Below are 72,089 nucleotides of genomic sequence, written 5' to 3' on the forward strand. Positions count from 1 at the left end.
ACCATTAACCTCAAAATTCCGAGCGATTTGACCACTCTGTTGCCCCAGAATATTCGTCATTTCCTCAAAAAAAATACGCAGAATTTGCCAATTGGCGAAGATTCGCCACTAAAAAACTCTCTGACCACAAATTCTTGGAACCTTTGGAAAACCTTCTCAATATTATTAAAATGTTCTTCTTTGGATTTGGATTAGATGGTTAGGTCATCCAGATAAATGAGAATGATCTCATTAATCAAGCCTCAAAAAGTGATGTCCATCACTTGCTAGAATGTAGCCGCTAGATTCGAGAGGCTGAAAGGCATCTTTGCATATGCGAACATACCCCACTTAGTTGTGAATTTAGTGTTATGTTGGTCTTCTTGCTTAAGCCACACCTAGTTATGCCCAGAGGAAAATGTCGAGCATAGAAATTTTTTCTACTCCTACTACTATGAATAATTTGCTCTATTGAAGGGGGAGGATAATAATCCTTTGAAGATTCTCAATTCAAATATTTGAAGTCAACATAGGGTCTAATTTCTTTTTCTTCTTCCTAACTGGGACAATATTGGACACCCATGTCAAATGTGTGATAGACTATATGATCTTTGAATCAATTAGTTTCTTAAGCTCGCAAGCCATGAGAGATTCAATTTTTAGATTCATTGGTCTCTACTTCCATCAAATTGTCTTAGATCCCTCAATTAGATCAATTGTGTGCTACACAATATCCCTATTTTATCCCTTCAAACCTTAATAGTTCCAAGCCATCACCTTCTCATATTTATTGTAAAGGGATATCAATTGGTCCTTCTCACCTTGGGAAATATCATTTCGCACCTTGAGCTTCCTACCATTCCCAACTTCAATTTTAAAATAGTTGTAAATATAAACTACAAACTTCCTCTTGTCCACTTTCACATCATCTAAATCAAAGAGGTTCTTGAGAGTTACGAGGCCCTTTTGAGGCTTATCAATCTTTAATTGAATGATTTGATCCTTGTAAGCCTCCTCTATCTTAGGCTGCAATTGTTCTACAAATTCCCTTGAATGTTGCAAAAGCAAGGCAATATGTGAATCACTTTCAAACACTTACCATTTTTTGTTATTGTTAGGAATGACGAGTCTAATAACCATATTGACCTCATTTTTAGTTGTCAAAAGATTAACAATCAGGTCAAACTGAGAACCAATCATCGCCATTCTATCTGCCTCAATATTTTGAAACCTCAAAACTACTTGGATTTAAAGGCATCAAACCCCTCAATCAGGTCCCACACACGATGGCAATAGGATCTCATTCTAACATGTTTTTCCTTTGATCTCCCTCTAATTTATCTAATGACTAGCTTTGAATCTTCAAACACATTTAACTGTTTGACACTAATCTTCTCAGCAAGGCTCAAGCCATGCACTAATGCTTCATATTCGACTTCATTATTAGTGCAACTAAAATAGAATCAAAAGGCTCTGGAAATATTTTCCCCCACGAAGAGGAGAGACATATACTAGCTCCAGAGATGGTCCTACTTCTAGATCCTTCGAAATAAAGGGTCCAAAAGGATAAGTCATTCGCAGGGGTCCGGTTATCTCTTTTCTTTGCTTGATTATTTTGAGAATCATTAGATCTTCATCATATATCACATATGTACCCAAGCCAGTGAAATCACAATTCTCATATGGATCTCCATATATTTTTATAAGAGAGACTCGTCCTCATCACTTCTATTTCTTATCTCTACATCTTTAAACATGTTAACATAATGCATTTCCTCTCTAAGAAAGAAGCATGAGGTGGCTTCAAAATTCATCATCACCTCATCTATTACATGCACTTTGTGCAAGGGTTTTGACAATACTTACATCTTAGAGCCATACCTTTTTTTCAAGATTAGGAGAGACCAATCCAAAGACAAATAACCCAATCTTGGCAATAAAGTCCCTAGATAAACTTAGAACAAAATAAGGTGGGATATCTATAACCACAACCTCAGGAAGAACATTGATGTTAGTGCAAGAATACAAGGTCAACGAAAGATCTTTGATAACTCCTATTGTCTGGAATCTCTTCACATCCAGTTGCATCACTCCTTTCTAAAGGTTCATGTTTGAATTAAAATGAATCTACAATTTTCTTGGGCATTATAGTGTGGTTGCACTAGAGTCTATCATGGAATTGTGCAACAATGTCTTTCCCACAAGGGGAGTCAAATAAAATGGAGTCGGATTAGATTTAATTACTTCCCCCTTTGAATTCATAAATGCAATTGCCACCTATAGCTGAGGACCATTCATTGCTTCCTTTGGATTGGTCCAATTTGGATCCTCAACATGAGCTATAGACACTAGCTTCTCTTGATCCTCTAATGCATCTCGTAGAAGGATCTTTTGCTCAATGATGGATAAAACATCCCAAAAATAAATATTAGTTGGGGTCTTTTTTAATTGATCTACTACATTCAATGACCCTCGAGACTAAAGTCCAAGAATCTTTATCTTATGTGTGACTGTGTTGCTTTGCCTTTGGAATGGTGGAGGGACAGTTTGCCCCATTGGATTCTTTAAAAGATCATTTCGGGTCAAAGGATAATCTCTAGGTTTTCAACCATCGTCCGCTTTGACTAGGTGTAGTAATCAAATCGCACCTGAGGAATCTTTGAAGTTAATGCTTCATTTGTAAATACTATGCTTTCTTCTTCAACCCAAAATAAAAGTGCATGCTCAAGAGTTATTTCTTCCAAGGACACCCCCTACATCTGAGCCATCGGGACTATATTTTATACCCTAGTCAACTGATATTTGTATGGAGGTATTATTTTCACTATCATTCCATGCCTTTGTTGTTCTGCTATTTTTTTGTTGTAAATTATCCCAAGGGCAATATCGGGGCATTTGGGCATAATTGCAAGGGAAACACCAAGCATTGGATTCCTCTACCAAATTATTTTGGCCAGCGACTAATTCCTTATGTGGATTAGGTTTGACAAGTTGCAAATGCATAGGGATTGGAACAATTTGTTTGAAAGGCCAAACTTGGTTTGGTTTTGGAGCCCATGGTACTGAGTAGGTTGACAATTAGGCCTACCTCCTTGAAAGGCTTGGTAAGGGGGTCTCAAAGTTGTGGCCTATTGCCTTTTTAGGCCAATAATCTCATTTTAAAAACTTCGCAAAATACTTTTAAATCATTCATCTCTAAAGCTAGGGATGATGAAGATGAGGTTGTTATTCGTGCTGGAAGATAAACATATATAGGAGTGTTAGCTTGTGAAGTAATTGGGGATTGTTTTTAAGTTTAATTCATGTAATACAAGAATAGGAGGCCTTGGGGGAAGCTTATAGATGTCCATCAGTTTATTCTTTGCATATGTATCCAAATCATGTGTTCAGGTTTGTTTGTCCTCTGAGTGACTAGATCATAATTGCTATATCCAAATTTAAAGCTTTCAGGTAGAAGACAATTGTCATATCTTCCAAGGGTCATGTTGACCATTTTTGTGTCAACCTTAGCCATGCAAATAACCGATCTAAGAAAATCATCAGATGGCTAAAGCCCTACATATTTCCCTAAGGCTTAAACCCTAAACCCTTAAGGCATTTTTGCGTTAGCCATTCTTTAGCCTTATTCTTTCTCAATGTTGACCGGCTTAGGTGGTCATTTCACTTAAAGGCTACCAACTGGAGGGGGCTTCTTCATTCATGTTGCCTGCCCTTTTTACCCACTATCGACTAGCAGTGATTGTTTTGTTTATCGCAATATCGCAGTGGTTTGGACTTACCTTTGGGTCCCCCCCTACAATATTGTGGTGATTGTTTTGTTTATCACAATATTACAGCAATAGGGACTTGCCTTTTGGTTCCCCCCATGATATTGTGATTACCACTTTGGTTTTCGCAACTTCGCAACAGTCAGTTTTCACATTGTTTTCCCCTTGGCAGTATAGTGGTGGTCGCTAATGCTTCATCGCATTATCACAGTAGTTTGATTAGAAAGTCATGTGCCCTTGTCCATATTGTGATGGTGATGGCGGACCTGGAAATAATGTTCACCACGGTATCGCGGTGGTTTGGTCCCAATGGTCTCCTTCCCTTGCGATGTTGCGATGACCGGCAGAGAAGGAGTGAAATATGATATCGAGGGGTCGTAGCGGTTATCCTTAACCATCGCTCGACCCCTGCAATATAGTGAAAGTCTGCTAGAGGTATAGATATTTAGTTACCTCTCCACTGCAACAGTTTGGGAATTAAGTTACCTTCCCCCTATGGGGTTGCGGTAACTTAATGAAGAGTTTTTGTCACCGTGATATTGCAGTGGCCAAAGAGGAAGTTCTATCCTTGGCTGCGATACCCTGGTGAGTTTGTTAAGTGATGGGCCTGGCTTTCGTGGCATGACCTCGATCATTCATTTGCATGCGATAAGGGAGATCCAATGGTCCGAATTCAAATATGAAATGATCGTTGAAATTCAAACAGTTGTGCAGGGTGGTTGTCGACTTAATGGATCAAAAATTAGTTTTTGACCCCGTCGGCTAACAAATCAAATCTGATCTATCTCAATCACTTTCAGAGGGTCGATGGACGACTGTCATTACTCTGCCATGCTCCTACAGACGTTTCTCTTAGCCACCCATGCTTATTTATTGCAAACAGAAGACTTATTGGTCTAGCGGATGATTTTCAAATGCCATCCCGATGTAGGAGCTTCCTCAATTTTCAGGGATTGTTGCTCCTTTTCAGACCAGCGAAATCAACAGGGCACATAACCATTAGATCAATCTTTTATGATCTGATTTCCCTTCTTTTGTAACCCAACCTTAGCCAGTTAGTATTTCCAAGTCAGTGTTCTATCCGAGTTATGCCTGATCTATAAAGGCAAATTTGTAACATTGTACAGGATCTTCTCCCTTTTTCTCTTATAGAATTCTATGATTTTTGCAACTGTAAACTTACCTTGCCTTTGCATCAATTAAGTTAACCTTTTACCTCTTTCCAAGTTCATTTACCTTGTGCAAAATTGCCTTGCCTTTGTTATGAATTTGTTTCTTATTGGTCTTGTTTGATTTATATGTTTTATCGATTATGCTTATGAGAGTTGTCTATGGATGTTTTAGTACCTCTTAGTTCTATATTAATTCTTGATCTCATATATATCTTGGGGGCTAATCAAAGATAGGAATTTGTGTATGCTTTGGGTTGCTTTATTGAAGTTTTGTGCAATCATAGGTAGGGAAAATGATCATTTCAATCTAGGTGCATCACCTCATATTTCCCTTTCAGCATTCCTTCTCTCCCTTTTCCCTTTGAATCATTAGAATAGGCTTTACAAGTGTTGGGTTAGTCCAACACTGCACTCTGATTGGAAAGGAAATCAGCCTCCTTCGGAGATTCAACCTCACATGCGCAAGATCCCACACTTTGGAGGTTGTTTCCATGTTTCACAAGGTTGTTGAGCACAAGTGTTCAACAAGGGTGCAAACTTTTCTGACAACAAGTCAAGCTATTATTGAAATCCTCTACCATGTTTAATAAAACCTTGTGTTGAAATTAATAATGACTTCTTGTGGAGGCCTCTTTATTTTTATCAACTATTATAGGAGAGAGGATCAGTCTCCCTCATTAAATATATTAAAAAACTCATCACCTAGTTGATCCCATGTGGCAATCGAATTAGGTGGTAGAAACTAATACTAGTTGAGAGCTTTGCGCTTGAAAGATATAGCAAGCAAAACAAGGATGACATTTTCCTTGATTGCATGGTGCACGGTGCAGACATTTGCTACATCTTGCAAATGTTCTGCAAGAGTCTTAAAATCCTCACCATTGAACTTAGGAAGTGTTTTTAATGTCTTAATTGGGATCAAATCCCATGAGTCTAGAGCTACTAGTGGAATGAGTGGACTACCACTATTTCATGTTACGAAATTTCTTGGTGGACCTAACACAACCATAGTTGCTTGTGATCCACTAGGTCCATTGGCTCTCTATCAAGGAACAATTACCAAGGGTGGCAAAAAAATACCCAAATCATTTGTTGAATGCGATCTTGTGATGGATCCTTGGTTCGTGCAACCCAACTTTAACCAAGAAGTAAATTATGTCCCATCAAATGTGCTAGAAAAAATGTTGATTGCTCAAACACTCATTCAAGAAAAGGATAGTGATTCATGAAACGACCTCCAGATTTTGAGGAATTCTATTTTTGGGATTTTGAAAAAGGAAGAGAAATATATAAATAAAATTTAAAAAGAAACCAATCCTAAGGTGGTGTACCGAGATTTTAAAGTGTATTTCTTTATAGAAGCATAACACAATTCAAAGCAACAATAAGATTTACAAAAACTTATAAAAGAGCATAATGCATGACTTAAGGATTTTGGTCAATTAATTATTCCAATAATCATATAAGCTAAATTAGAATAACAAAGAACAAGTGATTCCACAAAATATGAGCATAGAATGTTGCGAACTCTGTTGGCATTTTTAGTTTGTTGGCATTTTGCATATAGATTGCATTAATGATATGTTGTCATTGATGTCAATTGAACCGGTAATGTTATTCATGTTATTGTTGATATTGTTGTTTTTGATATTGACTAGTAACCAATAAGAAGAGCTTTGTGGAAGATGTTGTAAACCGGTATGTTAAGTTTGTGAGTTGAACCGGTAAACTGGTGTAAAGGGTTAAACCTTTCTATGCAATGTAACCGGTAAACCCTATCAGCTGTTAAACCCTAACCGATCAAGTTTGTTGGTTTATTATCTGATGAGCGGTAATGATGGAGACACATATGATCATTATATGAGGATAAGTTCAGATTGTTTTGGTGTGTTTGTTTGTTGTCTAGGGAAGGAACAAAGTGGATTGCATCTAATGCACAATGCGTGATGAGTTACAAAGTTCAATGAAGCGGTGATCATGGAGCAGTTGAAATTTTCTTGAAGAATGTGAAGAGGTTGTTATGATTTCTAACGATCAAGATTGTACCGACTTGTTTGTAATCTCAATGATGAGAATTAGGTTTTTGTTGTGTTACCAACCTAATTGATTTGTATTTAAGGTCGATGAAGTTGTTTGTAAAAGTTGTTGGCAAGATTGGCAGAAACCTATTGAGTGTGTAATTGCCTAACCGGTGAATGGATCTGCACTTTGAGTAAGGCAGATTGAAGCTTAAAAGGATCTGATCAAGCAAATGTAGTGCTATTCAGACAAATCAAGAAAACCTGTTGTTTTCTAACAATTACAACAAAAGTGAAATCCCTTAACTGGGTAAGCTCTAACAAGCTTGGTTACTTATTAAATCCTCTAACAAGGTGGTCCATTAGCTTGGATTCTTAAATCCTCCAGCGAGGTTACTCCTAACAGGGTATTGTGCTTTTCATCAAGGCATATTTGTAAATCCCTTAACCGAGTGATTCCTAAACAAAATTAGTTCTTAATAGGACTTATTGTAAAGCTTTAACAGACTTGGCTCCTAACAGGGCGAACTTCAAAAGAGTTCAAATAGCTATCCTTGTGAGTCTCATCTCACTATAGTTTTTACCTATTTGGGTTTTCCAAGTATAAACATTTGTGTCAAGTGGTGAATGTTTTTGTGGTTATGATCTTATTTGTTGATTTGATTAACTTTTGATAAGGCATGATAACTAGAAGCATTGAGAGATGAATATGTTGAGATATGATTAAGCATTGTTGATGTTTACAAGATTGGAGTTGTTTACTGTTAAGTTGTCATAACAGGTAAACCGGTTGATGTCAAGTATTCTTATGAATATTGATCTTAACTGTGATATGTTTACTTTGTGTGATTGAATTTGAGTTTGGGAACTTTGTATCAGTTTTTCAGTATATTGATTCATTAGCTTGGATTCTTAAATCCTCTAACAAGGAGGTCCATTATATTGGATTCTTAAATCCTCTAACAAGGAGGTCCATTATATTGGATTCTTAAATCCTCCAGCGAGGTTACTCCTAACAGGGTATTGTGTTTTTTATCAAGACATATTTGTAAATCCCTTAACCGGGGTGATTCCTAACCGGAATTAGTTCTTAACATGATTTATTGTAAAGCTTTAACAAGCTTGGCTCTTAACAGGGCGAACTTCAGAGGAGTTCAGATAGCTATCCTTGTGAGTCTCATCTCACCGTAGTTTTTACTTATTTGGGTTTTCCACGTATAAGCATTTGTGTCAAGTGGTGAATGTTTTTGTGGTTATGATCTTATTTGTTGATTTGATTATCTTCTAATAAGGCACGATAACTAGAAGCATTGAGAGATGAATATGTTGAGATATGATTAAGCATTGTTGATGTTTATAAGATTGGAATTTTTTACTGTTAAGTTGTCATAATAGGCAAACCAATTGATGTCAAGTATTCTTATGAATATTGATCTTAACTATGATATGTTTACATTGTGTGATTGAATTTGAGTTTGGGAACTTTGTATCAGTTTTTCAGTATACTGATTCATTAGCTTGGATTCTTAAATCCTCTAACAAGGCAGTCCATTAGCTTGGATTCTTAAATCCTCTAGCGAGGTTACTCCTAACAGGGTATTGTGCTTCTCATCAAGGCATATTTGCAAATCCCTTAACCAGGTGATTCCTAATTGGAATTAGTTCCTAACAGGACTTATTGTAAATCTTTAACAAGCTTGGCTCCTAACAGGGCGAACTTCAGAAGAGTTCAGATAGTTATCCTTGTGAGTCTCATCTCACCGTAGTTTTTACCTATTTGGGTTTTCCACGTATAAACATTTGTGTCAAGTGGTGAATGTTTTTGTGGTTATGATCTTATTTGTTAATTTGATTAACTTTTGATAAGGCATGATAACTAGAAGCATTGAGAGATGAATATGTTGAGATATGATTAAGCATTGTTGATGTTTACAAGATTGGAGTTGTTTACTATTAAGTTGTCATAACAGTCAAACCGGTTGATGTCAAGTATTCTTATGAATATTGATCTTAACTGTGATATGTTTACTTTGTGTGATTGAATTTGAGTTTGGGAACTTTGTATCAATGATATGTTTACTTTGTATAATTGAATTTGAGTTTGGGAACTTTGTATCAGTTTTTCAATATATTGCTTCATTAGCTTGGATTCTTAAATCCTCTAACAAGGTGGTCCATTAGCTTGGATTCTTAAATCCTCCAACGAGGTTACTCCTAACAAGGTATTGTGTTTTTCATCAAGACATATTTGTAAATCCCTTAACCAGGTGATTCCTAACTGGAATTAGTTCTTAACAGGATTTATTGTAAAGCTTTAACAAGCTTGACTCCTAACAGGGCGAACTTTAGAAGAGTTCAGATAGCTATCCTTGTGAGTCTCATATCACCATAGTTTATACCTATTTGGGTTTTTGCGGTTATGATTTTATTTGTTGATTTGATTAACTTCTGATAAGGCATGATAACTAGAAGCATTGAGAGATGAATATGTTAAAATATGATTAAGCATTGTTTATGTTTACAAGATTGGAGTTGTTTACTGTTAAGTTGTCATAACAGTCAAACCGATTGATGTCAAGTATTCTTATGAATATTGATCTTAACTATGATATGTTTACTTTGTGTGATTGAATTTGAGTTTAGGAACTTTGTATCAGTTTTTCAATATACTGATTCAACCCCCCACCCCCCTCTCAGTATTCTACCAGATACTTATTCTTTCATCATACCATCAAACTCTCCATTGTTGGGAGGAGAACAAAATACAAAAGGCCATTATGGCACAAAGTGCAATATTTGAATCCTTTTGCAAGAAGCACCTGCTAAGGCTCACTAGAATCAAAAGCTTTTACTATCTAGCCAATGCTAACTTACTAACCAACCCCTATTGCATTCATTACCAATGTATTTATCAGATGAGCCAACTACCATTAAGGTAGTGATCCTAAGTTAAACAAAAAATTCACTAAAGCTTCCTACTACATTTGCATGAAAATGGCGAACATGCAATGTGAACCATAACAAAAACTCACGGTTATCAAACTATTATTGCTTTATCAACTACAACGGTCGAGCATACGACGAGGCAACTAAAGAAAGAACTTGGGCATGAGCTATTCTTTCAATACTCAAACAACATCAAATAGCTCGTTTACTTCACTCTGACAATCAAAAGTATAATTTTGTTGTCCAACAATCTAATGCTTCATGCTAAAACAAAGACTATAGAGGTCTATCATCATTACATCGAGCATCACATCCAACAACAAGAATTTCATCTTAAATATTATAGGACAAAGAACTAGATAGCTCATCTTTTCACCAAGACTTTACGTGATACGGAGTTTGTAGATCTTATTAGTCTTTAGGATTGTGAAAGTCACAAGAATATTTGCTATCATTCAAGAGTGATTAATACCTACAATTGTATTAATAAATTAAGTGATCATATGGGTACCTAAGAAGTCTCTATGTCAAGATCTGTCTTTTTTAAACTATGGTTGGATATTTAAAAGTGACTAGAACAATTAATTTATAGGAGGATGTTAGAATAAATTAATGCTAGATTGATCCACACAAATCCTTTGCCGACACAATCGCTTACTACCACTCACCATTGTTGGTGTATACATGCTTTAGTGGTTGCTTAGTTGCAAACTAGCTAACGAGGCAACATAGTTTCAAGGATAGGTAAACTAATCCCCCTGTATATGCACCTCCTACCAATCCAAATGCATCATCATGAATTTGTTTTTATCCATTTTACTAAATTTCCATAGCTAATTTTTACATGGGATCAAAGCTTCGCTGTTGCAAATGGAAATGCAAATAATATTCAAGCAAGTTCATCATGTAGATTGGAGAGCAAGTTCATCTTGTAGATTGGAGATGAGAGATGTCAACTGTATCAAAGCTGCATAAAATTGCACTTTATTGGTTAAAGTCTACAAATTAATGACGTGATCTACAAATTCATTGTAAATTTAAATGTTATTAGCAAAATTCTTCAAATCGACCAATCATTATTTTGCAAATTTACGAATGATTTCTTCAAATCGACCAATTATTTGTAATTTTTGGTCAATATTTGCAATGTGCTCTCATGTTGTTTCCATTTTGCCTAGTTTTCCTTGCTAATTACAACATAAATATTTCTAACCAACTGTTGTGTGACAAACAGTAAGCCAATCATATGTTTTGCCTATAATATAAATACAATGAGCAAGGAATAATATAGCTCCAATAAAGAGCCATGCATTCTCTCTCTGTTGTGTGGTTTTTCTTTTAAGGGGTGGTAAGGGTGTATAGCAGTATAGGGGCGTCATTGCCCACAAGGTTAAAAAATATTACCAACTATAAATAGTTGATATCGGAAAGTTAGAAAAGATTATGAAGAATTCCTTTAGCGGTAGCAATCTTGGAACTCTCTCATACTCTCCAGAAGAGGTAATCCCTTGATCATTTTTGTGTGTGAAACTAGTACAGCGACGAGTCCCAACATACCAACCAACATGAAATCTTAAAAGTAAACATTGAAGAAGGAACAAGAAAATTACAATGGCAAGGTATGAAGGTGAGTGTGGATTGTAAACAACTAAGAAATAATACAGTGGCAATATTTTTAAAATATCATTTATCTACATATAGCAAGTAATAGCTAACAAGAAGAAAATGATAGTGGCAGAACTAAATTTTTAGAAGCCATGGGAAGATGCATGGAAGTAAAGTTCATCACTCGGACAAACAAAATAGGTTAAGACTGACACATACTAGGTAGTTTAAAAGGATCATTAGCAAGGATCTCCAAAGATGTGCTTGAAATAAATGAATAGGTTGAGTCTGGTGGTGAGAAAATACATAGATTTTACGTGGAAAGTGTGTACATGAACGTGAAATGGAGGCCACACTAACTAAAGTTCCATACAGCAAAAGTGATAATATGATAGTAATGAAATAAATGGAATGAACTTATTTTGTATCTGATAAATTTGCACTTAACCAAACAAATAAACCAATATTAAGTTTGCAAGCTGTGCTTGAAATAAATTAATACGTTTGAGTCTAACAGTGAGAACAAACATGGAAAGAATTTACATGTGGAAAGCATGATACAATGATACGGGCCATGTATACAACGAAGTTATTTTGTGTATCATGAATTTGTGATTAACCAATAAATAAGTTCCCAAGCTCACAAGCAGAGAATAACCAGGTGATACTACTGATAATTGCCCCTTCCAGAATATGAAATGCCCAAGCACAATTATCTAAATTATACTTTCAAAAAGGAATAGCTACTTAGGAATTAAGATATACACAATAATAAGGCAAAGGTGAAAACCTATTGCTCTCAACAAATGTGTAGATTAAAAAATTTAGACCCATAGAAAAAAGATGACAAAAATCATTACAACTAAAATGACCTACACCAAAACTTGTCAAACTTGATGCAAACCTTTTATTAAAAAATGTTCAAGGTTTAGCTGAGCATAAACATTAGAAAAGAACACTCCAAAGAATAAATATTTTTATACATGAAAAATTTGTAGATGAACTCTTGCCAATGTGACAAAAGCCCCAAGAAGCCTCATCATATAGTAGTTGATCCGGTGCAAATAGACACTAACAACTGGTCAGAGCCTAGCAATCTGACTCAGAAATCACAAATACAATCATAACTGGTACTTGCATGTCACTCAGAAATCACAAATACAATCATAACTGGTACCTGCAAGCTACCTGCATCGATATAAGACACTCCCAGAAAAAAACCCTTTTCCATACACCTTTGTCCACCACACAGAATCACATACCATGCACTGCCCTCAATGAAGGGCATTTTAAATGTACAATACTAATAAAACCAGCATGATGTTTGACATTGACAGGGAGGTATTTTGTGACTCGTCAGTAACCAACAGTTATCAATCGTAGCATTGAGAAGATGAACTCAAGGATACACAGTAACTTACAGCAAATGTGAGTCTCCAAACAGAAACATTTAAATTAACAGCTCGGGTCATTCAACTCTTTGTCTTTGAATGCTTTACAAGCCAATCAATAACAACATCAATGTTTGTGGAGTTCTTGCAGGATACCATGTAGCAGCAAACCTCTCTGTCAGTTATAGATTGCAGACCCCTGCCAAATCCGACAACCAGAGGCATGCATGAAAACTCTAATATCAATAACCTAGGCTTTACAGGAATTAAATGTATTATACTATGTAGCTAAAAGCAGATTTGGAAAATTTAAACTCCAACTCAATGATTCCATAAACATCTAACTCAAAAGTTGTTGTCACATGTCCCTAATGAATAAGCAATAAATTAACTCTAGGAGAGTTCATAAAACTCACATCTGGTCAGTCAATGCCTGCTTTGATAGAGCTTCTGCCTTATCAATTTTATTTCCAAGAACTAGCAATGGAATTCCATGCAATGATGGTTTGTTCAACAAATCGTGCAGTTCACTCCTAGAAATGGTTATATTGTCTTTGTCTGCTGCATCCACCACATATCTACAAAAGAGAAATTATAAATTAGTGAGAAAATATGACTATCAAATGAAATGAAGAAAAAGGCCTAATATACATCTTGCTATTAAATATATATATATATTCTCATTCTAAATGGAACACCTCGAAAACAAGTACTGATCTCAAAGCTCTTAAAAAACAATGCAATCAGAGGCTTTTTTGTATTCAACGCACATGAAATAGGCAAAATCCTTAATTTGAAAATATGCAACAAAAGAAGGATTGTAAGATCATGGATAGAAGAGGAAGGAAGAGGATGAGCGAATTAATACCCAGCCCAAGTTATGTCACTATTGTAAAAGGCTTGTAAATTATGGTAACAACAATAAGTTAGAGAGGCCTACAAGGCATCACACAGGAATCACAAGAAGTTATTGTTTGATTATGACCATCCTGGTCTAAAGTCTAAATTAATTGAATAAATTTAGGAAGCATACGCAGACAGTGTTTCTTTATCAGCCTTTAGTTTCTTCTTTTGTGCAGTTTAATATAATTCTGAATCATATTTTTGCTTACACACAGCCAACATTCAGCTATTTCAGATGGTTCTACCAATGCAGCAAAACAGCAGAGTGAATTTTAGTTCTAAGAGAACATTATGGCAATGAATTGATAATCTATTAATTTTCTTTTGGCATTCATCTGCTAGTTAACTATTTAAAATGTAAAACTGGAGCAGAAAGAAAATTGCTATAAAGAGCATACACAATTGCAGAGACACCGCGGCAATAGCGCTCCCACATGCTACGAAAACGAGGCTGACCCCCAAGATCCCATAACTTGATTGTTACATTTCCTTTAGAAACTTTTCGCATGTTAAATCCAACCTGCCAATGCATTTGGAAAACATAAAATAACATACCTAGAAAAAACATTGAATGGTTCAAAAACACTTAGATCCATCATTTATTATTTAATTTGAAATAATTATTTATAATACTCTCTTTCGTGCAAGAGGACGACAAACACAAGATAAAGGAGCTACAACCAGGTTGCATATATCATGACAAATACTCACAGTTGGAATCATGTCCTCACTATAACCACCCGTCTGCAAAAACAAAAATATTGTATAGAAATAGTTAAGAATCAAATAATGAGAAAATAACAGCCAATATATTGCTATTGACAGTCAGAAAGATTGTTCAAAGGGAATAGAATTAAATTATTAATCAAAAAGAAAAGAAATAAGTTACTGACCGCAATGACATTTACAAGTGATGTCTTTCCTGCATTTTGTAGCCCTATTAATGATAGCTCCATTTCTTGTTTGAAAAATAGGCTGCAAAGTTAAAACCAGTAATTCACTTAGATATGAAAAAATATTGTTAGGAGAAATACGACAGAAAATGAAAAAAAGGAAACTAAAATAATAGCAGAAGTGACTGAAACAGATAAATGCTGTCAATAAACAATTAAACAATTTATCAAAATTGATTCTGCAAAAGACTATCCTGTCACTCTATAAACCCAAACAATTCCTTTAGAGAACTCAAACAAAGAATCTTCTTAAGTTGCCAGCAGCAATAATAATAAAATGAAATACAAATTTAGAGACTTGATTTAAAATACAGTCCACAAAACAGCTTGGTTGGTTAATCTTTTAAGTTTTTAACTGATATAAACATAAACAGAATCATAAAAGACAGATTAGCACAGCACATCTAACATACGCATGCATAAAGATTTCTTGAAAACCATTTTCCATATATGAGGTTCATAAAAACAAGCATAATACATTTTCCAGAAAATGTAATTTATCATTCTTGATTATTAGAAAACGGAATCATAAATGATAGATTAGCACATCTAACATAAAAATGCATAAAGATTTATTGAAAACATTTTCTATATATGAGGTTCATAAAAACAAGCAAAATACATTTTCCGGAAAATATCATTCTTGAATATTAGAAGTAGAACAAAATAAAGTTCACTTGCACTGAATTAGCATACAGGGATATTCATTGAGCTTAGTTTAAATGTTGTCATGGAATCTCTGTCATAACAGGTTGCCAATCAACACCCCAAATCACAGTTCTCCATTATGAATGACAACTCTTCCATAATAGAAATAAACCACATCATCAGAAAAGACAAGGGTTCCCAATAATTGCTTTCTAAAATAGAAACAAGCCACCACAACTTTGCAAATGAAGACAGTGCAAAACCAGAAAAGCTATTGGTTCCCAGAAAATGTCAATTTCAACGGGTTACACAGGATGTCAAGGGCAAAAAACTGGAGTCATTTAAAAAGTAGCAAAAAACACTGTCAAACTCCCAGAAAGGCTGTATATACCAATTCAAAGAAAAACGTCTTAAATAATTACTGCTTTGCATTGTTCAAATCAGTCACACGAGTTCTTGCCAGAAACAATATTCACAGAAGATTTCACATTGGACATTGATCAACTGCAAATCAAAAAGAACAGCAGAGTATGCAACCAAAACAATTTTTAAAATGTTAAAACCTCAAACCCAGCTCCATTTTAAGTTTTTCTAAAAGTTAGAAACAGGAAACCTACCAGTGCCAGTAAACAGGTCACACAAATGGGAATAATTTCAACATGGCCCACACCAACAAAAATTCACCACTCAGGGAAAGAATTCTGAAACAGAAAAAAACATTAAGGCAAAATAGGCCAGACATAATAACCTTGATGCTTGGACGAGAATATGGAGTTACCAACATGGGGAAAATTAGTTCATAACTGGACACAAAAGTACAGAAGAAACAGTGGTTCAAGACAGTATAACATTTTACAATATAAAAACATTAAAAAAAAAATTCAGCATGAAGATAGACCAGAATTGCATGAAACAGAAACTCTTCTCCTTAAATCAAATAACTGCTTATTTCTCCTTGCTCCAGATTGTGGAAAACTCTGAATCAATACTTCATAGTAATAATGACCATCAATTTTTCATTTAAAGCAGTATATTTTTGTTGTCAACTGAGTTTAACTTTAAAGTTCTTATGTAAGTGAATGTAGAAAGCAAAGGAATCAAAACCTTTAAATATTTTTTTTAATCAGTTCTGTAATTACATATTTCATAGTTTACAACCTTGTCTCTAGCTTCTCAAAGTTCCAAATTTTGGTGAGGCTTCTCTCTCAAAAACAACAAAACTTTGCAAACATGCATAAAATCCAAACAGATCAACTCACTTGAAAAAAAGGAATTTTTTACTTGATTAAAATTTTGAATTTCCCCTAACAAATCCGTGTCATTTCAATATTTAATATCTTTCCTTACAATAACACCTACAGAATGGTAGAAAACAAATGTCTGATTATCAGTGAACACCGGCACCACTGTACAGAATAGCCAATTGCATGGATTAAAAAAATGTTTTTTCCCTCTGAGCACTGTAACTGACAGCTGCTGATTATATAACTGGAGCAATTAAAAAGCCCCTCGCAAGAGGAAGGGCATGAAGCTGAGATAATGCTCAAAGTTTGTTTACCCATACCCACGCTCAAATTATTTAAAATTTGGGAGCTTAAGCCTTAAACTGTAAAAATTCAGGTCATTCCTTAGAAAGCATTGCATCCTCTCCCCACTAGTCAGGTTTGTCCCCTTCTACTCCCTTTTTGTGCTTATTAGGCGCAATGTTTGTTGTTTCATATAACAATTAACAACTTACTTCAAATATCAACTGACTATATTTCTGAACCAAAAAATATCGAGGTTAAAAGCTACAGTGAAGTGTTAGGTTAAATTTGGGACCAAAAACTACAGCAAAATTTCTCAGACATTAAAAGCTACAGTAAAGTAAGCTTCCAAAAAAATAGCTGTACTTACAGCTCGCCCTTTTAAAATGTCGGATAGTAATACAAACACACTGGTATGAAAGTCATTTTAACAAAGTTAAAGACATTTTCTAAACAGAAGGGACATGTATAAGCAGTCTTTCGTTCAACATATAACCCAAATTATGTTACTCTTAAAGCTGCCCACGGTTCTACATATCAAAGCATTAATACAGCAAAAAAAAATCTGACCCTGAAATTCCAGTAAACTATAACGCAGATCATTTTCTACCAGGTGATACTCGAATCAGTAATTCAAGCACACAGGCATCCAACCAAAAAGACTAAAATTGAGTTTTAAAAATACCCTGAGAATTACATATAGCCCTAAACTTGCAGTGAATTGTAGCTCAAATTCACGTTCGCTCAGCGATTCTCGATTAACCAAATGAAAAAAAAAGGGTATTCAACAAAAGGTGATTGACATTGATATGATATAAGGCATATCCTAACTAGTGATATAAAGCAAAAAAGCCATATAACCCTAGAATATCGGTGAATTACAATCACGATAAATTCTCTTCTTATGTGTACTCTATTCAACAATTCAGGCAAATGGGTATTCATATAAACAATAGAAATTGAGATAGATAAGCACCTAGAAAATTTGCAATCATAAAACCTTTTTTTTTTAGAAGCTAGCCCTAAAATTGTAGTGAATTGGAACCTGATTCCATCTCCACTGAGTAATACTCGATTCAGCAATTCAAACTAATGGGTACTCGTTAAAAGGGACTAAAATTGAATTAGATATATACATACCTTCTAAGCCAGTTAAGAAAAGCCTCCCACAATCCCATCGCTACAGACAACTCGTTCCACCGATCAGGGATCCAATACGAACAAAAAAGGGAAAAAAACACCTTCAATTTACAGACAAATACGAGGAACACCTTCCAAATCTACCTTCAAATTAAAGCTAAAACTGCTCAAATTTTCACGAAGAGTACAGCTAATGCGGGCAGAAGCTTTTCCCAGAAGAAGAAACGGATTTGACGTCTTCAATTAAAGGGATTTCGTTTCTTTTAATATCCGGGGCTTCGTAATGCCAGTCTGTTTTACGGGTCTAATCTCTTTGCTTTTAGGTTGCCCTTTTTATACTTCTTTATTAAAATAGAGAATATTTTGGCTATTTTATTGTGGACCCTACTGGACAGGTGTATAGTTTCGAGAGGGCCCTAGTTTCACGCTCTATCTTCTGGCCGGCACAAATCCTAACGGTTACTTGCCTTGCTTGGTATCATGTCCATTGGATTGCCATATCCAGCGGTCACTCAATCCTTCAACGTCTCTTTTCTTTAGAGTGAATTCTTTCTTGTTTTGGGAGGGCTAGGCTCAAACTTCTTGTCTACCCAATCATTATGTTTATTTGAAATGAGAATATGAGTTTGAGGCAAAAACTTTTGAGTCAAATAGTGACTAAATTCTTTTTTTTATGATTTCCATTTCATTATTTATTGTATGACGATCTCATATTCAATAGGAAGAAATAAAGGAAGAAATTATTTTAATGTTCACGAGGCTAAAAATAGTCTATAAGACAAACCACCTCACATACTAATTTTTACTAAAAATAAGACTTGGTTTCTAAGAACACTCAACTTCACCAAAACATCTATATATATATATATATATATATATATATATATATATATATATATATATATATATATATATATATATATATATATATATATATATATATATATATATATATATAGCAGTGGGTAAGGGATTAGAGGGGGGGGGGGAGCGGCAACTCCCTTTATTAAAGAAAAGAAAACTTTTTTACAAGGGCAAGAGCAACGTAAGCATTGTGCTCTAAACAAGAACCCCAAGATCCATTTGATGGACAGGGGACATAGCAATCAATCCTTCCTTGAGACATTTCTAGGCATGTGCAAAATTGTGTCTTCAATTTACTTTTGTAATGGCATGAAAAGCCAATATGGAGTCAAGATGTGTGCATCCAAGGAAACCCAAATCCAACAAGACCAAATCCGTACTGTCCAAAGGAGACAATGCAACACCAACAACAATTCCTTTAAACCTTGAGTGTGCCACCAATGCACACCAAATATGATGTTACGGGCTATGTAGAGAGACAGAAAAGGTGCCTTTGAGAGGGGTTAATTTCTATTTTTATTTTTTATAATAGATTCAATCCATGTTCTTGCTCCTTGATGATGATTTGGTCCAGACCAAACCAGTTTGAGCACAAGGAAGATACTAGATCCATTCCACTAGATCCATTGTTAGTGAGCATGTCCACTACCTTGTTCAATTCCCTATAAACATGAGAAATAGTAAAGTCCTCCAAATGAGTCAATTTGTCCCAAATTACATCTATCCACCCTTGCAAGCTCCAATACTTGATTTCTCTACGTTTAATTGCCTCAATGTAGAGGAGTGAATCTCCTTCAATATCTACCACCTTGATTCATTTTGATAAACACATCCAAACTAGCAGCAAAAGCCACTAACTTAGTAACATTGTTTGTACTTCTACGAACTTGCTTCAAAAGAGCCCACACCAAATCTCCCTTGTGATTTATTGCAATGCAACCAATCCAATCCATCCCTTGGTTAACTTTGGAGGCTCCATCCAAATTGAGTTTTGTAATACCCTAAAAATGGTCACCTAAACCATGGGCCCCTAATCTCGACAACATCACCAAGGTCCTAACCAAAAGGCAATTAAATCAACCTTGAGCACTTAATTAATTAATTCTTCAATCATTAATGTTACATGGCAAAGTAATCACTCTATATTAATTAAATCATTCCAAGTAAATCATTTTGATCAATTATCCTATTTATTTAATTAAATATCCTAGCATATTTAATTAATAAATAAATTTGTCATTTAATCATTAAAAAAAGGAATTAATTTACAAAAAGAGATTAATCATAAAAAAAGGAATTAATTTACAAAAAGAGATTAATCATAAAAAAAGGAATTAATTTACAAAAAGAGATTAATCACAAAAAAGGAATTAATTTACAAAAAGAGATTAATCATAAAAAAATGAATTAATTTACAAAAAGAGATAAATCGCAAAAAGAGGAATTAATCTGCAAAAGAAAGAGTTAAATTGAAAACAAAAGAAAAGAATTAAATTGAGAGAAGAAATCAAACTTAAGATATTTCTTTTTCTATAACTGAGATAACTTGAGTAATCATAAAAGCAATTAAATTGAATTAATCATTTTCTCTAAAATTAAAACTCAAAGCTTTTCTTGAGGAAAGAAGTTTAGTTGTATTAAAAAGGCTTCTTCTAAATAAAAATCTTGAACTAAATTTTATCTCATGTGCATGGAATCAACTAAATTTTATTTCAAGTGCATGAAATCAACTAATTTTATCTCCAATGCAAACTCAAACTTATAATCTTAATGCATTCAATCAGGCTATAATTAGAATCTATCTCAAGATTAACTTAATCTGATCTCTCAATTATTTCAATTAACCAGGATTGTGTTTTTTCTTGAGGAATCTCAACCGCTCATTGTTAATCGATCTTGATTGTTGGTCTCTCTTTTGAGTCTCTATAAATTCAGCCTTCATCTCTCATTCAAAACACCTTGGAGATTTATTGTTATTGTGTAGTTTTTGCTCTGGAGTCATTGAAGATATTGGTGCTTTGAGATTATTGCATCTTAGTTTAGCTCTTTGCATACTTAGTTTAACCCTTATTGCTTGCATTCATTCAGCTTAATATTCATTCATTTAGCTTAATCTTTCATTCATCTAGCTTAATCTTGCATACATTTAGCTTATTCTTGTGCTCATATAGATTAAATCCTTTGTCTTGGTGTAGTCTAGTCACTAGTATTGCTTAGACAAATCTGAGAGCAAGTCTATACTCGCATCTTTTAGAAGGCAATAGGTTGATTTGTTATGATTTTTATATTCATGATTATATCTATCTAACCATGCATGCAATGACTTAATTGAAGTGTTGTGTCTTACAACTTACAGATACTTATTCCACTTTTCACACACACAAGTTTAAGCTTGCCACTCAGGGGAAGTGACCATTTGGCTTCTTTTCGCTTGTTGGTCTGTTGTTGAGGAGAAGAGGAGAAGCCAAAGGGCATTTCCAAGCCCTCCCACAATTTCATTGTGGAGTCATCCCATATGTAGAAGGACACTAAGCATTATTGTGATTCTTTGTTGTTCAATTTCTTTGTAATTTCATTTTCAATTAGATTTAAAATTTGTTGTAGATTCCTTTCTTCATTATAGAAAATATGCTTGTTGCACACTTTCCATATTCGCCAAATGAGCATGGAAGGGCAAGTCTTCCAAATTTCACCCTAAACAAACTTGGTGTGTGGAAGGGGCTAGCTTTGGAACCAATGGAGGAGCTCTTGAGGTCTTGCATTGGTCTAATTCAATTTTTTATAGAGCAATCCAAGCATCATTGAGCATATTCATAAGTCAAGAGGAGGTGGTCCATAGTTTCTTCCTCATTTTTACACATTACACACCAACATGGGTCCACTATACTAATGGATTTGAAATGATCGCCTGTAAGGATTCATTTGTGGAGAGTTCTCCATGCAAAATCCCCCACTTTGGGAAGCATCACCCTATCCCAACGAAGGTGTGCAAGACAATTAGGCATTTGTAGGTGCGCCTTGAATCAAGCACCCCATTTTAACTATGTAGGTACCTAATTTGGCACCACACAGATTATCGTGTATGTGTTTTGTGTTGTTATTATCTTCCTATCCTTGATCTTGGCCTTGAGAGCCTTGAAAATTTGTACATTGAGATTTAGCTCCAAGATGTGGTTCCAATTCCAAGAGGACTCAACAAAATTAGAGGTATCTAAAAGATAATTTACAACTAACAAAACCTTTTGATCACCTAGAAAGTCAAAAAGTTCAACAAGAACTTCAATCTCAATGGGAGGCTTCTATCCGGTCCACGAGTCCAACCAAAATTTTGCACTTTCTCCATTATTTATTTTCCATGTGAGATGATCAATTATTAGTGGCATGTACACACAAATAAATTTCCAAATATGTTTTCATTTCCAAATGTCGGCTGATGATAATGAATCACCTCACCTGGAAGTTGGCAAATAAAACCTCTATTTTGTTCTTGGCATGAATCATGGAACAATTATATTCCACTCTTATTCATTATTTAACAAAAGAAATTTATGGACCAATGGTTTGAGATCACATGGATCTTCCATGGAATCAAAATGTTCTTTCATGCAAATGGAAGAACTTTTAAATGTTAGATGGAGATTGCAAAAGAAAGTTGATGAAGGAATTAAACAAAAGAGATTATTTTAGGGAATGGGGAGGATGAGGTCATATGGTGTGTAGCTACCTTAGGTAAATATTAGATAGAATTGGGGTGCGTAGTTGTGATCTAGGGAAATAGGGTTTATATGTTTAGGCATACAAACTAGACCTATTTCTCAAACATTACAAAATGGAGGAGAGGAGATCAATATATTCAACCTCTCTTTTTGTGAAAATGGTTGAATGTTGATTGACCTCTACTCCTCTTTTTGTGGGGTTGAATTGGATATCAAAAATAAGAAAATGAATGTTATATCCAAGGCTAAAGATGAAAAATTGACCTAAATGCATATGATCAAGAAATTGTAGATCAGATATGAATTTGTAATCATAAATATTAGAAGAGGAAGATGAATGGAAATTGTGCCTAAATACTCGAGACAAAGCAACTTTGAGCGAATGTGTCTTGGGAATGTTGGATGTTGATGAAATAAATTGTTCTAAAATTAGAATGTTGCTCAGAATCTACCCCATAAGTTTCTCGAGAAATTCATTGGATAAAGTAGCTTCGATTGAATCTATCTTCTGCTTTTCTCACCTACAAAAGTTGGATCTAGTTGTATCTATCTATAATGTCTGATTCTAGATTTACAGCTCTTCAACCTGTCACCTAGACATAGAAAGAGAGGAAAGATCTTGGGAATAGGGGTTTTCCTAAGTCAAATCATGAGTTTGGAATTAACCCAGTAATTGAAATTGAATTTGAAATGTAATTGGAAATGCAAAGTGTTCCTTTTGAGGGTAGAGGTTAGATTTGATATAAAATGTTGGAATTGAAATTTTTTACCTAGATAAGTCCTTCTTTGAAGTCTTCATGCAAGGTTGATGATGTCCTGTAGGATGTAGGTGATAAACTTATAAGGCACTGAGAGGGGGGTGAATCAGTGTAAGCAAAAACAATATGAATATGATCACCAACTTAAACAACTTAAAAATTAATAAGCATAAGAGGAATATCACCACCTAAGCTAATGCCTAATCAAAAAAATTTCACATAACACAAGAGATTTATACGTGGAAACCCAAAAGGGAAAAACCAAGGTGGGAGTTAATACCCACAAGATTCACTATCTGTAAAATAGAAATCTTGACCGATTAAGGTCTTACAAACATGCCCCATTAGGAGCAGACCTAGTTAGGAGTCACCTAGTTAAGCGATTTAAATGATTAGCCCTATTAGGAGCTTTGACATGTTAGGATCAACCTTGCAAGAGGATTTAACACTCTGATATAGAGCTACCCGGTTAAAGGATTTACAATATAAGGTCTGTTAGGACCTACTTGGTTAGGGGATTTTACTGTTGTAATTGTTAGGATAATAACAGTTCAAATGATCTTCATATAACACCTCCGTGTCCGATAAGATATGCTTCAGATCCTCAAAATATCAATAACACATCAATACAAAGTTTCACTAATCAGCGCACAATCACAATCTCAATATTCGCCTTCGATCTTATATATATCTCATAACTCATCACACTTTTTTATAGACATCAACTAAGTCAGCTACAACCTTGGAACAATTTCCTAGGTTCAATGAATCTAGACAAAATAATATTACACACCGAACTTATGTCGACCACTGACATAACAAATCAAAACCTATGTCGTTTTACCAATTTAAGTGACTTTCTTATTACCGGTTAAGTGTTCATCAAAATACTTTCTCTATACATCAAATCTTTCTTTTCCAGTTGAATCTCCCAATGCGATCATGAACATAGCTCCAAATACTTGTCTCCATCACTCCTATAAACCCACATCAATTCAACTCTTCATCAATCGCCTGTACCGGTTGCATGAATGTAACTCTGTCTTTGTTTACCGGTTAAGAACCTATTTGTCGGTTCATTGGTAAATTGTTATCTGTACTGGTTATACCTGTGTAGGGGAAAAAGCGAGACTAGGTTAACATGTCCTAATCCTACCTTTTGACACACATTGCGGAATACGAAAGAGCCTAGAGGTATCACACAATTGGCTACTTCTTTTTGTGAAAGAGAGAGCCACGGGCTACCTATTAGGGTTTCTATTCCTTTGTTGTAATTGAAAGATAAAATGATGCAAATTCAATTCCTAACCTCAAAGTGCAAGTATGAACTACTAACAAAATTGCAGAATTGAAGTTAAACAATGGAAAGCTGTAAACACAAGGACAAGACAAGAATGCAGATGCGTACCCGGAGTTAAAATCTGAGTGAAAATATTCAGGACGGGGGCGCGGGCGCCACTGTCCTGATTCTGCTCTTGAAACTGCACCTGAAACTGCTATTTTGCAACCTGGAAAACTGTCGGAAATGTTGTTTGACAGAAGGACCAGGGCGCCCAGCGCCCCTGTCCCAGGGACCAGGGCGCCCCACGCCCCTATCCCGGTCTTTTGCTCTGGAATTTGGTGTAAAGTTCAGTCTCTGTCTGCTTCTCCTGGATCTGCAACTTGCGGCATCGTCCGAATCCCGAAATCTGCACTTATATCTGAAAAGGTGTTTTGGGCGGCTATATAGGGTTTTGCCTTAGTCAAACCCCCGCTTTGGTGATTTCCACCTCCACGAATAGCCAAGTTGTATTGTAAAAGTAATGTGTGTGCAGACCTTGTGTGTGTGCAAGATCCTAAAATGCAAGTAAGCAAACTAGAGCAACCTAGAAAGTAAACCCTAATTGCTTGTAAATGATAATGTAAATGCTCGAAATCAAGATGTAAAGAGATCTAAAGCATGAATACAAGTGATATAATGAGGCTTATGCAAAGACATGAAAACAACATGAAATCATACCCAACCCCAAGGGAAGGGTACAAGCCAATCTTCAGTCGGTGACCCCTTATTGCTCTTCAATGCCTTCCAAGCCCTAAATAGATGAATGAAATTGATGAATGCTTGATGGATGGATGTTGCATGTTGTTGAAGTCTTCAAAGATCTGCTCTTTCGCTGCATAGAAGGTTCCTGAAAACCAAAATCCCCCATCCTTTCAAATGAAGAAAGAGAGCTCTTATATATGAAACCCTAGGTCTTAATTTCAACTTTAGGCCGACTTAGAGATTGAATCTCCCGCCAATTTCTTGGGGTTAAGCTTTATTTTATGATTGGATCGCGCTCCTAAAATTTCGGGAAAAATGTCTGGGACCGTGTGCACTCCGAGCGCCATGGTCCCGACAACTTTTCACCAAATTTTCAAGGTCGTTGGATATGATGATTTTAGAGAGAATCCCGAAGTTACAGGTGATTTCGAGATGTTTTGACCCCCGAAATCAAGCCCCCAAGTTCAAAATAGGACCTAATTAGGGTTTTTGATTAAATGATGTATTGGAGGAATAAAATGAAAGGGGCACACTTTAATGAAAGGGCCCAACTTTATGATGTGGAAGATGATGGAATAGAACCTTAGACCTAATTAATTTGATTAATTAAGTGCTAAAGGAGAAATGCAATGCAAAATGTCAAATGCGCCAAGGCGGGTGCTAAACTAGATGTGAAATTGTACTGCTTTAGCAAGTGCGTACAATTTACGATGTTACATTTAGCCCCCACTTTAGCGGTCATATGAGTACTACGTGCATATGCAAGCTAAAGTACAGGAAAGTAAACATTATTTGAAAAAGGATATATCCATAAGTCCGTCGAACGAAGCCCCCAACGGTATCTGCAGTACACAGTTAGGAACCGCACCCTACAAAACACACGTTAGATCACAAAATCACCTAATGCTTACTAAGGAAAGTGATGAAATTTGCGAGTAGCTATATGCCCCCCTGTTTCGGCTTGCTTATTAGGGAGGTGAAACAGGGTAGCATGTTTACTTACGACAAATTGTGTGAGCGATTATTGATGAGAGATGTTCACTAAAAAGGCTTCATCAGAGCACATTTTGGAACATCAATGGAGTAAGGGAACAAAATACGATTCCTACGCAACAAACGGTTCAAAAATCGCATCTCCCAAACTCAAGTTATGATGAAATGAGTGATAGAGGAAAACTAGGGTTTTGAAAGTAAAGGTAAAGGAATGAAAGTATATACCTCGAAAGTGACTATTGCATTTGTCACTTTGCCGATTTCTGAGTATTGTTCATTGCAGCGGAGCCCACATAGCCATCATCATGCCTTCACGACGACCGGAGCATCCCACGAGGATTGAGGTCATGCGACAGGCCGTGATTGACGACGAGCCACTGGACGAGGTGAGTTGACTGAACTTTGACTTTGACTTTCTGCATTTCTGTTGACTCTGATTTTCTATGATCGAATGCGGGCCCTGGAATCTGACCCTGGGTCCCACCCAGGGTGCCATGGTCCTATCAGGGCGCCATGGTCCCTGAAGGGCGCCATGGTCCTTTCAGGGCGCCATGGTCCCTGTGGGGCGCCATGGTCCTCTTAGGGCGCCATGGTCCCCTCAAGGCGCCATGGTCCCAATCAGGACTTGGCAAGGGTTATCTTTTGATGTTCGTCAGTTTGCGTATTTGGCATAGATGATTTTGATGATTGAGTACTGACTACGCTGATGTTTTTGTATTGCAGAGTCTCCCATACATGAGAGAGCACACGGCGGGGCAGATTCTTCGCAGTTTGCGAGATCAGATTCCTCGGCTGACTTAGGCAGAGAGAGATACATTATCTATGGTAGGTTTGTGGTATATGATTCTTATGCCGGCCATTCGATTTCATCCTGCGATGCTAATGGCACTTATGGAGCGATGGGATCCTGACGCATGCACATTCCAGCTTCCAGTAGGGGAGATGACAGTGACACTTGAGGATGTGTACCGCATACTTCGCCTACCGATCAGAGGAGCTACCGTGACATACGCGACCGATCGGTCAGTGGAGGACCATCAGAGGGAGCAGGTATACTGCATAGGGAGAGTCATGCCAGGCGAGACGAGAGGTCGCATCATGGTCAGCTGGCTCTTACATCCTACAGGAGAGGTGCCCCTCATGAGACGTCTTATGATTGCCATCATTGCACTAGCTGTTTGCCCTAACGGGCAAGGTACGCACATGCATGGGGGTCTCACATGGTGCATCAGGGCTATGGAGAGACATAGGAGAGTATATGTCTGGGGTCAGAGTATGCTTGCACATCTCTATCACAACCTCGAGGAGTATGTTTTTGGACAGGGTTGTAGTTTGATGACATGCACACTTCTGCAGGTGTGGATATTTGAGCACTTTACATGCACCAGGCCTGTTGGCTATCCAATGAGTGCGGCTAGCGAGCGACCTAGGGTATTTGCTTATCCACTCACCAGCGAGTGGAGATTTGGGGATCTACTGTATTGGAGAGTGACATTTGATAGATTGACAGCTGAGGTGACTGTATGGAGACCATATCTGCGGATGCACAGATGGGACGGAATGGAGAGACAGCTAGCATGCTTACAGAGGAACCACCTACTAAGAGGACGATATCCACATATCATAGTCCCATTCTACTTTGACCGAGTACGGAGGCAGTTTGGGCTAGAGCAGTGTGTTCCAGCCAATGTACCCATCTACACTCGACACTCACGAATCCTTCCCAGACCCAGAGCAGTAGCGAGACCTACGATAGATGATATCGAGATCATAGATATAGAGGGATCCGATCAGGATGTCGTCACTGATTATGCCGCAGATCCCGGAGCATAGTGCAGGTATCTCTCATGGTTTGTGAGGACATACCCGGGGCCTATCTTTCCACCAGATCACCCGACAGGCCATCCAGGTCCATGGAGACATGGAGACCGAGATGAGGATCAGGGATCCAGATCGGAGGAGCCAGAGGAGGGAGAGGGTCATGAGGAGGCAGAAGGTCCTGATCCACCCATAGGAGATCAGCCTAGTGCCGAGGAGGAGGAGGAAGGAGAGGAGGATGACACAGATAGAAATGATGATGAGGAGAATGAGGATGCGGATGAGGACGAGGATGATGAGGAGGAGGAGGATAGAGATGATGAGGAGGAGTCAGATGCAGCTCCTCACCATTTAGGAGATGATACTATAGCCTTAGATCCTCCTCTCATTCCCCAAAAGGGGGAACACGAGGCGATACGGAGACCCGTACCCATCATGCACAGATCATTCGAGCATGGGGAGCCTAGTAGTTCCCAGTCACAGATGCTACCATATCACGATCCCTACTGGCGTGAGGGAGATCCAGGTATAGTAGGTTTATATTGATTGATTAATGTTTTGATGACATAGAATAGAACTAATACAAAATATGTTCTACTGCTACAGCTAGTGTGCAGGAGTGGCATTCCCTGATCCAGCAAGCAGTGACAGATATTTCCATGACAGCACAGATCCCTAGTTCCTCACAGGTTGCTTATAGACCTCAAGGGAACGCGGGTCGGCATGATGACTTGTTTTCCCCATTTCGAGTACAGGTGGAAATATGGAGGGAGAGAGAGAGAGCTCTATCAGAGGACCTTCAGCGGGCACAACATGACCTAGCAGCAGCTCAGGCCGAGGCTACCTCGTATCGCGCGATCCTTATGGATAGGGATCGTAGGAGTTCCTCTTGGAGTCATTCACGATCTATATCACGCTATACACCTATGGGTCCACCTTCACGGCCGGAGCAGGAGGGAGCGTCTAGTCGTCACTCTCCAGCCACTAGCCCTAGGGATAGGAGATGAACTTATGATGCAGGGTAGGTCACATTTTGGATGTATAGTGACCTACTTTTGTATATTGATCCACACACACACACACACACACACACACACACACACACACATATATATATATATATATACATGCTTCTCTTTGTCTCAAACATGTTATCTTTAATGCCTAAAACAATGTGTATTTTGATTAAAGTTAATACATTTGGTAGATGTACATGTATGTTCTGAATTTAATTTCCATGTGATTGATTTTTCAATGCTCCATGATTAAATTGATACATGTGTGACTTAACTAAAATATTTAATCAAGTACTACATTGATGATAGAGAAGAAATATGTGTTAAGCCTAAGAATCATATAACTAATGTGATTTAATTTAAACACAACATGATACAATTCTACTTAACACATAAAGACATTGTATAATATGCCAGCATAATGGAAATGTAAATCTTTTGCAATTTACATAGATGAATTCAAGACAAACCATAGAGTAAAGAAACATGCTTGTCAGGAATGAAGCAATATAGATTAAACAAAACATCATTTAATTCCATTTGCTCTAACAAAGATATGCTACCATATTATCCAATTTTGAAGAAGTGCAAAGAAGATACATAAAATAAAAGATAAAAAGATGAGGAATTAAGCATAGTATCTATGCAAGTGCATAGCATTTATAGGTTCTTTAAGAGGCGTACCGTCTACCCCCACTATTCTATAAGCACCTGATCCATAATCTTCAATAATGATATACGGTCCAAGCCAATTAGGACAAAATTTTCCCTTTTCTTCAGGTAAGGCATTCACATTGTGCTGATTCTCATAGAGAACTAAGTCACCTACTGAGAAAGATCGTTGAATAACCTTATCATTATAGCTTCGTTGTAGAGTTTTGTGATACGCTTGAATATGCTCAAGAGCATTTATACGCTGTTCATCAAGCATCTCAAGCTGTTGAAGTCTTTGTTCTCTATAAGAGTCATCATCTACTATACCTTTGAGAGAAACTCTAAGTGATGGAATCTCTAACTCTAAAGGCATAATAACATCAACACCATAAACAAGATTATAAGGGGTGGTTCCTGTAGCAATTCGTACACTCGTTCGGTAGGCCCAAAGAGCATAAATCAGCTGAGTACTCCAATCCTTACCATGCTTATTCACGGTTTTGCGAAGAATTTGTTCAATTATCTTATTGGATGATTCGACTTGACCATTTGATTGAGGATAGTATGGTGTAGAAAATCGATGTTTGATATGATACTTCTCGAGGAATTTCTTCACGTCCTTGTTCTTAAATGATGTCCCATTATCTGAAATTATAGTGGAAGGTATCTCGAATCGAGAAATAATGTTTTCTAGAAGAAATCGACAAATCACTTCAGCAGTAGTAGAGCGAAGGGGAACAACTTCTACCCACTTTGTAAAGTAATATGTTGCAGTTATAATGAAAGTATGTCCTTGAGATGAAGGAGGAGAGATTTTACCGATAAGATCCAGCCCCCATGCAGAGAAAGGCCAAGAAGCTACATGAGAACGAAGTTCTTGGGCAGGAGCATGAATCAGATTATTGTGTCGTTGACATTGATGACATTTCTTAACAAATGAAAAAGAATCCTGCTGCATAGTTTGCTAATAATACCCCATACGAAGCAACCTTTGAACCAAGGATTTGCCTCCAAAATGCCCCCCACAGGCACCTGAATGTGCCTCTTCAAGAGCAATAGGGATTTCTGATCTGTTAAGACAACGAAAGAGAAGACCATTATAACCCTTCGGTAAAGAACATTAGAAAGAATGATATATCTAGTGGACAGCTTGCAAATTCTATCCCTAGTGTTCCTATTGGCGGAATCAGGAAAGGTACCATCGGTCAAGTATCTTACGATATGCGAATACCATTCATCTGAGTCTATAAAGTCACAACATGTCACCAGGCTAGAATCATCTACAATAGCTGGAGAAATAAGGTTGTGAATAACAAATTTAAGATCAACCACAGGGTCCTCTAAAGATACCAGAGAAGCCACACATGCCATTGCGTCCGCATGTCGATTATCTTTTCGAGGAATAGGTTCCATGGTATAAGAATCGAATTTTTGTAACAAAGAGATAGCAAGGTATTTATATTGCGATAATTTGTCTTGTTTTGCTTGATACAGTCCTGTTACTTGTCTTATAATCAATTGAGAATCTCCATAAATATGTATGCGCTTTACATTCAAAGCCAAGGCTACCTTTATTCCTGCTATAAGAGCCTCATACTCAGCAATGTTATTGGTACATAGGAAATTAAGACGATAAGATAAGGGAATGGATTTCTTTGTAGGAGAAATCAGAACAACACCTGCCCCCAATCCCGTACGACACTTAGAGCCATCAAAATACAACTCCCAAGTTTCATCTTTCTCCGCACAAAGAATGAAATCATCGGGAAAAGACCCAGGGTTAGGGAAGGAGAAAGGTGAAGGGGCCTCAACTAAGTGATCGGTCAATGTTTGCCCTTTAATTGCTCTTTGTGAAACAAATTTAAGGTCGAATTCAATTAACATCATAACCCACTTAGCTAAGCACCCTAATAAATCAGTTTTAGAGAAAAGATGCTTCAAAGGATCAAACTTTACCATGACGTGGACATCTGAATTTAAAAGATAATGTCTCAATTTCTGAGTCACAAACACCAAGGCCAAGCATTGTCTTTCTATCGTCGAATATCAGGTCTCATAATCGAGTAAGGTACGACTTATATAATAAACCGGACAGTCCTTACCATCTTTATTATGTTGTGCCAATAATGCTACGAGAGCATGAGAGGAAGCGACTGTATAAAGAAGAAAGGGTTTAGAAGGTTCGGCAGGTTGAAGGATAGGAGGATTAGCCAAATATACTTTTAAATCTTCAAATGCTTGCTGACAATCTTCGTTCCATTGAAAAGTGATATTCTTTTTGAGAAGTTGGGTAAAAGGAAAAGTACGATCCGTAAGTTGAGATACGAACCTACGAATAGCTTGAATCTTTCCTTGTAAGCTTTTGAGTTGAGACACATTTCTAGGAGGTGGCATGTTGACAATAGCATCTATTTTCTTAGTATCCACCTCAATCCCACGATGCGAAACTATGAATCCTAGCAGTTTTCCACTATCCACACCAAAAACACATTTTTGGGGATTCAAGCACATGTGATATTTACGAATTCTTTCAAATATTTGACGAAGGATCTTAATATGATCTATACGAAGAATGGATTTGGCTAAAATATCATCAACATAATCTTCTAAAATCTTGTGCATATAATCATGAAAAATAAGGGTCATCGCTCGTTGATAAGTTGCGTCGGCATTTTTAAGTCCGAAAGGCATCATTACCCAACAGAACGTACCCCAAGGAGTGGTGAAAGCAGTTTTGAATTGATCTTGAGGATTAATGAAAATTTGATTGTATCCTGAAAAGCCATCCATGAAGGATAACAAAGCATGTCCTGCTATAGAATCAACTATCATGTCAATGTTTGGGAGGGGAAAATCATCTTTCAAAGAAGCTTTATTTAAATCTCGAAAGTCAGTACACATTCTTATTTTATTATCTGATTTAGCCATAGCGACAATATTTGAAATCCATGGGGAATAATCAATAGGGCGGATAAATCCAGCCTCCAACAATTTTTCAATCTCAGCCTTAACAAGCAAAGCTACCTTAGGATTCATTTTTTGAATCTTTTGTTTTACAGGCTTAGCCTCGAGAACTAAGACAATATTATGAGTAACGATCTTAGGATCTATACCAGGCATGTCAGAATATGTCCAAGCAAAGATCTCAGGGAATTCATGCAATAAATCTGCATATTGTTTTTGTTCTTCTTCATCCAAACATTTTCCAATTCTAATAGCTTTTTCTTCATTGCAAGGATCCATCTTAAAATCAATGGTGTCACTCATAAGAAGATTACTTTGTTGAGGAGTATCCTTTAACTGAGGGAATTCTTTCACAATCTCATCATTATTAGTCTCTTTTCCAAAATAGGCTTCAGTGTTCAAACAATAAGGGAATCCCCTATTGTGATGATAACAAGGAAGAGTATCATATGCTCCTAAAAACTCAGCTAAAGCATCATCGGTAGGAAAGACATCCAACACATAGGCACACGAAGGATCTCCATCAATATACTCAGGGTGTCGCATTGGTAGAGATATAGAAATAACATTAACACTAATACATGGTCTCTTAGAAGCTTTAGTACGTTTGCAAGGATTATAACCAAGTCCAAAGGCCATATCATAAAGATTATTCTCTAGAGGAACCTTTATTCCTTGTTCGTGAGCACCACAACCATTTCCATGATACCCATGCTTAGCTAGGATATGAAAACCACAACCATAACGATCAGCCATTTCAGAAAGAGGAGGTGGTTTTTCATAAGACAAAGAATCAAACTCTTCAGAATTAGAAGTGTGAGGAGAAGAAGTTTGAGAAGCGGCCACGAAATTATTGCTCATAGGTTCAGGTAAGATTGATTGATTTTTAGCTTCTTCCTTCTTTTCAACTTTAAGCTCTCTAGAAGGAACCTTATATTCACCTACAAAGGTGGGATTAAAATCAAGAGATCCCCAATCGTCTTCTGCGAGAACCTTCTCAAGATCAAAATCCTTCTCATGTGTAGACTCCAGTCGAGAAGAATCTTCTTCAGGAGCTCCAGACACATCCAAAGAATTTTGATCATCAGAGAGCGAGGATTCATCGATAGGTATCTTATTTAAAGAGTCATCACCAGACGAGGAAGGCTTAGAAGAACCCCCTTTGGAAGTAGATGTTTGCAAACAAGCTTGGAAATTAGTATCACCTATCAAGGTATATGTCTTATTGTTATAAATAAATTTAACTTGTCTATGCAATGTAGAGGGGACAACTTGCATACTATGAATCCAAGGTCTCCCTAATAGCAAGTTGTATGTTAGATTTCCCGCCATAACATGGATAGGAGTAGGCAAAGTAACAGGCCCCACTGTGAGGGGTAAGGTGATAATACCTAGTGAAGACTTAGCCACATTGTCAAAGCCTCGAATAGGACGAGAGTCGGGCTCAATAAGGGATGTATCCACATTCATCTTATGCAATAGATTAATGCTACACACATTAAGGCCAGAGCCATTATCTACTAGTGTTCATCTTATCACAGTGTCATTTATGATAACCACAATCATCAAGGGATCATATTGATGTTGAATTTCACTAGTAGGCAACTCATCTTGAGTAAACACAATTTGAGCTTTAGGATTCATCACAGAGTTGACCAAAGACACTATATTACTAGATGTACTCGGTGGAGGAACATTCAAATCTTTCAAGGCATCTTGTAACATTCCGTGATGAGCGGAAGAAGTTTGAATCAAATCCCAAAGGGATATCTTAGCAGGGGTAGCTTTAAGTTGTTCTATGAGATCATATTCCTTACCAAGAACTTGTGAAATACGTGGAGCTTGCGGAAGAATTGGTTGAGGATTAGGAAGAGAAACTGGAGTAACAGGAGGAGGATTAGGCTACCTATTATTTCTAGTATGATAAGTATGGGCAACCGCATGATAACTCTCTCTAGTTAATTGCTTGGCATAACTATAAGGACTTATAGGTTTTCTTCCTTGCACAGTGATGATAGGTTTATTCGGAGTAAGAAAGGAATCATGACCATACCCTCCTTGGACAGTAAGGAGAGGTGATTTAGGAACTTGAAAGGTGGGAGAAGGATAAGCACCTTGGACTTCAAAGAGAGGCTTATTATGCTCATTCAGGTTTATCATGTTAACTAATTTAGAAGTTTTGTTCTTGTTTAAAGATTTCGACAAAGCCACACAGTCATCAAGAGCATCATCCAACAAAGTTTTATCTTTTGATTCAAAAGGAGACATCTCCTCATGGAGGGGATTATTGAAAACAACCATGTTACTAGATTCAGTGGAAGAGTTGATAGGAATGTACCCTTGCGAGGAACCATTCGACTTATCTTTCTCATCACAACGAAATGGCATAGTAACAAGGTTTATGAGTCTTTGGTAAAATGAAGGTTTGGCATCTTTAGGATTCAAAAACTCATCTAAAGCTTCATCTAATTCATCTTGGCTATACTCATAATCAACATAATTGCATACATCATCATAAACATGAACATCTTGCAAATAAAAATCTGACATTTTGAAATAAAAGTTGCATAAAACTTAAGCACACAATGCAAAGAAGCAAAGAAACACACTCTCTCTTTTTTTTTCTTTTTTTTTTTGAAAATTGAAAATGAACTTAAATGAAACACACCAAATCTAGATCTAGATCTAACAAATGCAATGCAAGAGAAAGCAATAATACAATTCACGTCGGGATCACCAAAATGTGTAGGGGAAAAAGCGAGACTAGGTTAACATGTCCTAATCCTACCTTTTGACACACATTGCGGAATATGAAAGAGCCTAGAGGTATCACACAATTGGATACTTCTTTTTGTGAAAGAGAGAGCCACGAGCTACCTATTAGGGTTTCTATTCCTTTGTTGTAATTGAAAGATAAAATGATGCAAGTTCAATTCCTAACCTCAAAGTGCAAGTATGAACTACTAACAAAATTGTAGAAGTGAAGTTAAACAATGGAAAGTTGTAAACACAAGGACAAGACAAGAATGCAGATGCGTACCCGGAGTTAAAATCTGAGTGAAAATGTTCGGGACGGGGGCGTGGGCGCCACTGTCTTGATTCTGCTCTTGAAACTGCACCTGAAACTGCTATTTTGCAACCTGGAAAACTGTCAGAAATGCTGTCTGACAGAAGGACCAGGGCGCCCAGTGCCCCTGTCCCAGGGACCAGGGTGCCTAGCACCCCTATCCTGGCAGGACCAGGGCGCCCCACGCCCCTGTCCTGGTCTTTTGCTCTGGAATTTGGTGTAAAGTTCAGTCTCTGTCTGCTTCTCCCGGATCTGCAACTTGCGGCGTCGTCCGAATCCCGAAATCTGCACTTATATCTGAAAAGGTGTTTTGGGCAGCTATATAGGGTTTTGCCTTAGTCAAACCCTCGCTTTGGTGATTTCCACCTCCATGAATAGCCAAGTTGTATTGTAAAAGTAATGTGTGTGTAGACTTTGTGTGTGTGCAAGATCCTAAAATGCAAGTAAGCAAACTAGAGCAACCTAGAAAGTAAACCCTAATTGCTTGTAAATGATAATATAAATGCTCAAAATCAAGATGTAAAGAGATCTAAAGCATGAATACAAGTGATATAATGAGGCTTATGCAAAGACATGAAAACAACATGAAATCATACCCAACCCCAAGGGAAGGGTACAAGCCAATCTTTAGTCGGTGATCCCTTATTGCTCTTCAATGCCTTCCAAGCCCTAAATAGATGAATGAAATTGATGAATTCTTGATGGATGGATGTTGAATGTTGTTGAAGTCTTCAAAGATCTGCTCTTTCGCTGCATAGAAGGTCCCTGAAAACCAAAATCCCCCATCCTTTCAAATGAAGAAAGAGAGCTCTTATATATGAAACCCTAGGTCTTAATTTCAACTCTAGGATGACTTAGAGATTGAATCTCCTGCCAATTTCTTGGGGTTAAGATTTATTTTATGATTGGATTGCGCTCCTAAAATTTCGGGAAAAATGTCCGGGACCGTGTGCACTCCGGGCGCCATGGTCCCGACAACTTTTCACCAAATTTTCAGGGCCGTCGGATATGATGATTTTAGAGAGAATCCCTAAGTTACAGGTGATTTCGAGATGTTTTGACCTCCAAAATCAAGCCCCCAAGTTCAAAATAGGACCTAATTAAGGTTTTTGATTAAATGATGTATTGGAGGAATAAAATGAAAGGGGCACACTTTAATGAAAGGGCCCAACTTTATGATGTGGAAGATGATGGAATAGAACCTTAGACCTAATTAATTTGATTAATTAAGTGCTAAAGGAGAAATGCAATGCAAAATGCCAAATGCGCCAAGGCGGGTGCTAAACTAGATGTGAAATTGTACTGCTTTAGCAAGTGCGTACAATTTACGACGTTACAATACCTTACCGGTTGGCTTCCAAGACTTAGATTACCACAAAAATATTGTTACCATCAATGACAACACAAGACTTAGTCATCAAACATGAATCCCAATCTCTTCATCACATTCACCAATCAATCATTTACCGGTTGCATATCACAACAATTTTTACCGGATCAATCAAATGCTAACATTCTCCCCCTTTGGCATTAAAGGAAACACTTAGGAAAAATTTTATCAACTGAGTGTGCAAAACAAAAATTGACTTCATGACATATACTCCCCCTTAGCAATTGTGTGCTATTACAAAAATTAAAAGACTTATACTACTACTCTCCCTTTACTTTTACATACAAAATTTTGACTGACTCTTCAACTATTACTCCCCCTTTGACAACAATGCCAATCAAAGAAGTAAATACATGAAAGATAAAATACATTTACATCAAAATTTGCATGAAAATTGCATAGCATATATAGATATAGGAGTTCAAAATGTTTTTACAATGCAATCTTAGAAAAAGCATCACTAAAATTTGATTTCAACTGTGTCAGATCATTATGTAAGGTTTCCAAAATAGTGTCGGTTATCTCCACACGTGTCCTCATCTGTCCAACAAACTCCTCTATGGCATTTAGAGTGCTCATCTTTGGTGTAGCAAGAATATCTTCATATTCTTTATAGGCTCTTTGCAAGATTTCAACTTTCGGTATCAGTTGTGTTTGTAATTCTTGCAATTATTTGATCCTCTTAACCTATTCATGTTCATAAGCTTTCGGCTTATGCTAAAGTTCTACAACCGATTTGCCATATTTAATAGAAGAGTCCTTAAGGGGATTGAATGACTCACTAAGAACTTCAAGTTCTTTCTCAACTTCATCCTTCTTCTTCTTCTTCAAGTCAGTACAAAACAATAGAAATTTTGAAACGGTTGCAAGTATTTTACCTCCAGTTTCAAGTCCTTCTTTCAAACAGTCCTTATTGGCAGTAAGAGAAACTTTCCCTTTATCAATTTGAGTCATCAATTGCTCAGTTCTTTTCTTCTTGTAATCCTTCTCAACACTAACATAAGTTGCATCCTCAAAAGATTTCATATGTTCTCTGGCATCAAAAATAAGTTGTCCAAGCTTGTCAATAGGAGTAACAAAATTATCAATATCAGTCTCTAGTAGGAGACTTGACAAAATCTCAACAACATTCCTTATTGTTTTTGTCTCCTTCTGTTGTTCTTTCATCCTCTTCTTCTTGGCCCAGGATTGCATGGCAGTTGCAATCTCCATCAACTTAGTTGAGCTCAAATTATCCATGTCTAGTGGACCTTTGATGCTTATAGCATCGTCATCATCATCATCTATAATTTTCTTTTTAGAATCAAGTGACAAAGGTGTCACTTTAGGTTCGGTCTTCTTCTCTACATCTTCATTTTTCTTTTCCTCTCCCTTTTCTTTTTCTTCTATCACTTCCTCTTTCTTTTCATTTTCTTGTACTGGTGGGGGATGTGTATCAACAGTTTGAGTAACTACCGATGGCTCCTCATCCTTCTTTTCTTCTTGTCCCTGTTCTTGTTCATGTTGCTCATACATTTCAACATCAATATCCTATACATTTACATTGTCAAGAGCACTAGCATCATCATTATCACTGGTATCATCATCATCAGGGATAATCTCAGGTTTAGTTTGTGTGTTCACTGGTTGATTATCCAACATAATTTCATCGGGCTTAAAATCAATCATTTTAACACCTTTCAGAAGATCTTCAGCCTCAAACCTCTCTGGTTCATCTTCCTTAACTTCTTCCTCTTCATCCGAAATCATACCCGGTACCTTTTTCAAAATTTGTTCAGTCTCCTCATGGATTGATTGGGTCTCGCCAATTAACATTCTTGTCAACCTTTTCTTCAACCTAAAATATGACTTTGCCTTAGCAATAATTTCATCTAGCTCTTCCTCGGTAGCTTCAGGTTGCAAGTTTTTCAGAAAATATTCAATGTATTCTCTATCTTGTTTCATGGCTGCCTACCATCCAGTGTCAATTATATTATGCAATGAATTTGGAATTTCCCCTTGCAATTCAATTAGGGCCTTGTTGTATTTATTCATCATGTAAACAATTGCATCTTCTATTTCCCTTTGTTCATCTTTACTAAACTTATCAAAGAGATTCTTCACACCAGTCAATATACCATATGCTTTAATGTTTATTATTAAATTTTCAAGAGGTGTATGCTTGATTACCTATCTCTTTGGAGATTTCACAGTTGGAGTACCAACACCCTTTGACCTTTTGCCACTAGCCCTTAGGGCTTTCTTCTCTCCTTTGGGCTCAGTCTCTTCTTCATCAATATCTACTGGTTTATGTGCTTGTTGTTTTTTCCTTTTACCAGCCTTAATTGGTGCAGTAGGAGGTTCAACAATCTTACCTTTTCTCTGAAACTGAATCTTCAAAGGTTTCTCCTTCTTAGTTTCTACTGGTTTCTCCTTAATTTCTACTGGTTTCTCCTTCTTAACAGCTGATGGTTTTTCTTTCTATGTAGCCTTCTCCTTTCTAACTCTTGTCTTTACATCGATGGGAGTACCGGTTGGTGCACTTGATGTTCTGACCTGTTGACCAGCATGCTTTTCTCTTACTTCAACAATGGCTTCCTTTGTGAATCCAACTTTCTGTACAAATGATTCAACTTCTTTTCTTACTTTCTTTGCAATTACCAGTCTTTGAAGTTCAGAGTGCACTGGAAGGGATTTCTCCTTGTAAGTGCCAAACCATTCTATAGTTGTATCTATCGGTTCGGCAAGAAAATGATCAACATATGCAATCAGAAGATCTTTGTCCACTTCATATCACATGGGCATAACCTATGTAGTCTGGGGCACAACTGCCTCCATCATGCAAGTATCTATATCAACCATAAAGCAAATTGTGCTTTCATACCGGTTGATAAATTTTACTAGTATCCTTTCCCTTGCATGCATTTTCTTATGAAAATCTTTAAAATATCCACATGCATTTTTTCCAAAATCATTACCAAGCATCCTAGTTTTGTAATTCATCTACATCAATGCAGGAGTGCCATCTATCCATTGGATATCACCAATACTGGGGAAACATTTATGAAAATAAAAGAATAGACCTAGAATTAATTAACCAAATTTAAACCTTAACCTCTTATCCTTCTTGATGGCTTCCAGGTTCAGCACAAGCTAACTCCTCAATGCCTCTGACAAGTCATAGTCAACATCTTCTTTGATCATCTGGTGGGAAGTGTGGATAGCAGCAACAGGGATGTTGTTCATCCTGCTAGAGTAATAGATCTGGTAATCGATCACCATAGAAGTATACTTTATTGTCGGATCATTGATATTATTCACCATCATTTCTCTTCCATACCATTTAGATCATGTTAACTTTTCTACATCATTCTTAGGAATGGATCTCAAAATTGGAACCTCACCGATGACACAAAATCCAATGACTGCGTAAATAGCTTCCTTAAAAATTTTATGTGGTTGGTCGAGCCACATAAAATGGTCATGAATCCTGCTAAGCACATATCTCACAAGTTCATCATCAAAATCATTAATGAAATTCAGGGCATGGCGAAACCCTTTCTCGATAACCCTTTTGAATTGATCCTTCAAAATATCGTTCTTATCACACAATGCTTTATATTAATAAAAAATAGCAGCAACACCAAGGTCCTCTAGTTTGCAATGATAGAAAGATCTAATATCTTCAACATGTAAGACATCATAAGGAACTCCAGATAGGGCTCTGACGAGATTAGTTTCCTTGGACTTAAACGGGTGCCTCTTAAATTCAGGACGGGGTCTATCAGTAACATCAACTAAATGCGAGGTGTCCATCTTCAATGATTTATAAAGATAAGTAGATAATAAGATATCTGGATAAATACCTTTTACTGCTTCTGCACTAGGGTTCCAAACACCAACAAAGCTTTCTCACCGGTTCTTGATCACAAGACACACCAAATCAATTCAAATCTCTGTCAAACAAGTTAGATGTTGCAAACACAAGCTCTGCTCTGCTTGCTCTCTGTGTGCTCACAAGTATGCAATGTGACAAATAACATTAAAAAAGTTCCTTTTATTTGCCCATTATCTATTGCATTAAATGCCATTACTAGTAAAACCCTAAAATGTCTTATAACACATTACCGGTTCACAAACACATCAAACCTACTGGTTTGATCAAAATCACTTCTTAATATCATAATACATCAAAGTATGCAAATTAAACATACCTCATGGTCCTTCAGGGGGTTCTGAAATGGATCTAACATTAAGTTCTTCCTAAGCTTTTTAATAGCTTAGTTTGTTGGTGAAGGGTTCTCCACACTAGGTGAATAAATAGGATCTTCAGATGGTTTGACTTCAGTTTTCTCATCATCCTTCTTTTTCTATATTCTGTTCATTTCAACTTTGGTCTCCTCCACATAAACTTTCATCTTCCCTTTTCAGTCAGCAGATTGATTCACTGGTTGGTTCACCTTTGCTTTGCATAACTTTGCAATATGTCCTGGTTTATGACAATGATAACAAGACATACCAGATGATCTCCAAGGTCTAGCATAGCCTCTACCAGTACTTCTTCTGCAGTTCATAGCTACATGACCATAGTTATGACAGATTGTGCAAACCATATTCATTCTCTTTTCCATCTCATAGTGACTAGACCGATTAGCATAGGGTCTTTTCCAGTTAGGACTTCTTCGGTCATTGAAGGTTCTTTGCCAACCATCACCAGACCTCTGACTAGTGAGGAGTAGGATTATTTGCTCCATAACTGCACTCAACAACTCTATGTCCATACATGTTGCAAGTGAACACAATAACCATTAAAGGTTCTAGGCTTATATCGTTGATAAGCATTGGGTCTATAGCCATTACCAACATCATATCTGCTTCTACAAACATTAGCAGTATGTCCTGGTTTATGAAAATTGAAATAAACAGGCTTATGGGATTTCTTACCGGTGGGTTTATGAATCTTAGGAGCAGGTTTACCTTCATGCATGTTGTCCTTAGTACCAGAAGACTCACCTTTCTCAAATGTATTGTAACCCAATCCAGTTGTATCACCGTTCATCCTTTGAGATTGGATTTGTTCATCAAGAATGGTAGAACTTTTGTTAAACTTTGCAAGCTTCTCATTAGCATCAACAAAGTTCTTTTGTAAGGTCTTCATTTCTTTTCATGAGAGTCTCTCTAAGAGACATTTCCATATCCAGTTCTACCTTTATCTCTTCTTTTTCTTCTTTTTCCTCATGCCAGTGTGCATATAGAGTGTCATTATTTTCCTGATTTATTTTGAAGATCTCATGTTCTTTCTCTTTGATTTTGTCTTCTGCTTCCCTCCTTGCTTCAAGTTCTTGACTCATCTGGATAGTTAGGGCTTCTATCTCTCTCCTCAAGTTAGTCTTCTCATCATTTAGTTTCTCCACCTCATCAACCAATGCACCTATGTTTGCTTCATCAGAAGAACTGCTTTCAGAAACCTCAAATAGTTGTTCGGTTAGCTCTCTTCTCTTAGAAAGTGAAGTTTTGTACTTGCCTCTCAATGTTTCTAGGGCTTCCTTAGTTTCTACAATTTTATGAGACATCTCTCTATAACTCATATCCCCCATGTCTGCCTTAGGAGTCTTTCTCAAGCGGTTAAGCCTCAAAGAAGGTTTTCTCTGATACAAATTGATAAACTTATAAGACACTGAGAGGCGGGGGGGGGGGTGTGAATCAATGTAAGCAAAAACAATATGAATACGATCATCACCTTAAACAACTTAAAACTTAATAAACATAAGAGGAATATCACCACATAAGATAATGCCTAATGAAACAAAATCCACATAACCCAAGAGATTTCTATATGGAAACCTAAAAGGGAAAAACCACGGTGGGAGTTAATACCCACAAGATTCACTATCTGCAGAATAAAAATCTTGACCGATTAAGGTCTTACAAACATGCACTGTTAAGAGAAGACCCAATTAGGAGTCACCCAGTTAATGGATTTAAATGATTAGCCCTATTAGGATCAACCTTGCAAGAAGATTTAACACTCTGATATAGAGTTACCCGGTTAAGGGATTTACAATATAAGGTCTTTTAGGACCTACCTAGTTAGGGGATTTTACTGATGTAACTATTAGGATAACAACAATTTAAATGATCTTCATATAACACCTTTGTGTCTGATAGATCTACTTCAGATCCTCAAAATATCAATAACAAATCAATATAGAGCTTCACTAATCACCACACAATCATAATCTCAATATTTGCCTTCGATCTTATATCTATCTCATAACTCATCACACTTTTTTATAGACATCAACTAAGTCGGCTACAACCTTGGAATAATTTCCTAGGTTCAATGAATCTAGACAAAAAAATATTGAATGCCGAACTTATGTGGGCCACCAACATAACAAATCAAAACCTGTGTCGTTTTACCAATTTAAGTGACTTTCTCACTACTGGTTAAGTGTTCATCAAAATACTTGCTTTGTACATCAAATCTTGCTTGTCTGGTTGAATCTTCCAATGTGGTCATGAAAATAGCTCCAAATACATGTCTCCATCACTCCTGTAAAACTGCATCATTCAACTCTTCATCAATCACCTGTACCAGTTGCATGAATGCAACTCTGTCTTTGTTTACCGGTTAAGAACCTATTTGTCAGTTCACTGGTAAACTATCATTTGTACCAGTTATACCTTACTGATTGGCTTCCAAGAATTAGATGACCACAAAAATATGGTTGCCATCAATGCCAACACAAGACTTAGTCATCAAACATGAATCTCAATCTCTTCATCACATTCGCCAATCAATCATTTACTAGTTGCATATCACAACAGTCCTTATCGGTTCAGTCAAATGCCAATAGTAGGATGTCTTCATAGAATCTTGATCATGGATGCCATCTTGAATGCATGACCTCTCCTTCAAAATCTTGAAGATGCTTGATTGCTTTCTCACTTGAATTTAATTAAATTCAAACTTGAATCATGTAGAGATCTAAAAGAAATATCTAAGATGGATGTTCAAATGAGGGGGGGAGACTTTCTTTTATACCTCTCCTCACCAAATGTGATTGAAATTTTGAGATAGGCTGATGCAGGAGAAAAATTCTTGCCCACATTTTGTGACCATTTTTGGGACCAAAATTGGGCCCATTTGGTTGGGATAATGGTGCCTAAGACACCCTTGTATAGCTAATTAGGGTTGCACAAGGATCCTCAAACCAAAATGCAAGATGGAAGTTTGGGAGTAGAAAATGGTGTGAGAAGAATCAAACAAGTTCAAGGCATGATAGGCCTGAATGCTAAAGTGAGAATGAAAAAATATAGTGATACAATTTACAATGCTACATTTAGCCCCCACTTTAGTAGGAGTATGAGCCTATGTTCATACTATTAGTAAATTACAGAATAGCATTGAAAAAATTTCAACAAGATATTAAAGAGGCAAGATGCACCAAGCCCCTAGGGGCTTAGGATCTTATCAATCTAATTTATCAAGATAAAAGGAGCAACATATGAAGAGAATGGAGGCCATTACTATGCTGACCTAGTAAGGATTATGCTTACTAGGAGTCATGTTGAGAGAGAGAAAATTTTGAATCAAAAAATCGGTGCAAAAGATTGCAAAGTGAAAGGCCTAGTTTGCAAATTAATATGAATATCGAATTGGCATGTTGTTGTGTGTGATCAAATTGTACAAACCAAACTTCATGGTGTATGCATAAAATGTAACAAAGAGCTAAGTGTATTGCCCCACATTAAAGCGATTGTATATTCCTTGTTGGGATCAATTACTTTAAGGTAGCATACGTGCATCCAAAAGACAATCATGTTGCCACAATGATATTCCTCCAAGCAAGGACAAATCAAGGGCAATGAATCACATGATAAAAAGAGAGCACATAAGGGATCCACTAACTAGGCTCGATATATACTTTTGAAAAAAATCATTTATATCAACTATAATTGCATTGAATTGACCTCATCCCCCAAAGATAGTGGAACTATGAGGTCAATGGAATAAGAGCACATAAGATGACCAACAAAAGGTCTTTCTGGATCAACATGGAAGAGATCAAAAAAGAGATTCCTCAATGATTTGCATTATCCCAAGTAGACAACACAAAGGCTTATTTACAACAATAGCACATGTAATATATAAAAAGAATTGAGATACAAATAGAGGAATGTCACAACATTTTTGACCTCTTTATTACCTTGCACTAATGAAGCAAGAAGGGTCATCCAAAGAGAACCTAACATTACACAAAGAAAATATCAAGTAGCACATCACAAGGGAAGGACATTACATGCAAGAAAACAACATGAAAGAGAATCCATTGCACAAGTGATGCTAGTCTAGCAAATAATTCACCTCTCAATCTTGATTAACATTATTTAGGGATGGTTTACAAGATGCAAGAGGAGTCACAACAAGCCCATTAGATGGAGCTACAACAAGTTCCAAACAAGTACCATGTTCTAATGAAGAGTCTTTGTTTATCAGTAGGAACTAGGATTAATGCTTTTGAAAATCTTGAAGATAGATCATGATTAAACTCAACAATATCATACATATCATCAGAATCAATAGTATTAACATTGTTATTATAAACATTATTAGCATTAGCATCATCATCATCATCTAAATTATCAAAATAGTATATTTACTGTGTATTGAAAATGAATCATCATTTTGTTTAGATAATTTGGAATTTTGGTGTGATTGATTAAGATGAATTTCCTCCCTTGGGATAGGCGATGGTTGGAAAAATATGATCAAGTAAATATTTTGTGTCTTTGGGAGGAAATGGTCTGGGAAGCAAGCTCACAAGCCTTATCACAACGTCTTTGTCAGTGTTCTCTCTCACTAATATTTCTCTTGGTTCAACTTAAGAGTTGAAAAAGTTGGGAATCAATCAACATGGGCTTATTTTCTTCCTTTATGGGGGAATGGAAGAAACCTCAATAGGTTGAGAGATGCAAGATGTTGGCCACTTTCCTCTACAAGATGTAGGAGGTGGGACCACAATATATATGGGAGGAATAGAAAGAGTAGGAAGAAGTCCAGGTCCAGGATGAGGAGAAGGAATATCCATTGGTGAAGGTGTAGACATCTAAAATTAATTAAATTAAATATTTAATTAATTTAGCCTTTCTACATAGTTAATTTATTTAATTATGTTACCCTTGTTCTTCTCGAAATTAATTAGATTAAATTTAATTAATTTTGTCACTATAGCCCAATAATTAATTTGTCAATAAATTAATTATTTTTATTATTCTTCTAATGTCTCTTCAAATCATTAACTCTTTTAGATTCTTCTTACTTAATTAATTCTAATTAATTAGCTCAACCATGTGATTCCTACAAATCATTTCTTCTAATCTTCACTCAGCCTAATTAATTCTTCTAGAAGCTTGATTGACAACATTCCTTAATTTTATATTCCTCCACTCATTCTCTCCCCACTTGTCACATCCTCCTAACTTATCCACTTGCCCTCTAATCTCTCATTAGCTCACCTAATCACCTCTCTTAATCATTTGCATAATCCCAATCACTATGATTAGGATCGAGTAGACCATTTGCCATAAATGGTTTGTCCTCTCCATCTTCCAAAACCTTAAATGCACCTACTTTGGTCATGTCAAAGGATTTCAAATCCTTTACACATTCTCATCCCCTCTCTTCCCAAGCAATTTTTAATTCATTTTCTCTTTTCTTTTCCCTATGCAATCTTCTATTTGGAAATTTTTAATTCCCGTGTCCCTTCCCAAGGAATTTTTAACTCATTTAGTTCCTCCAATGTGCCTAGAGATCTCTTCCCTATTCACCTTGAGGAGTGTGGAGACAAGAAATGCCTTTATATAAAATATCTTGGTCTCCACACCATGTCCTCTCTATCCTCCCCATCACTTTCATTCAATTTCCACCCTCCATTTCTAATTGATCTTGGCTCTTTGTTTTAGCCTCGTCCCTTCTATAAATTGGAGTCTCCTCCCTCATTTCCATATCTCATTTTCATGCAATCTTATGCTACTACTTTGAGCCTAGAAATCCCTCATAATATCCATACTATAGCCAAACTCATCCATACTTAGCCAATTTCATACATCCTCCATCCATCATGTCATCCTCTAACCTTGTTATTGTGTAGTGAAGAGAATTCCACGTCCATATCAAGGACCAATTCAATCAAGTGAAGGAGGGGTGCATCATTGGCTTTATCAAAGGTTTAATCTGAGGGGCACGATAATACATGTGAAGGTATAATGGTTTTCTTTAAGTTTACTTGAATTTTTTGTGTCTATTTGAGCTAAAACTAGTCACAATCCCTCACACTTGTTTTCCCTTGGTTCATTCTAGTACACATGGTGGGACCGTGTCCCTAGAATCTAATCATTTTTGGATTGTGTGAAATTTTTTCTTTGCAGGTTAACGAAACGAAGTCTCTAACTATCCTTCAATGTCTTTGTGCCCCTGTTTCAACTTCTTCTTGTGAAGGAATCAATGTCTGTGTGCAGAGGAATCAACGTGTGTGTTTAAAATTAAATTTTACCGTTATGTTTTTCTTACAGGTTCTAGTCAACATTTGTGCTTTGTCAAATGGCGTCTTCGCTTTATTCGGTTTTATAATCTATTTTTGTTTATTCTATTTCTAAATTATTGAAAAACACAAAAAAATCATAACATATTAAATTAAAAATCACAAAAAACATTTAAGTTGCTAATTAATATTTTTAGTATTATTCGGGTTTTTGCTCGTAGATTATATTTTTTAGACTAATTAGGGAATTTTTTGGGGGGGAATTAGCACTTCGGTGTTTGCGTAGACGTTCAACTTTTGTGTTGTGGTTCGACATCTCCACTGAGCCTATTTTCCCACCTTTGTTCAAATTTTGAATTTTTAAATTTTCTATGCTAGCTATTTTTTTTTTGCAAACTGTGTTTCGATGTTTGCGCAGACAATTAGCATCTACGCACCACATCAACATCTCCACAAGTGAAGATTTTTCCTCCAGTTTTTGAATTTGAAATTTAAATATCTTTGCCACTTTTTGTTTATTTGTTTAGACTCGGGCCTTATTTCAACACTTGCAGAGACATTCAACGTTTGTGCCTACGCTTTAGAGTCTGCATTGGAGTAGTTAGGATTTTTAGTTATTCATCAATTTTTTTAGTTTTTGCAAGAATCTCCATGAGCCCAAGACCCCTTTTACCAAACTACTAACTCTTTTTTGCAGCACACTAGCCAAAGAGAAATTATTTTTCCACCAGTAGTAGTTTGTTTTTCATTACATTCTAGATTAGATAACTTATTTTTGTGGGATTAAAAATGATGAGGGAAAAAAACTAAAAAATAGAAAAACACAACAAATTGCAATAAAACACAAAAGATTGTTATTATTATCTGAAATCAAACTATCTGCAATACATGCAATTACAATCTATAGGAATAAATCCTCACAGGTTGCAACACTTTAATGCTTAAAGAGTTTCATAAAACCCTTACAAAACAATTTCCAACCCAAAAACTACCTCCCAAAAACTTAACTCCAAAAAATCACATCGAGTCCTAAATAGCCTTTTCTAACTTGGAGCCAAAATTACAATTTAGAAATTACCATTTGGCAGACAAATGCCAAAACATGAAATTAGAAGTATGAAAATACAACTAGATTCGAAAATTGAAACTTTCCAAAAAATTGTCCAACTTCCGCCAGCCATAAGTTTTGATTCGGGAATCAAATTGATGATATGTTTGAAGAGTCAAAAATATCTTTGAGCGAAGAATATGCTAAGAATCAGCTCTATCAATTCCTGCCATTTTTGGGCCCGTTTGAAACCGTTTAATGCCTCAAATATGACTTGGAAGATTTTTATTTTTATTTTTTGAGAAACTGAAACTTTAATAACTTTCAAACCGTTAATGATTTTAACCTAATTCTTTTGACAATTTGCTTATTTTTCCTTCCTTAATCTTCTTGCAAATTTTGGGCTCCATCCACCTTCAAATAAAAAACTGCTATTTTGGGCAGTCGGCTAGAAAAAGCAACTTGTCAGTTTTGAAAGTTGGAATTACTGATTCGTCCAAATGGGTATCCAAAACTACAAAAACATTAAAGAAAACTAAAACAAAAAGAAATAGTTTTGGGTGATGCAGGATTTCCCTTACACCACCGGATGCTCCTGCATCAAACACCCGAGGTAGATTGAGAAGTGACCCCATCACGTCTCAGTTAGTTGAGGTAAACCCAAATGGTCAACCTCTATCTTGGACAACCACGAAGAATATTCAAGAGGTCTTCCCTTCTATTTCACCAAATAATGCTTACACAACCTATTTCTGGTAGTCTTGCCCATAGGGCTATCCAAAATTGCCTCAATCTCCTCCACTAAAGTAGTTGTTAGAATTATACATTGTCATGTAACTTGTTCCTCCTCTGTGCCACCTTCATGACATTTTGTTAAACTTGCAGTATTGAACTCAAGGAGAATATTGATCCCATCCAATAACTCTACCTCATATGCACTCCCTAAATTATGCTTCTTCAAAATCTTGCAGGTGCCAAACTTCTTCACCTTTAACTTATTGTAGATCCCCACTAGGAACCTTTCCTTCTTCAAATGAACCATCACCTCATCTCCAATTTGAAACTCCTTATACCTCCTTTTCTAATCTGCATTCACATTATACTACAAATTTATCTTGTTGAGGTGCTTCTTCACCTCCCATGGTCTGTCTGGTATAGGTAATGGATGATGCAACCTGGTATTCTGACTTACTTCTTTAGCCATCTGGCATACACTGCAACTCTGCACAAATTTCTTCACATCCTATGATAATTGAGGCCAATAATAATGCTCACTAATGATGGCAATGGTCTTCTCTCAACCAAAATGTTTTGTCATCCCTCCACTGTGCTTATCCTTGATGAAGTTCCCTCTCATGGAACTTCTGGGAATACACAATTGACTTCCCTTAAACAAAATGTCATCCTGGATTATGAAATCCAGCCATCTCATTTTGTCCAATGTAATAGGATCCTTACAAGCTTTTCAAGCCTCTGCAAAATCATGATCCTTAGGATACAATCTCTTGAGTTCATTAAACCCAACCACCTCAAGCTGCATCTTTGTCAACAAAGTTTGCCTCCTACTAAAAGCATCTGCAACTTCATTAGACCTTCCACTTGGTAAACCTTTAGGCACATTTTTAGACACAATGTCCTGAAACTCATTCAACAAGTCACCTAAAACTTTTACAGACACCTCTTTACACATACATTCATGTTTTGGGGCTTCCAGAAATTCTTTTCCACCAACAAAACACATTCTAGCACTACTACATACCTTTTCTTCCACCTCTTTCAGGGGCTTCAACTTATGGCAAACTCCATCCTTTGTTAGGGTGTAGGTATTAGCATGACCATTATGTACAACACTCCTATCAAACTGCCATGGCATCCCTAACAACATATGACATACATCTATGGTCATGATGTCGCATAGTACTTCATCATGGTAACTGCCAAACTTGAATTTCACCAAACATCGTTCATTGACCAAAAACTTGTGGTCATTCTGCAACCAGGATATCAGATACAATTGGACCATCTCTTCAGATACCAAATTATTAGTGCTCCCACTACCAATAATCACATCACAATATTTGTCCTCACATTTGCATCTGGTGCAAAATAAACTCTTCCTCTGATCTGGTTCCTTCTCATTCATTAGGGTTCTCTTGATAACTAGGGTTTCTCCCCTTTCAGCATCATCAGAATTCTCTGACTAGGCTTCTTCATCTGCATGGAAAACTTGTGCATGGCCTTCATTTCTTCTGCTTGTCCTTCCTTCACATTGTGGACATTCAAAGGCTCTATGCCCTTCTTCCCCACACTGGAAACAGGTTCCTCTGAAACCACCTCTCCCAGATGCTTGTCCAGGCCTTCCTCTTCCTCTTCCTCTTTGTTCATCATTGCTTTGATCATCGGACCGATAGAAATTATCTCCCTTCTAATTTTGACTAGTACCCACATCTTCATTTCTCTCCAGATCCTCATTTCAATCTGTGTGTGGGAAAAGCGGGGCTATGAAACTCAAAATGTGAAAAATGATTGTTCAAAGGGACTTGTACACACACCCACATGACTTCTTGCTGCAAGTTATGGAGTCATGAGGAATGACTCAACTTCCCAAGGTAGGTTGACTCAACTTCCCAAGGTAGGTTCCATGGTTCTCTATCTCACAAGGTCCCTCAAGTCAATGCCTTTGCTCTCAGATCACTGAGCAAAGTGACTTAGGGATGACGAATGCAAGAACGAGGGATGCTTTAGATTGGTTTTAACATGAATGCATCCTATTTATGCATGATTCTATAAATGAGTTTAAGTAGATTATAAGATGACAAGGTTAGTAGCAATACTATCCTAACATGATATACTAGTTAATGATTTAAGCTAATGATAATAGAAATACTCTAAAATGCTTATTAGATTAATTCTTATTATAAAGAGAGGCTAGATGTATTGATTAAATTGAGCATAAATGAGATACTAAAAGATGGGATGGATAAAATGGAGGAAAGAGAGCTCTATTTATAGGGAAAATAGGGCAATGGATGGTCAAGATTGGAGGAGTTAATCAAGGGTCAGGATTGAAAGTTATCAATCCATGTTTACAATTGTCAACATAAGACTGCTTGAGAGGAGAGGTAAGAAGCATTAAATGCTTGAGAAGACCTCATGGTTACCTTAGAAGTTAAGTGTTAAGGTTAGGTTAGGGTTATCCAATGGATAAAGCTTTTACCCAAGGGGTAAACTCTTGTGCAAAGGTTAAAGGGATGGCCATGGTCAAAGCAATGAATGCTTGATGAGACCCCTAGGTTAGATGAGGGTTAAGTTATGCAAAAAGTCTCTAACCATGCCACTAAGGGTTAGTTAACCATTAATGGTTTGAAGACTTTGGGGACAAATTTGTAAGAGTCCTTCCAAATTTGGGGGTATTCAACAAGTTAGCTTGTTGAAGGCATAAAGGCTTTAATGCCTTTTGAAGACTTTACTCCAAATTTGAGAAGTGACCTCCTCAAATTTAGGGAAAAGGGATAATGGATGGGTTTAGGCTAATTGATTAGGATTAGATGGATTCTAGAAGAAATTAGGAAGAGAGTTAGGATGCAAGTGGGAAATGTAGGAAAATGAAAGTGGATGAGGAATAATAGGATTAATTAAAATAAATTGCTTTATTTCAATTTGGTTGCAAGTTGGGAATTTAAATAAATTAGATTTATTTAATTGGGATGAACTATTTAATTAAATGTAAATTTAATTAAAAAGTAGAGAGAAGGGATTTAATTAAATAAAATGATTTATTCAATTAAATGACATAAAGGACTTAAGTGAATTTAAATAAATAAATAGAATAATTTATTTAATTAAATAGAAGAATGTGGGTGATTTAATTAAATTGGATTTAACTAAATAGAGGAATGAGAATAAAATTAACATTAAATATTCATTTAGGAATATGGTCATTTTTATACGTCTACATTTTGCCCCTTTGAAGTGACGTGTGTGCACATGTTGATTCAAAGAAAATGATGTGTCGTCATGATTTGGTTATGATCAGTGTGATGTCGTGTTTGAGATGTTCATGTCATGCCCCAGATTTGATAAACGATGCCCCAGATTTGATAAATGATGTTGATAATGCCCCCTTGGGAGATGAATAAAAAATTTGAAAATTTGATTTGTTTAGATAAATTTGATTGCATTTTAAATTTTTTTCTATGTTGAATGCGATAAATTGATTCATCTCCCGATAATGATGATGTTTGTGAGGGTTATAAATGAGACCACGAGCAACTTATGTGTTCATCCACGCAACCCTAATTTTCATTTACTCTATAAAAGGTAAAAAGTGATCTATTTTGTCTCATTTGTGCTTGTTGACTTTGAAGAAAGGGACACTTGGAGAAAAAGACAAAATGCCAGTTCCTTTTGCTTCTCATCGATTCGAGCGCGTTCGGAGGTATCGGAGGCCCGCCATGTATGGACCACTGGTAATTCATCCTTTTTGTTTTGTCATTTTTTATCATGTTTTTGAAATTTTCCACACGAATTTAATGGTTTAGAGCGTCAGGGTTGAACCGTAGTGCATACGATAGGTTTCGTAATGCGTAGAGTTTAACAAAGTAAGGTAGCGTCCGGGTAGATTAGAATAGCACATCGGTAGGTTAGAGTAGTGTATAAAGATAGGTTAGCGCATCAGGGGCACAGGGTAGCGCATACGAGAAAAGGGGTAGCGCGTAGGAAAGACCTAGCGCATAGGGTTAGCCGAGGCTCACATGGGTAGTATAGGATAGCGCATAGGTATGACCTAGCACTTAGGGTTAGGTTCATAGTGGAGGGACCAAGTAGGATACTGCATAGGCTAGAAGTAGCACGGAGGGTAGTTTAGGTGATGCGTCGATGGGATAGGGTAGCGCAAAGATGCAGGCTAGTGTGTAGGGTTAATTGGGTAGCGCTTTGATAGGACAAGATAGTGCATAGGTGCAACTTAGTGCGTAGATAAGATTTTTTAGCGCATGAGCAGAAAAAATTGGGTAAAGTATGATTTTGGATGAAGAAAAATAGGTAGGTTTTTGCCAGTTTTATCGGGATGGGTGCGAATTGCCAGTTTGCGTGTCTGTTGTCATTGTTTTGATAAGTTGTCCAATATGAGTTCTGATATAACTTGATTTGATTTGCAATGTTTCAAGTTGATTTTGATCTGATGTTGATTTGATATGATGTGGATTTTGATATGGATGTTGGATATGAACTTGATTTGATATGCATTGTTTCAAGTTGATATATATGTTGAACTTGAGTTGTTTTACAAGCTGATATAGTTGTGGAACTTGAGTTGTTTTACAAGCTAATATGAATGTGAAACTTGAGTTGTTTTACAAGTTTATTTGATTGTGAAACTTGAGTTGTGTTACAAGTTGATATGATTGTGAAACTTGAGTTGTTTTACAAGTTGATATGATTTGGTATGGAAATGGATGTGATATGATGTGGAACTTGATTGGATTTTCAATGTTTCAAGTTGATATCAATTTGATTTTGATATGAATAGATTTAATGAGGAAACTGATATTGGACTTGTTTTGCTTTGTGACAAGAGTGCATTGGAGTGGTTCAATCGCGAGAACAATTTCCGAGACCGTGGTCATTGATACCACGCTTGACACAGGCTGACAGGGATATCATCAAGAGCTGTGGCCTATCCTCTTTGTTAGAGTTGCCTTGATTTATCATTAACTGAGGTTTATTGACAGCGTTGGCTAAGAGGTGGCATAGCGACACCAACACCTTCCATTTGGCGACAGGTGAGATCACAGTGACACCTAAGGATTGCTATCGGATTCTGTGGATTCCTGTGGTAGGTGCACTGTTACCTTATGAGCAGACAGAGGAGGGTGGGATAGAGGCACTTCGTCATATTCTACAGGATGATACAGTTTGAGGATATGAGATCCCCTGGCAGGAGTTCATAGATTTGGATTATGCTCCTCTACCATCAGTGTTGGCAGGATTCATAGGTGGCTTCTTATGTCTCGACTGTAGTTCGAAGGGACTGGCAGTAGGATGGGGGTTGGTCCTGGAGGACATGGTGACACAGGGTCGTCGATTTGCATGAGGGTCGGCTATGTTGGCCCACTTATATAGGGATCTGCATCAGGTGGTGTACTTGGGGTACAACAGTCTATCCGCTGGAGTGACACTGCTACAGGTATGGGCGTGGGAGCATATTCTCATAGCCAGGCCACTGGCAGACAGAGATAGGCCTGCTGGGTGTGCTTATGCATATGAATATCGAGGGATAGTTGTCCAGAGTAAGCTGGTCAAAGTAGAGTATTCGAGGAGAGTGTTAGATGATATTGATACGATTGTCTGGAGACCATACATGGAGTGTGAGGTATGGGCAGAGGATGGGATGGAGATGCCCTATGTCTACATGTCTCAATTTTTGATAGGGCGGATGCCCTTTGTTATTGAGAGATTTTTGCATAGTCGAGTGTTGTGGCAGTATGGTCGCTAGTAGGGAGTTTCACATGGAGCATGCTTGTATGCTCGATGGAGACAGGATATTCCAGAGTGGGGACCCACTATTGATAGCGCAACGGTAGTTGAGGAGTTCTTTCACTTAGCCAACCAGATATGGGATTACATCTATGGGGTAGTGGACGCAGGGATGACAAAGGAGTTCGCCATACTGTTTGCGGCACATGCTATGGCTAAGATATCAGATCCAGCGAAGATGATTCCCGCTTTTGATGATGAGGAGGATGAGCAGCCTAAAAGGATAGGGAGATGGGGAGAAGATGGAGTGGAGCTGGATCAGGGAGGTGGGGATGGTGGAGGTGATGATGGTGGAGATGGTAAAGGAGGTGGCTAAGATCGACAAGGGGATAGAAGGAGGAGAGGAGATAGGGGTGGAGATCGAGGGAGGAGAGGAGACAAGGGTGGAGATAGTGGTGCTAGAGGGATTCAGGTGGAGAGAGTTGTGCGGCGAGCTGTGGTGGATAGAGGCAGAGTAGGTTTGGCTACTGGAGCTGGGGGTGAGGAGAGGGTAGGAGAGGTGATAGCAGCGGTGGGAGGGACTGACGAGTTTAGACTCTCAGCTCAAAGGAGGAGGTCAGATGTGTTACCCCCACCATCACCGAGGACAGGGAGAGGGATAGGGGGTACCACTTCACAAGTACCCATCTAGATGTAGATTCTGACGCACCGAGAGGACGTGTAGATTAGGTCGCTATAGTTATCAGTGTAACACCTACAGACACAGCTACTGACGCATCAGCGACAGATTACATAGCTAACCACGGAGTGGGATATAGTTCTGGAGCGGTTGGGTCGATCTGAGGCTCAAGCATAGGCTTTGGAGAGAGCGGCGGTGGGTGGCTCAATGAGAGATACCCTGAGAGAGGTGGCTTTGAGAGCCAAGGAGGCAGAGTACTACAAGAGGCATTATGAGGGTGCGGTGCCTAGGGAGCGCCGAGTGCCGAGTTTTACAGCTTCGAGATCCAGTCGATCCCGAGAGACTGGGTCGAGGATAGAGAGCAGAGGCGTGACAAGGCCTCCTAGAAAAGATCCACTAGGAGATCCAGGTGCTGGGACAAAGTCGCGAGACCATCACCCTCAGGAGATAGTCATACCTGAGAGACATTGTCTCCATTTTATTTTGATCATTTTTTTGTATTGGCATAGACATGACATATCTTGTACATTGATCATTTTTGAGATATATATATGACACCATTTTCCTTGATCCTCATGTGATGTGTTATGGATGATGCTTTCTATATGATTTTGATGTTTCTATGATGATGATGCAATGCTTAGATGTACGTGATTCGATATGAATATGATGTGTTTAATGTATGATGTGATGAGATGTATCTTGAAAATGAGATGTATGATATGATATGTTGTGAGATGTATCTTGAAAATGAGATGTATGATATGATATGCTGTGAGATGTATCTTGAAAATGAGATGTATGATATGATATGCTGTGAGATGTATCTTGAAAATGAGATGTATGATATGATATGTTGTGAGATGTATCTTGAAAATGAGATGTATGATATGATATGTTGTTGATTGTAAAATGATATGCAACTAATTGTAAAATGATATGCAACTAATTGGAGCATCCTCATTCGGCATTTGTCATCCCTGTATAGTCACATGTTTTTGCTTTCTTTGTAGGTATCATCATTGAGTATTGATTTTTTTGGGATATGTTGAAAATTTATACAAGAATAATGGTATAATTGAACCATAATGACCTGAGAAAAATTTATATGATTTTTGATTTTGCAAGATAGCACAAGCATGAAGGTATAATTGAATCGGGATGACCTGAGTGCGGATTGCATATAAACAGACAAGATTAAACCATTTGTATGCGCAAAGTGGAATCATGTCTTCAGTGATATGTTGTGAATCACGTCTTGAGACAAGTATTTGCACAGTACAGGTGATCGCCTCACAGACAAAAAACTAAAAAATATTGGAGTCCCCATGACTTTCTCTAGCTTGATGCATTGTGGAGAAAATGTAGAGGATCCAATGGTTCAAAAAGTTCAAGTGCAAAATAGTCAAAACTTCATGCAAGATGCAAACATTTGATACCTCAGAAAATCATCCATCATGTTTTGTGAATCCCTTTAAGTGGTCAATGTTTGGTTTTGTGATTGTTGAGTTGTTTGCTAGATATGATGTTCTGAGTTTGCTACAAGTTTTGATGTCTTGAATGTACTATAAGTTATGATCAGTGCTGCCCCTAGTTGAGTTTTCCTCTTAATGTGGATATGTACAGTGATTACCAAGCCATGATGGGATATGATGAAATGATATTTGGATAAACCAGGATAGTGACTACGCTAAGTATGTCCTGGATAATGCGATAAAAATGTCGGGTGATGGCCGATAGTGCTTGACTGTGGATATAACGGTTTGGTAGTAAAGATAGATAGAGGAGTTGCCCTCTCAAAATAACACCTGTTGCCAAGTTTTCACCAGTTGTTTTTATTGTACCCTTTTTTATTTGCTTTTTCTTGATTTTTGATTTTTTGATTTTTCGATTTTTTGATTTTTTTACTTTTCCGTGCATTTAGATTGCTTGGGTGTAGTATTTCTTCAGATGAATGTTGTTAGTTGGTTCATCGAGCACATCTCCTACTGAAGTTGTTAGCTGATAAGCACCTGATCCATAGGCTGATATGATGACATAGGGAGCTAACCAGTTAGGTTCAAATTTCCCTTTCTTTTCTCGATCCTGCTGATTTCTAGGATTTTCCTTGAGTACTAGGTCACCAATTTTAAAAATTCTGGGAATGACCTTGTGATTGTAGCTTCTGCACATGTGTTGCTGATATGCTTTGAGGTGAGTGTAGGCATGTTGGAATCTTTCATCGAGAAGTTCTAGCTCTTGCAGTCAGTTGACTCGATACTCTTCATCTGGAATTAGGCCTTTCAAAGAGACTCTGAGAGATTGAATTTCTACCTCTAGGGGTAAAATTACTTCTGATCCATATACCAATGAATATGGTGTAGCTCTCGTAGGTGTGCAGATGCTAGTTCTGTATGCCCAATGTGCTGGATTGAGTTGTAGGTGCCAATCTTTTCCTGCATCATTCACTGTTTTCTTTAGGATTTTCAATATTGTTTTGTTGGATGCTTCTGCCTGACCATTCCCCTGTGGGTAGTAAGGTGTAGAGAAACGATGTTGGATTTTGAATTTTTCACATAGTTCTCACACATCTTAGTTCTTGAAAGGTCTTCCATTATTTTTGATGATGGAACTTGGAATGCCATATCTGCAGATTAGATAATTAAGGATAAAAGAGGCTATTTGTTTCCCAGTCACTGTGGTCATGGGGACCAGTTCAATCCACTTGGTAAAGTATTCTGTTGTAGTTATAATGAACTTGTGTCCATTTGAAGATGAAGGATGAATTTTGCCAACTAAGTCCAATCCCCACTGGCAAAAGGGCCAGGATGTTGTGAATGGTTGCAGTTCCTGTGCTGGTGCATGTATAAGATTGTCATGGATTTGGCATTTAGGACACTTCTTTGCAAAATGATAAGAGTCTTTTTCCATTGTCAGCCAGTAATATCCCATTCTTAGAAGTTTTTTAGCAATAGTAGGACCACTTGAATGTGTGCCACAGATACCTTCATGAAGCTCTTGTAAAGCGAAGTCAGATTCATTATGATCAAGGCAACGAAGAAGAGTACCATCTAGACCTCGACGGTACAAAGTATCAGTAGTGAGAGTATAACGGGCGGCTTGTCAGATAAAGTTGTGTTTTTGGTTTTGAAATAGGTCAATTGGTAGGATATTGCTTTTAAGATAGTCGTATATCAGTTTGTATAACAGAGAGTCAGAACCGGTAAAGGCATATATAACATGGGAATCAGAATGGTCATAGGCTGGGGAGAACAGTTGCTCTACCAGAAACTTGTAACGATTCTGTTGCTCTTGAATTTGCGGTAGTGAAGCGATAGTAACCATTGCATTGGCTGCTCTATTGTCCAACTTTGGTATTTTCTCAAAGGTGATGTGTACAAAATATTGTTTGAAATCATCCATCATATGTTTGTATGGTAGTAGTTTGTCGTCCTTTGTCTGATAGTCATTGTTGATTTGATTGATGACTACTTGTGAATCTCCATAGACTTTTAATTTTATGATTCTCCATTCCACGACCATTTTGATGCCTATAACTAGTGCCTCATATTCAACAACGTTATTTGTGCATGGAAACATGAGCCGATATGATCTTGGTATGGTGTTCCGTTCAGGAGTGATGAACAGAATGCCAGCACCCGAGCCATGTTGAGTATAAGATCCATCAAAGTATAGGGTCCATTGTTTGGTGGAAATAGCAAGAACATCCATGTCCAGAAATTCGATCTCCATTGGTTGTTTTCCAGGTAGTGGTGCTTCAGCCAGTTGATATGCAATTGCTTGTCCTTTGATAGCTCGTTGCTCTGTGTAGTGGATATCAAATTCACTAAGAATCATGACCCATTTAGCCAATCTGCCTGTAAGAGCTGCTTTGCTGAGTAAATATTTGAGAGGATCAATTTTTTCTATGAGCTTGATTGTATGTGCTAGCATGTAGTGCCAGAACTTTTGAGAAGCAAATACCATTGTTAGACAACCCTTCTTAATGAATGTATAGTTGAGTTCATATCCGTTCAATGTCCTGCTAATGTAATAGATAGCTCATTCCTTGCCTTGTTGATCTTCTTGTGCTAATAATGCCCCCAGTGATATATCCATTGTTGAAATGTAGAGATGAGTGGCTTCCCTTCTATTGGTGCTACTAGAACTGGTGGATTCATTAGATATTGCTTGATTTGATAGAATGATTTTGCACATTTGGCCTCCCATCTGAATGGTACATTTTTATGTAGCAAATGATTGAATGGTAGACTTTTATCTGCTAGTTGAGCGATGAATCGTCTGATTGACTGGAGCCATCCTTGTAGAGATCTGAGCTGGTTGATGTTATTTGGTGGTGGCATCTCCATTATGGCTTGTACCTTTGTTGGATCCACTTCAACACCCTTAGTTGAAACTATGTAGCCTAGTTACTTACCTAATGTAACCTTGAAGACACACTTCTTAGGGTTGAGCCTGACTTGGAATTTCTCCAATCTGTCAAAAATCTTTTCTAAGATGCTTAGATGTTCTGTTCGAGTAAATGATTTAGCTAGTAAATCATCCACATAGTCTTCCATGAAGGTATGCATCATGTCATGGAAAATTGTTGTCATTGCTCATTGATAAGTTGCCCCTACATTCTTTAAGCCAAATGGCATGACATTCCAACAATACATTCCCCAAGAACAGGCGAATGTTGTTCTATCTTGATCCTCTGGGGCTATCTTGATTTGATTATAGCCTGAAAAACCATCCATTAGTGATAACATTGCATGGCCTGCTATAAGATCTACAATTATGTCGATACTGGGCAAAGGAAAGTCATCCTTTGGACAGGCTTTGTTGACATCTCTAAAATCAGTGCATATTCTAATACTGCCATCTGGTTTGGAAACTGTTACAATGTTAGAAATCCATTCAACATAGTCGATAGGTCGAATAAATCCGACATCTAATAGTTTCTTCAGCTAAGCTTTGACCATGAGTGCTACATGTGGATTCATCTTTCTCAATTTTTTATTGACTGACATAGCTCCTAGAGTAATGGATAAGTGATGCATGATTAATTGTGGATCAATCCCAGGCATATCTGCATATGACCAAGCAAAGTTGGTTTTCTTTTCTTTCAAAAATTGTATAAACTCCGATTTTTCTTCCTCTGTCAAAGATTTTGCAAGGTGTATGTTTTTGGTTGCTTCTGTTGTACCAATGTTGATTGTTTGAGTGGGCTCAATCAATATGGGTGATCGCTCCTGATAATGTTCAGGAAGAGTGTCAAGTCTCCCATATTTAGGTGCCTTAAAAAGGTTTTCACCCTTAGATGCGTCCTTTATTTTGTGATCTATTGTTGCCATTGATTGGTTTTCAATAGTAGATCTTTTATTTTGTTCATTTTTGCGACTGAGAGACTTGGCACTCCCCTGATTGTAGATGTCATTAGTTTGTTCACTGGTAGAGTCCGTTTCCAGGTTAACAATACACAAGTAATGGATAATGGATTTGTCATTTGGGAAAATTAGTATGTCATGATTTTTAGGTTCATCCCAGTCTATGAGGTTAGGAAAGATAAGTGGTAAAGAATCATTAGGTGGATCAAGTTTAGCTACTGTAAGTGTCAGGATGGAGTTATCATCGTGGTTGGCCAGGGTGTTAAAGAAGTTAAGGATTTAGATGAGGTCTTCAATGGTATCATCTTCTGTGTAGACTTGCTCGTAATGTCGCTGCTCATTTTCCTTGACATCATAGATATTTTATGGACCAAATTCAAGTGGTCTAGGTTTTGTGTCGTGTTCTTCTAGAGAGATGGGTGTATGACTGCCATTTGCAGTAATATCTTCAGTAACATTGGAACAAATGCCCCATTCATATTCATTGGAATCAGTTTTAGAGGTATTATCCCAGATTCTGGCAGTGTTGTGGACGGGTATGTTGTAGGGTGAAAATAGGTCTTCGATGATGGATACAAGTCTGATAGTTTTCTCTGATTCTGTATCAGATCCTGCTTCCACTCTTTGCATTTGTTCATATAATGTCTCTCCTCGGGGAGGAATGATGTTATTAGGAGGTGATTCCTCTTTGTCGGACATTGGTTCTTGAACATGATGTACTTCGACAGTAGATGTTTCCTTCTTTTGATTGATGGGTTTCCCTTGATGTTGCTTTTGTTCTTGATTTTCACGTTCTTTATGTATTGTCTCTGCTGACTCAAATAGTGCCTCTTGCTAGGAGTCCTTGTATTTCTTCTTTGCCTCCCACTGAGGTTTTTGGTATTTTCTTGGTGTCTTCTTGGGTGGTAGAGTGTGTTCATAGCCCAATCCTTTTTTGTCTTTACTAAATTCTGAAGGAGGATCCAATAGTTCTGTGACGCCTTCCTGTCGTTTGTTGATAGGTCCTTTGCCATTGTATCCCATTTGTTGCATGATCAAGTAACCTTTTCCATACAAGTGTGTTGGTATAGCTACCTCCATAGTAGTCGCTCTGTCTACTTCCTCATCCTTGTATAGCCAACTAGGGATGTATTTTTCCTCTGATTCATGTGCTAGAGTGCCTAGTTGGATAAATTTGCCATTGAACTTGGCGATGGGCCGTATTGCTTGATGTGTTGATGTTGTAGGTAATCCATGAGATTTAGGCGATGTTGGTAAGTTGGCTAAACACAAAGGTTCCAAAGAGTATTCTCCCATGCATTGCTCTTTGATTTTTATTTTCTGCTTGAAATCCATAAATAGTGATTTAGACTTTTCTTGCTGAAGATTTGGTGCTGGGTAACTTTGTTTTTCTCTATTTTGTGGAACCAAGCTATCTTGAGCTGCCCCCATAGCATTACAATGTTGAAATGGGTTATGATCTACTGATATAGAAATCTCTTGTCCATTGTAGGGGAACTTAACACACTGGTGATAAGTAGAAGGTACTGCTTGCATTTCATGTATCCAAGGTCGACCCAATAAGATATTATATGTGAGGTCTATGTCTAAGACTTGGCACAATGTCCTTTTGTATTGGTCCTACTTGAATTGGCAACATTACTGTTTCTTTAGATGATCTTTCTTCATCATCATATGCTTTGATAGTGATCTTTTTGCATGGATCAATAGATTGCTTAGAGAAGCCTAATGCATAGATAAGTTTCAAGGTACAGATATTGAGTCCAACTCCTCCATCTATTAATACTCTTTTGACTCAATGTTTATAGACCAAGACTTCAATGTGGAGTGGAGTATTGTGTGGATGGCTCAATGAGATATTATCATGCTTAGAAAAGGTGAGGTTATGAGGTCCTGTCATATGAGCGACCATGGCTTGGAATTTGTCAGCATCCAGATCCTGAGGTACATTTGTTTCTAATAGTGCTTGTTCCAAGATGTCTTTGTGTTTTGGCGAAAGTTTCAACAACTCCTAGTATAGATATTTGAGTAGGAGTTTTGCGTAGTTGACTGACTAGATCATATTGAATTTTGGGTATGATGTGTGTTGTTGACGTATGCCCCTTCAAGACACATTTTTGAGCTCTGGTTGTTATATTGACAGATTCATGTTCACGCTTGTCTTTGATGGTGATGACGTTTACTTGATTGTCCTCAGTTGATATATGATTGATGGTGTTATTTTATATGTGATTCATACGGGCTCCATGTGTATTGTTTGATGTTGAAGCTCCATCCTTGTTGTATTTTGGAAGATGATTCTTAAAGGCTCCATGGTCACTGTTTGTCTTGAGACCATCAACTGTTAAATCACCTCTATCAATCATTTCTTGAACAAAGTTTTTCAGTCTCATGCAATCATTTGTTTGATGACCTTTGTTGCAATAAAAATCACAAAAGTGTGAGTCATTCCACTAGGGTGGTTTGATTTGTGGTTCATAGTTGTTGATTGTTGGTAAGGAGATAAGTTTGTTTGCTAGAAGTTCTCTGAATGTTGATTCCAAAGATTGACCTAGTGGTGTGTAAATGCATTTTGGAAAGTTGTTTGTGTTACCTTGTGAGTTTGTATTAGGTCCTGGATTGGTGTTATTGCTTTGGGTATTGTTGGCGTTGTTTGCGTTGAGATGATCTTGATTGGTAGTCGGTGCATAAGTGTTAGTACCTTGGTTAGCACCTTTTGGATTCTTTGTAAATGAGGATTTCCTGATAAAGCTAACACTGGTTGCTTGGATTTTGCATCATTTGATTCGTTTCCTCCTTCATTTCCAGTGTTTTTGTTTCGGGTCCAGAACCTGGATTTGTATAAGTTGTTATTGTCTTGGTTGTTGTAGTTGGATGAACTTGTTCCTTCTTTGAATAATTTCAATGTTCCTTTCTTGACACATGCTTCCTCCACTTGGATGCCATTTTCAATTAATTTAGCAAAAGATGGTATGCATTGGAGTTTGAGTCTATAACTCATCTCACTATTTAAATTATTGATGAAAATTTCCATCTTTTCCTTCTCAGGCACATCCTGAGGATATCTTGAGACCATCCATCGCCAACATTGAAGAAACATCATGAATGTTTCGTTGTTCTTTTGTTTGGTATTGCAGACATCTAGCATGGTGATAACATGTTGAATGTGAGTTATGAATTTGTTGACTAATTCATCGAATGATCTGATAGGAGGTGTGATTTTAGATAACCATTCCATTGTTTGTCCTCCCAAACTTCTTGTGAATAACCTCATCAAATAGGTGTCATCATGGGCAAATTCTAGGCTCATGGTACAAAATTCCCGAACATGATCACGGGGATCACTTTTCCTATCATATTTGTCAAATTTGGGAACGTCTGAGTTTGGGGGAAAAGGCACCATGTTTAATCGTTCGTCAAAAGGATAAGGACAAATTTCAGTCAAGGAGTACCATACTGTTGTCCCTTGTTGCATGTCTTGCATTTGTCTTTGCAACATTTGCATTTGTTGAGTGAGAGCAATCAAAGGTGCATTATTTTGTTGAGGGAAGAGTTCTTCTCTTGCATTATTTCTAAGCTGAAATGGGGTGTGGTGGGGTATGTTTTGCTCGGGAAAATTTTGTTCTGGTAGATTTTGCTCAGGTATGTTTTGTTCAGGGTCACATGCTTCCTCCTCTCTTTGTCGTTCTTGATAGTCATAATGTGGAGATCCTATTCTAAATATGTTAGTGTCAAAGTCTTCAGGGAGTTTAACTCCTTTGCTTGTGAGCATGAGTAGATATTTTTCTTTGTCATTCTCCATGAGTCTTTCCACAAGTTTTTGAAATGAAGCGCTTTCTTGACACTCTTGGAGGAGTTCCTCAGAAATTTCGGTGTCCTCTAGATTTGGACACTCGAAAGGATTTGATAATCTTCGATTCATGTTGGACTCTGGTTGCATTTCGCTTTGTTTGTTTCGTTGAGAGCGAGTAACAATAGGCATCTAGTAAAAACTTTCTATGACAAAGGGAATGAACTCCTCTTCGATGTGTTGCTTAGGGGTTGGTGGCTTGAATCGGGGTATGTTGTAAGTGATGCACTCTTCGGGGAATAAGGCTGGATTGATATTTCCTCCTTGATTCAGGCGTTGACTGAATGCTAATTTTTGACAGAATTCTCTACTCCTCAATGGTTCTTTGTCAAATTCATTGGTTTTGTTTTGAAGATACAAGCAGATATGATGAAGGAATGTTCGATGAGATTTGAAGAGTTGGCGATTGATGTATAAACATTTATCCCATTTGGAAAGTTTCAGAGAACTGGGTTGTTGTTTCCTCAACTAGGTGTTATGATAAATACTCTTTCTTCTCAGAATATGAGGATTAGTCATGCACAAGTGATCAATGGTTTCCTTTGATTTGTTTTGGATTTAGTTTAGCTTGTTTTGGAAACTCAAGTTTTACTTTATCAAATGAAGGTTTAGATGCCCCCTCATGACAAAGCGTGTCAAATCATATGGAATACGAGCTTTCCCAATATGGAAACTCGATTTGACAACTTGGAGTTTTAAAACAAGTGTGTTTTGGATAGAAATCCTTTTGATTGAAGGACCTGTTGATACTTGTGATGAAGTTTCTTGATTTTGATAGGAGAGATGTGTTTTATCTTGCGACTAGTTTTTAGATTTTGACAACTTTATTTTACAGAAAACTTGCTTTGAGAATAGGTTTTGATACTCTGTTTTGCTTTTCTATTTGATGAAGTTTAGGCTGAGGAAGGAAAGCTTCCTAAATTGTTTTCAGATTTTTCAAAAATAGCCTCTGTTTTGCCCCCTATTTTCTTTGTTTTTGCCACGCGCTAAGACAGAGACGCAATGTGCTACAGAAAGTCCTCAACGTGCTAGAGAACAGACTCCACACACTAAGCTGCCCTCTGTGACGCGCTAACTAGTTTGCCTTGGATTTGTCTTGGTCTAAAAACTTATGCACTAATATGGGTTGTCAATGCACTAATTGTTGGTCTCTAAGCGCTAATTTTTGACCCCCACACACTAAGTTGTTGCTTCAACGCGCCATAATGTTTTAAAAAAGTGCTACTTTTAAACTGGTAGTGTTGGATTTTATGGAGCGCTAATGTTCAGACTTAATGCGCTAAGGTGAAGGTCAAATGTGCTAAAGGATGGTTTCCATGCGCTATGAAGTTGCTCTTACGCGCTAAACTGCCCTGATAACTTGACTTGGTCATTTTTCTGCAATTTTTGGAACTATGTTTTTAGTTTTCAATGATGATGGATGATTTTCTGAAGTAACAAATGAAAGCACGACACAAAAGAAGCAACCATTTTGCTTAATCTAAACAATGAGTGTATGTTCTGCGAGGATGTGTTCAAATCCCCAATGTTTTAACAGGTTTAGATACAACAACATACAATTCAGTCATATTCTTTATTCAAGGGTCATAAGTAATATCATAGCCCACTAGTCTCGATACTCCGTCAGCTCAAACAACCATGTCACCCCTTAGGGGGTGCCCATTTTTTTGCCTTTTGTAAGAAATTAACCCAAAGTGAATTGCTTCACAATTGAGTAGTTATCTTGGGAGATATATGGTGAGCGATCTTGGGGGTGGATTCTTCCCCACCCTTGTACTATGATATTACAAATGTTTGGATACTGACTCGGCTCAAAGTTTCTATGCTAAAGTTCATAATTAGGCTTCCCATTCAATCGTCAGAGATAAAGTCCCTCAAGAGGCTTCCCAACCTTTAGAAAAAAGGCTTTACATATCTCAAGGATATTGGGGGAAGGCTAATCACTGCGCACAACTGTTGAAAAGGACTTTCGTCACTTTCCACTTTTGATTATAGTGGGTTGGAACACTTGGCTTCAAAGTCATTTCCCACTTAGGTCATTCCATTCACACCGGCCAAACAATGGCTTTAAGATTTTTTCAACCCCTCAGGAAGGCAGGCCTGTTAAAGGATTTAATGCAATAAACACTGAAAGCGTAAGAGTGGTCTAGCTTTTTGATCACCCAGTTAAGGGGAGAGCATATTTCTTCCACTTTCGTAGCAAAGCAAACAAGTGTTCTTTTTAACTTTTCATTGCAATGATTTGTTAAAATCTATATGGAGATGTTGCTCCATAAAAACATGGTGTTTATTTCATCCCTTTAAAGCAATAATTTTCTGATCTAGGAAAAGAACTTGGTCAACAAAGCAAATTTGATGTTTGGTCAACGAAAGAAATCGATCAAAAGGGGAAGATTTTCCCTCTTTAATTGTGAATGACTTTGGACATGTGTGATTCTTTTACTTTGCAAAATTTTGAAGTGGATCCTTTTATGCACCAAAGGATGGTGAAGTTCATTTTAAACCCCTTTGTTGCAAAAATGGAAAGATTGCCTTGTTCTTTTTAGAGCCCAAAGTGAAAAATTTTCTCCTAGAAAAAGCAAAAAAAAAATGTTTTTGTGGTTCTTTTTATTTGCCCAAAATAAGGTGAGTTCAATTTTATCCAACAAGAATTAAAAAGACTCTAAATTTTAACTAACTTAACTAAGTTAATTAAAATTTAAACTATTTGTAATTCTGAAACTAAAACTAAGCTCCATCTACAACAAACTGTCAAAAATCCTACAAAATACCAATCAAAACAGTTAGAAAAAATATTGGCTTTTGTGGACTTCTACAAGTCTAGTTTTAAGCTCGGTTACAATTATTATTTTTTTCTTTCTGTCTGTGATGCACTATAGAAAAAACTATACGCGCTACAAGATAATTGGGATGCGCTATCGGACATACCCGATGTGCTGAACTATTTTCTGAATGCGCTGCTCTGTTATTTTCCCGCACCGAGACTTACATAAAAAATGTTATTAAAGTTTATGCGCTAAGTGATGGTCTGCACACACTAGAGAATGAGTCCCATGCACTGAACAGTGAGCCGAATGCGCTGGACTATTAACCAGATGCGCTAAGTGATGTTCCCTATGCATCGATTCCTGTTTCCCGCGTACCTGCAAAAGTGATTACATTTAAAAATCGATTTGATTAATGGGGTTGAGCCCCACGGTGGGCGCCAGAAATGTGTGTGGGAAAAGCGGGGCTATGAAACTCAAAGTGTGAAAAATGATTGTTCAAAGGGACTTGTCCACACACCCATAGGACTTCTTGGTGCAAGTTATGGAGTCATGAGGAATGACTCAACTTCCCAAGGTAGGGTCCATGGTTCTCTATCTCACAAGGTCCCTCAAGTCAATGTCTTTGCTCTCAGATCACTGAGTAAAGTGACTTAGGGATGACAAATGCAAGAACAAGGGATGCTTTAGATTGGTTTTAACATGAATGCATCCTATTTATGCATGATTCTATAAATGAGTTAAAATAGATTATAATATGACAAGGTTAGTAGCAATACTATCCTAACATGATATACTAGTTAATGATTTAAGCTAATGATAATAGAAATACTATAAAATACTTATTAGATTAATTCCTATTATAAATAGAGGCTAGATGTATTGATAAAATTGAGCATAAATGAGATACTAAAAGCTAGGATGGATAAAATGGAGGAAAGAGAGCTCTATTTATAGGGAAAATAAGGCAATGGATGGTCAAGATTGGAGGAGTTAATCAAGGGTCAGGATTGAAAGTTATTAATCCATGTTTATAATTTTCACCAATGAAATGGTGACAATTGTCAACATAAGACTACTTCAGAGGAGAGGTAAGAAGCATTAAATGCTTGAGAAGACCTCATGGTTACCTTAGAAGGTAAGGGTTAAGGTTAGGTTAGGGTTATCCAATGGATAAAGCTGTTACCCAAGGGGTAAACTCTTGTGCAAAGGTTAAAGGGATAACCATGGTCAAAGCAATGAATGCTTGATGAGACCCCTGGGTTAGATGAGGGTTAAGTTAGGCAAAAAGTCTCTAACCATGCCACTAAGGGTTAGTTAACCATTAATGGTTTGAAGACTTTGGGGACAAATTTGTAAGAGTCCTTCCAAATTTGGGGGTATTCAACAAGTTAGCTTGTTGAAGGCATAAAGGCTTTAATGCCTTTTGAAGACTTTACTCCAAATTTGAGAAGTGACCTCCTCAAATTTAGGGAAAATGGATAATGGATGGGTTTAGGCTAATTGATTAGGATTAGATGGATTCTAGAAGAAATTAGGAAGAGGGTTAGGATGCAAGTGGGAGATGTAGGAAAATGCAAGTGGGAGAGGAATAATAGGATTAATTAAAATAAATTGCTTTATTTCAATTTGGTTGCAAGTTGGGAATTTAAATAAATTAGATTTATTTAATTGGGATGAACTATTTAATTAAATGTAAATTTAATTAAAAAGTAGAGAGAAGGGATTTAATTAAATAAAATGATTTATTCAATTAAATGACATAAAGGACTTAAGTGAATTTAAATAAATAAATTGAATAATTTATTTAATTAAATAGAAGAATGTGGGTGATTTAATTAAATTGGATTTAACTAAATAGAGGAATGAGAATAAAATGAACATTAAATATTCATTTAGGAATTTGGTCATTTTTATACGTCTACACAATCCCCAAAGGATTTTCCACCACATCTTCCACCTTGGGCTTTCCCTTTTTGTTTGCCTTCAAACCTTTTATTCAACTTCTTGTTAACCTTCAAAGGGAACTAATATGCTTCTTCAATATTGACCATTTTCACCAGACATAGGTCCTCTTGAATACTAGGATGCAACCCATTAAGATAACGAAGGACCTTTTCCTTGTTAGCCTCTGCATGGCCTGTTCTGATAATTATCTTGTAAAATCCCTCCGTATATTCCTTCACATATTTACTTCCTTGTTTCAACCCTTGCATTTTCTTTAGCAGATCAATTTCATAGTCCATAGGAATGAACTATTTCTTTAGTTTATCAAGATCCTATCTGGTGATCTTTCCGTTTCCTCTCTAATTTCTATCTAGTTAGATCTCTTTCCACCAGATATTTGCATGACCCTTCAGCTTCATTTTTATAAACTTGACCCAATCTAGGTCTTCTATCTCCTCATATTCAAAATATTCCTCCAACTCATTAATCCAATCAATCATCTCTTTTGGGTTTAGATTCCCAAAATAATTTGAAACTTCAATTTTGGGTCTCTTCCCAATTTGAGAAATGGCCCTCACTAATCTAGCCTAATCTTGATATACTGCTTCTTCCAATTCACTTAAGGATGAATCTTCAAACTCTCCATTGTCATCACTTTCTCCTCTCCTGGGATTAAACCCTCTCCTCAACTCTTCTTGTAGTGTATCAATATGTCTTTGGAGGGCTCTCAAACCCTTATTTACCAAAGTATTTCTTTCACTAGCATTTTTGTCACCATTCATCACTCTCGGAGGCATCCTAAATATAAGCCCACAATCAAAAGTCCTAGTGTGAACTGTCTCACATTTGGTGATCTGTTCACACACTTAGGAACAACCCGCTCTGACTTGATGAGGGGAAAAACCCAAGAAATAAAAAAACACAACAAATCGTAATAAAACATAGACTATTATGTTATTATTATCTGAAATCAAACTATATACAATACATGCAATTACAATCTAGATGAATAAATCCTCACAAGCTGCAACACTATACAACTTACAAAGTTTTCTAAAAACCCTTAAAAAACAATTTCCAACCAAAAACTCACATCCCAAAAACTAAACTCACAAGTTTCCTCAATGAGTCCTAAATAGCCTTTTCCAACTTTGAGCCAAAATTACAATTTAGAAATTACCATTTGGCAGAAAAATACTAAAACAAGAAATTGGAAGTATGAAAATACAACCAAATTCAAAAATTGAAACTTTTTCAAGTATTGTTCAACTTCTGGCAGCCATAACTTTTGATTCGGGAATCGGATTGACAAACCGTTTAAAGCGTCAGAAAGATATTTGAGCGAAGAATATGCTAAGAATAAAGTCTGTCAATTCCTACCATTTTTGGGCCCATTTGAAACCATTTAATGTCTCAAATTTGACTTGGAAGAATTGTTTTCAATTTTTTGGGAAACAGAAACTTTAATAACTTTCACACCACTAATGATTTTGCCCTAATTCTTTCACCAATGTGCTTATTTTTCCTTCCTTAATCTTCCCACAAACTTTGGGTTGCATCTGCCCTAAAATAAAAACTTGCTATTTAGGGCAGTCGGCTAGAAAAAATAGCTTATCAATTTTGAAAGTTGGAATCAGTGATTCGTATAAACGGGTATCTAGAACTGCAAAAACATTAAAGAAAACTAAAAAAAAAAGAAATATTTTTGGGTGATGCAGGATTTCCCTTACACCACTGGATGCTCCTACATCAGACACCCAGGGTAGATTAAGAAGTGACCCCGTCACATCTTAGCTAGTCAAGGAAAACCGAAATGGTCAACATATGTCTGGGACAACCATGAAAAATCATCAAGAGGTCTTCCCTTCCATTTGACCAAATACTGCTTACACGACCTTTTTCTGGTAGTCCTGCCCACACGGCTATCCAAAATTTCCTCGATCTTCACCTCTGAAGTAGGTGTCAGGATTATACATTATCTTGTCACTTGTTCCTCCTTTATGCCACCTTCATGATATTTTGTTAAATCTGCAATGTTGAAGACAGGGAAAATATTGTTCCCATTTGGCAACTCTACCTCATATGCACTCCCTAAATTGTGCTTCTTCAAAATCTTG

At 37.1% G+C, this 72,089-nt stretch overlaps 2 protein-coding genes across 3 annotated transcripts; both read right to left on the minus strand.

The window, feature by feature from the left end:
• Positions 1-12,371: 12,371 nt before the first annotated feature.
• Positions 12,372-18,357, minus strand: LOC131069522 (ADP-ribosylation factor-like protein 8a). Of its 2 annotated transcripts, none has more exons than XM_058004998.2 (6): positions 18,049-18,357; positions 14,675-14,756; positions 14,493-14,525; positions 14,180-14,301; positions 13,295-13,456; positions 12,372-13,077 (listed from the first exon to the last, which is right to left on the minus strand). In XM_058004998.2, exons 1-6 carry the CDS (start codon positions 18,084-18,086, stop codon positions 12,960-12,962), a joined length of 555 nt encoding a protein of 184 aa, XP_057860981.1. In that variant the 5' UTR covers positions 18,087-18,357; the 3' UTR covers positions 12,372-12,959. The 2 variants fall into 2 exon arrangements, with proteins under 2 accessions (XP_057860981.1, XP_057860982.1); XM_058004999.2 differs by lacking the exon at positions 18,049-18,357 and adding an exon at positions 17,885-17,903.
• A 20,484-nt stretch (positions 18,358-38,841) lies between these two features.
• On the minus strand, positions 38,842-50,758 carry LOC131874222 (uncharacterized). The gene is made up of 5 exons (XM_059217496.1): positions 50,645-50,758; positions 50,414-50,521; positions 39,847-39,906; positions 39,502-39,744; positions 38,842-39,261 (listed from the first exon to the last, which is right to left on the minus strand). Exons 1-5 carry the CDS (start codon positions 50,756-50,758, stop codon positions 38,842-38,844), a joined length of 945 nt encoding a protein of 314 aa, XP_059073479.1.
• Positions 50,759-72,089: the final 21,331 nt, after the last annotated feature.

Source organism: Cryptomeria japonica, chromosome 3 (genome assembly GCF_030272615.1).
Source record: "Cryptomeria japonica chromosome 3, Sugi_1.0, whole genome shotgun sequence".
NCBI lineage: Eukaryota > Viridiplantae > Streptophyta > Pinopsida > Cupressales > Cupressaceae > Cryptomeria > Cryptomeria japonica.

Coding starts and splice junctions, on each gene's coding strand:
- LOC131069522 (XM_058004998.2), bottom strand. CDS start 18,086: ATGGGATTGTGGGAGGCTTTTCTTAACTGGCTTAGAAG. Junction 13,457..14,179: donor CGCGGTGTCTCTGCAATTGT/GTATGCTCTTTA, acceptor TCTCTTTTGTAG/ATATGTGGTGGATGCAGCAG. Junction 13,078..13,294: donor CAGGCATTGACTGACCAGAT/GTGAGTTTTATG, acceptor CGGATTTGGCAG/GGGTCTGCAATCTATAACTG.
- LOC131874222 (XM_059217496.1), bottom strand. CDS start 50,758: ATGCCATGGCAGTTTGATAGGAGTGTTGTACATAATGGTCATGCTAAT. Junction 50,522..50,644: donor TGAAAGAGGTGGAAGAAAAG/GTATGTAGTAGT, acceptor AATGAGTTTCAG/GACATTGTGTCTAAAAATGT. Junction 39,745..39,846: donor AAAAGCATGCTGGTCAACAG/GTCAGAACATCA, acceptor GCTGTTAAGAAG/GAGAAACCAGTAGAAATTAA.